This window comes from Acomys minous, assembly GCF_964271855.1.
Source record: "Acomys minous genome assembly, chromosome: 18".
Classification (NCBI taxonomy): domain Eukaryota; kingdom Metazoa; phylum Chordata; class Mammalia; order Rodentia; family Muridae; genus Acomys; species Acomys minous.
Window position 1 is genome coordinate 50,197,145 of NC_140501.1, and position 70,636 is coordinate 50,267,780.

Genomic DNA, 70,636 nt, shown 5'->3' on the forward strand with positions numbered 1-70,636 from the left:
TAAAGATGGGGGGGAGGAATTTTTGCTTAATTTCCTGGATTAGTTACTTTTAAATGGTTTACTTTAAAAAGAAAGGTAAAAAAGGAGGACATCTGTTAATTTGCTGCAAGAGGCTTTGTAATTAGAGCGCTAATGGCCTTCTATGGGATGAGAGGGTGGCTATAGATTTGTGCAAATTAAACCTCGTGATTCGTGCCTGCTTCAAGAAGCCCCACCTGTGTGTACAATGTACTTAAAGGATTAGGGCACACTTTGAAACTATGATATGTTTTGCCTAACGTAGGCATCTTCCCCCTGTAAGCTTTTACTTCCTTGAAGAAGGGGAGGAGACAGACCACCAGCTCTCACGGCCAGTCAGGCCCAGGAGGTATTTGTGGGAAGGTTTAAATGCAGGGGGATTTGAGGGTGCTCTTTACATGTCTTAGTGAGGTAATAAAACTTATCCTCCGCACTTGCAATGATCCCATTTCAGCAGAGATTGGGCACGTTCAGGGGTGGGGGGGGGGGATGGGTGTGGACAAGTGATTCCATTTCAGAGACATTGCTTCCAAGAAGTTAATGGGGCACTGGACACGGGTGACAACTTTGAGAGCTCCAGGGCCAGGGAAGATGGGAAAAGGGACTTTTTCAAAATTGCTGTGATCATCCTGTTCCCTCAGGATTACTTAAATGTGTCAAAAGTTTTTCCTTTACACACAAGGTGTTCCAAGACAGACTCAGGCGATTGTTTTATTTTTGAGACAGGGTCTCATGTAGTCAGACTGGTTCAAAACTCACTATGTAGCCAAAAGATGGCTTTGAACTTCTGATTCTCCTGCCTCAACTTCTGAGTGCTGTGATTACAGGCAGAGCAACTACACTGGTGCAGGTGACTGTTTAGCGCAGGCCAGAAATGTCTTTTCCCTTCTCTTATTTACCGGGATGGGAAGAAGAGGCCACTGCTTAAAGAAACTCTCTTGGCTACTTGCCAAACTGCTGCTTTGATTCACTTGGTGACCCATGCACATGTCAGGCTAGCTAATGGATGCGGTTGAAAACATAGCCACCATGGAAACACAAGCTAAAAAGAAACTAGTTTGTAAGAATCTGAAAACCACACGCAGGTGTCTAATCAAGACATTGAGGCTTTATTTTTAAAACACTCACGTTGAAAAAAAAAAAAAAAAACACCGGACAAAATACATAGAAAAATAGAGTTTGATTAGGGTGGTCACAGACCTTTATGTTACAGGGCAGAGTGGTCTTCACTGACTGACTTATGGCACAGGGTAGAAATAGGTCACTCAGTTGATACGGTCCAAAGCACCTTCCCATTCACAATGTTGGGAGCCAACAGATTTTGTTTCACATGTTTTCTACCAGCTGAGGTACGAGTGAATGACTAGTTCCCACCGGGAGAAAGCTAAATGGAGTCTGGCTCCCAAATAATTTTAAACACAAGCCTTTCCTCACTTTCTTGCCACACACTATGCACTACAATAGTTTAATCCTGGTGGAAGTGCCTGCTGAAAAGGATTCCATTCAGAGTGAAAGGAGAGAGAGAGAGTACTAACTGATGACTTTAAAAGATGGATACGAAGAAGCGAATCAGACTTCTCTGCCTTTTGGGTGGTCTACTGCTGCCACAGTGGCCATCAACAACGGGCACCGAAAAATATTTTAGCATGGGGCCCTGTGCTGTAAAAGAACAGGGTGCGAGCCGCCAGCTTTCTATCCTTTGGCAATTTTGCCACCAACAGTAAATTGGCCCATTTAAAAGGAGGAAATTAAAAGATTTCTTACTGCACAGAATTGAGTGGTGGGATAAAAGGATTTCCTGGCCCCAGAAAGTCTCATCTGTAATAGCTGTGCTCTACCTCCCATATCTCGCATTTAAGCAGGTTACCTGATATAACAGAATGGAAATGGAAGGGCAAACATTTCTCTTTTCCACTCTTACTATTCTAGGTAAGTCACTGAACACAGTTCTTCAAAGCTTTTGCACATTTCTCTGTGGACAGAAGCTACAATGATGCTGCATTTGGAGGGCAGTTTCTCTGTCCTTACAGCATCTTCCTGCAGAGCTGTTAGTCCCCTGCTTGCTGGTTGGCCTGAGCTGATGGAGATGCTCTGCCCAGGACCCCTCCATCTCTGCTGTACCCCTCAGCAGTGCCAGCTCTTTTTTTTGTTCTTCCTTATGTGTGAAAACCAGGCACCCCTTAATCTCCTCTGCCTGGGGATGCCCAGGATCCCAATGGCTGCCAGACTTTAAACTGCTAACACAGAGCCAGCAGAAAGCCCTGCAATAGAAGGTGTGAGCTTCAGCTTTCATGTCTTTAAACAGGGTTTGGGATTGAATGCTGAGTGGTTTTGACGGAAAGAAACAAAGTTGCTAGTTTTTGTTTTTAAAGCGTGTTGTTTGGCCAATTCACAATCTGTCTGTAGCTAGTTAGTTGTTGTTTTTAAACCAGGAAAGATCAAACTTGGGGGGGGGGAGCAAATTTTATGCTACGTAAGATAGGCATGCAGACTAAAAGCCTGAGCTCAAAAGTCCCGTAGGAAAGAACCATAAAAAATGAAAGGGAAGGGAAATCCTTTGTTTAAAAATAATAGCGCCCCTGTCATACAGGAGCGTGAATCCAGACTGAATGCTGTCCTGACTGTAAGTTCTCCCATGAAGGCGGGAAGGGTGGGCAGACGCCCTATTTCAATAGCAATAAAATCAGGATGGAGGCGCTCACCTGGACTGTGGAAACCACAAGGCCCTTGTCTGGGACAGGAAGAGACTGTTTTGAAGCCTACCCCTGCAGGCAAACTGTTTACACAGCTTGTCTTCAACCCCCTGCACTGTGTGCTCCCTGCTCCACTCAGGCTGCCCTGTAAATTCTTGAATTGGTCACTAGTGCAAAAAGGAGAAGAGGTTGAAAATGGCCACCTCCCACCCTCTTCATGTCCCATGCCTCCATCTCTAAGGTTTTTTGTTTTGTTTTTTCCCTTCTTCAAATTTTCCATGTACCTTCTTAGCTTTTACAAGGGCAGAGGGACACTCCTGCCATAATCCAAAGCCAGTAAGAGACTGTTTAACCTGGTTAATTCGAGAGGACATCCTCCTTTAACAGGCCATTCTTCCCTTTGCCTGACCCTTTCATGATGCCCAGTTATGGGAGAGGAGGACAGAGTTGCAACGACAGAATTCTTAGGGGTGATGTAGCCATTGCATCATCAATAGCCACGCTAAGTTCTGGAAACAGACTTGACCTTGTCCGGCTCTCTCTAAACAAGGAGCCGACAGCAGTGACCTACAGAACACTTGGAGCTGTGACTAGATACTAAAATAGTCACTGCCCCAGATCTCTCACTGGCCCACCAGAGAAGAATCAGGAATATTCCCTGGGAACCCCTAACAGTTTGGGTCTGCACACTTCTTGCTCCCAACTCCTTGACCTCAGCCACTCTGGCTTGTTTTTTCCACCCAGAAACCCTCAGGGAAGGCAGTTTCTGATCAATGCAGTTGTCATCTGAACTGTTGGGTTACCAGAAAGTTGGATGCCAGCTGCCCAGACAGTAAAGGTAGGGGTAGTAAGGATAGCTGGTATACACGGAGACCAGGGAGGTGCTGGACAGGCTGTCTTCTTTCAGGACTGGCAAAGGCAAAGACGAGTTCTTCTCCAAGACTCCCAGGTCTTCCGACAGCTGCTTTCGCTTAGTCTTATAGCGTCTATTCTGGAACCATATTTTCACTTGGGTTTCCGTGAGCTTGAGGTTCTTGGCCAGGTGAGCCCTTTCAGGGGCAGACAGGTACTTCTGATGGCTGAACTTCCTCTCCAACTCAATGACCTGAGTGTGAGAGAAGGCAGCCCGGGAACGCTTCTGCGGCTGCTTGGTGACCTGGGGGGCACTTGCTAACTCTCCTGGAGTGTGTTCACAGTCCAACAAGTAAGTCTCAAAATGTCCATCTGCAGAACGGCAGAGGAAAGAAGAAAAAGGTTACATGTTAGCCCAGAATTCAAGGCACCTTTCTGTTTTCTGCCAGTGAACCAACAGCCCACTGTCATCTTGGATACATTTCAAGTTTGTTTTTCGTATGAGAAAGGAACTACCCCCAAAGTGAGTAAGTTTTTATACTATGTATTCATTTCTAATAATGGGTGGGAACTAAGCTTAGGTCTTAAAGTGTTTTACTGCTGAACTTTCTGCCTTGTTCTTTTACATTAGTGAAACCCAGATCTTGGATGTGTGGAGAAAAGTGAGAAGACAGGGAAGACAGAGGCATGATGGGAACATTTAAGTGGGCGACTGAGGCTTGTGGGGATGGTCCACGCGACCTGGGATGGTGGCCAGTACATCTTCTGCCCTAGTCACCTTTCTGTAACTGCGGCTTAGGTACCTGCATAAGAAGTGATTGGGCGGGTGTCGGAGCCGTGAGGAGTAAAAACTGACTCGATGCTATTTCTAAAGACCTAAAACAATAACCATAATCTTATGGCTCGTGGAACGGAGATGCAAAGGGAGCCCGGGGTTGTGTATGAATATTAATAGATTTTTAAAAAATTCTAGTAGCCAGTGGTAACTGGCTGGAGCCGCTGGAAAAGAGTCAAGCGGATGGCAAAGTTGTTAGCTGCCCTCAGGGTTGATGCCCAAGGTGACTCGGATGCCGAGAATGGTGAGGTCCTTCCTGTGGCCATCCCCGCCTTCCCCTCGCCCCCGCATGGCTGCATTCAGAGTTCTAGGGCCATTAACCTGCGTGCGGTCCTCTCCAGTGCAGCGTGCTGGTTCTCAGGTCTATTTTGCTTACCTGTTTCGGGTTCAGCCGGCGTCTGCGCGGGGCTGGGCCCGATACTTGTCGGATCCACCAGAACTTCCCCGGGACCTTCTTCGTTGGGTTCCGGAGCGGGGTCCCTCCTAGGGGCCGGCTGGTGTTGCGAGCTGCCCGCGTGTCCCCCGCGCCGCTCCGATCGATCCCGCAGGATGTCCTGGATGAGGAAGGAGGTGAGCCTCTTGGACTGCGTGGGTGGCGCAGCCCAGGGATTGCGGCCACCCAACTCCATCCTAGCCTCCCGGGTTTCTGCCGCCCTGAGCATCCCGCCTCCGCCGCGCTCCACCCGCCGCGCGCACTTATAGCCGTAGGAGGGGGAGCGCCGCGCAGCCTGCTCATTGGCCGTGGCGACACGGCTGCGCCCCGATTGGTTGCCGCGGGCTATGGGCTCCGGGAGACCGTGAAGAGCCCAGGCTGCTGGGAGTCCGCTCCAGGGTTCTTCCTTGAGGCGCCCTTAGCCTTTCCTGGTTCCCCGCACACAACTCAAGTTCTTTACCAGGAAGGCCACAACCCCTAAAGCCTTACTGAAATGTGGAAGACCCCGCGAGTAGCTCTCAAAGACTGTCAAAGTGCCCTGACCCACGGAGCTGAGCAGGTAGGTCGCTTCAAACTACCCAAATTGTGTAGAGAATAAAAGAGGTTGAAGGCAAAGCCAGAGCTACTGAGTCTAAGGCGATCCTAGGTCTGGCAACCGGTGCACGCTGGGCCAACACTGGATTCCCAGCTAAACACATTTGGACAAAAAAAAATCTAATAGGGAAGACCAGAATAGTATGACAGTGTCACACTGACCACGTACTATGACCCCAGGGAAGAATGTTCTTAAATACTCAAACTGGGTAGGAGTGGCTCACTCCTTTCTAGCCGAGGGAGACAGAGGCAGGCAGATTTCTGAAGTTCTTGGCTAGCCTGTCCTATAGAGGGAGTTCCAGGCCCTCCAGGGTTACATAGTGAGGCCCTGTCTTAAAACAAACAACACACACACACACACACACACACACACACACACACACACCCCTGAAAAAAAGAAATGAACGCTCAGGCTCCTGTGTAGGTCACCTAAGTGTCACATAAGTGGTTCAGAACAATGCTATGGATGGATAAATGGGCCCTGCCTGATAAAAGGAATATACTAAAACACTAACATTCAGTGGAAATGTGGAAAGCCTACACTGATTATTATTATTATTGTTATTGCTGCTGCTGCTGCTGCTACTACTACTATTATTACTACTTTATGCATCTAGTGTCTGTCGTGGTCTTAGGCACCAGAACTCACCTGGACTCAGCTCGGAGGAAAAAAGGAGAACAGGATGTTGAGAACCCAGCAACTGCTGAAGGAAATCAAGATAACTAACTGGAAGGCCCTTCTGAAAAGCTGACTTTTCACTGCATTTTGCCTAGACTTATTTTCCTTTAAAAGTTAAATATATATTTGAAACAGTTCTGGGTTAATTGGGAATGAAAAGAAATAACAATTCCAGTGTCTCTCACGATATCTTTCTTATTTATTTATTGTGTGTGTTGTGAATAAAATCCCCTCTCTCCCAGCCCACACATAAATGCTGTGCCCTCAACCACCCCCTGTGGTACTTTGGAGGTGTTATAGACCTTAAAGTGCCAGAGCCTAATGGGAAGGTCTCAGTCCATAGGGGATATAGAGACCATAGAGCCTCAGTCCCCTCCTTACCTAGCCCCAGTGTATGACTTCTCCCACCAGCCCACGCTCCCATCATATTGAACTGCCTTCATATGATGACCCCAGATGAGGCCACCTAATCTTGGGCTTGAACCTCTAGACCCCTACACTAAAGCAAACGTCTTTTTACTTAGCTAGTTCTGGTTTTTGGTTGGAGTGACAGAAAGCTACTGCAACAAGTCTCCCTCTCCTGCCTGTCAAAAGGTGAGTGAGGAATGGCTCCTTTGGATCGCCAACTCAGGGCATCAGTGAGATCAGTGAGGGTGGCCTATCGGTGTGCCCGTGTGAGTGTGCCCGTGTGAGTGTGTCCAGAGAAGCTCGGCTGGGATGGGGGTGGGGCAGATATCCATCTTGGATGTGTAGTTTCGTTTCCATTGGTCAAGACTGAATAAAAGTAGTGTTGGAGGGATAAAGAAGAAAGCACCCTGCTTGCTGGCTAACCCCCTTTGTGTCTCCTGGTTGCCTTAGGTGAGAACAAACAGCCTCCTGCTCCTCCTACTATGAAAGACTACACCCTCAAACCATGGACCAAAGTTAAATCCTTCCTTCCCTAAATTACTTTTGTTGGATACTTGGTCACAATGATCAGAAAAAAAAATAGCTGATACAAGAAGTGCAAAAACAACAGCCCAGCTGTTCTTCCCAGCGCCTGTGCCCCTGTGTCCACAAGCAAGAGTGTCAGTGTCCCTGCACCCTCATCTGCACTTCTTGTCGCTGTATTTCGGCTTTAGTTTCGAATTTGCACTTGAAAGCTGATGATGTTGATACCAGCCTGGCACTGGCCCTCATTGACGAGACAATACAGAATTCTAGTCTCAAAATAAATCTCAGGTGGCTCAAAGATGCAAACACAAACAGGCACACAGGGCGAGGGTGGGGGAGGGGGAACTTTTAACCATTCCCAGGAAAAACAAACAAACAAACAAAAAAGAAACGTAAATCTAGGGGCAGGAGAGAGCTCAAAGGTTAAGAGCACTTTCTGCTCTTGCAGAGGACTGTTGCTCATTTTCCAGCACCCATGTTAGGCCTTATAACTACCAGTAACCCCAGCTCCGAGGGATCTGATGTCTCTCACTTCTGAAGGCACGTACGCGCACATACACAACCATACACATAATTTTTAAAGGTAAACATCATTGTTTGTTTCCTTTAAAAAGAAGAAGAAATGCAAAGCCAAGCCACACTGAGATACTCCTTTCTATCCATCAGGTTGGGAATCCTTTGTTAAAAGTGCCCTCCGGACTGTGAAGAACTGTTGTGGGTGGAGAATAAGCTGATTTGCATATTTGGATGGCTGCTTGACAGTATCTGTTCACATTAAAGATGGACATACCCTTTGACATAGCTAGTTCAGCGTTTACCCTGGAAACTCATAAATATGCATTAGTGTCCTGGCCAGGGAATCTGTTTTCAGTCTGCTCACAAACTGGTTCCAGTTACAAACTGAGCTGTAGAATCAACAGTCAACTGCATGTGTCTAAAATTAGCTATAAGTGATCTATACAAGTTACATCCAGAGGTAGGTAACACAAGTGCATTTATTTATTAAGGAGGACAGCTGTGCCTGCTCAGTGAAGTGGAGGTGGACCAAGAGAAGGGAAAACGAGCCTAGCAGAGCCTATTACTTTGTACTCATCAATAGTTCTTAAAAATTACAAACCTGGGCTTCTCGGGGGTGGTTAAGAGTGCTTGCATTGCCAGGCGCAGTGGTGCACACCTTTAATCCCAGCCTGGTCTACAAAGTGAGTCCAGGACAGCTAGGGCTGCAGAGAAAAACCCTGCCTCGAAACCCCGCTTCTGAAAAAAAAAATTGAAGTGGCCTCCCAGGGTCTCAGAGCCCTCACTATGGGCACCCAGCTGAAGGCACCACCTCATCACCCTGTTTCCTTCCCTTCATGCTTTGCCCGTGTGGTCTATGGACAGTTCTTGTCATTCATTAGACATTTGCTCTTGGAGAAGAAACTGGTTCCTTCTATCTGTATCACCACTAACACTTAGCTTGGTTCTTGGTTCTTGGCATACAGGAAGCATTTAATAAATGCTCACTATCTGAACATCTAGTGTCTATTACTATGAGGCATCTCACTGGCTGGTGGAAATTCTGCATAGTGACCAAGTCAAGTGACAGGAAGCTTCTTTGGCGTCATCTCCTTGTTGTGTTTGTGCAGCTTAAACTGGGTGAGAATGACCAAGGACAACCAGGCAAGCACACCAGACTGTGGGAAGCCGAATAATGGCCACCCACAGATGTCCATCCACGGAGCCCCTACATCTGTGAACATTCTCTGCAAATGGCAGGAGACGGTCTTGCTCTAGGTGGAGTCAAACTGCTATTGAGCTGGACCTGAAGTGGAAGGATTATTCTAGAACACAAGATCAAGCAGGCGGGGAAAGTCACTCGGAAAAGGAAACAGGTTATCCGGAGCAAGGACAGAACAGTGGCTGTGAGAGCGATTCAACCGGTCACAGTTGGCTATGACAAAGAAGGACAAGGGGCCTAGTAGCCATTGGAGGTGGAAACAAAGAAGTGGCCTGTCACCTGCAGAGATCCAGTGGGGACTTCTGACTTCCAAACTCAGGATCTGTGCTGTTTATTGGATTGATATGAACTTTGAGTTCTGATTTTTTTCTTTAATTAAAGCATATATTTAGATGCACGGTGCTAGCCTTTCATTGAAACTACCTTTAGCCGGGCGTGGTGGCTCATGCCTGTAATTCCAGCCCTCGGGAGGAAGAGGCAGGCGGATCTCTGTGAGTTCGAGGCCAGTCTGGTCTACAAAGTGAGTCCAGGACAGTCAAGGCTAACACAGAGAGACTCTGTCTCAAAAAACAAAACACAAAACAAAACAAAACAAAAACAAAACAAAAAAAAGAAAAAGAAAGAAAGAAAGAAAGAAAGAGAAACTACCTTAGTCCGTTGTCTTTCAGCCTGTTGCCACATTAAATCCATCAATCCACCAGGTTCCTTAGAAGTGATCTCATTAGATGCTGGAGATAGAAGGCACAGGAGAGCCATCCTGTTCCTATGACAAACACCTCAGGTTTGAAGAGACTGTAGAGTATAACCAGGCATCATGTTTCGTGATGGCCCGCCTCAACGCTTTTTATTCCCCCTGTATTATGTCCCCTCCTTCCATCCACCCCCAGCCACATCCAGTTCCATCCTCCAGTGCAGGTGGCATAGGCACAGCTGATAAGACTGTCCTGTGCACGTGATTATTTTTTATTAAATGTGGGAAGACACAACAGCCACAGAAATGACTGTCATCAGGAAAGACATTTGTACACTCATATCTGTAGGCTCAGAGAAACAGTGCCATGCAGGATTATGGGGAAGGTTCCAGGGCTGGGCAAGAGGCAGAAGAGGAGCAGAGAGGGCCAGACCTTTATAGTGTGCCCTGCTCTCCCATCCCCTCTACCTTGCTGAAAGCCATTAGGTTACATTCCCATAGCTAGCCATCAAGGTTTATTCCTTTGCTGGCTACTTCCTCCTTCTGAGGTTGACTACCAAGGTCCAGCTAAGTCTAGCGATGGAAAGTCCCGATTGGCTCCCCTAATTAACAGGCCAATTAAAATTAAACACCTCATCCTAACTCGAGGTTTCCCATTCTGCCTTTATAAAGTGCCGTTTGCTGCTATGGCCGGCTGTCTCCTCTCTGTCCAGAGGCAGTCTTTGGCCCCCAGGACAAATATCCACTTCCTTTCTCCCCTGTTTGCTTTGCCTTCTCCCTCATCTGCTGTCTTTGTCCCCTTATCTGTAAGGTCAACTTTCTTAACAACTATATTTTATTATGAATTTATTGAACGCTTACAACCCGACAAACCCAAACAATAGGAAAAGGAGATTAAAGAACACAATAATGAAACCTTAAGGATATTAGTTCCGAGGAACGATTTCTCCTGGCCATAGTCAGCAGGACCTCGGCAAACAAAGTTGCTGCTGGAACCTGGAGTCTCAGCTGGAGTCCAAAGCCTTGAAGCTTTCCCTGGAGCAGTTCTCTGTAGGAGTGCCTCTTGAAGTGTTGCAATCAACAGCTAAAACATTCCCAAGTCCTATCTCCCAAGTTTCTTGTTTTGGGATCATATATATATGAGTCTCTTCTAGGATGTTTTCAGCAGGCAACATCTAAGCTCCCCCACTAAGTGGTTCGACTCCTAAGGGGATAAACATCCTGCTCTCTCACAAGTCTGTTCCCCATCCCACACTTGGGATCAACACAAAAGCATGTTTATCTCTCCTACACTTAACCCTGCCCTCTGTCCCTCTGGGGCAAATGCATCTCCTTAGTGCTGAGAACCCTCTCCTCCTCCAAAGAGCCGCAGGGCATTAAACTATCATAAAACACAGGAGGAAAGTTTTCTTAAAGTGTGCTGCCCAGCAAGAAGGCCCAGTAGGGAGAGAAGGGATCTTGGGAGAGAGGACTAAATCACTAGGGAGCACTCCCAGCCTATCCACATCAAAGCAGGAGTCAGGGATCAGGGCTGCCATGCAGGTACCTGAGAAACCCGCAGCCCCCCACCCACGCACTCTCTCCTCCCTCCCCCTTTTAAACAACATTTTTCACAATGCTGTCTCCATCCCCTCTTTTTTTTTTGTACCTCTACTCCGACCTTTGTTCCAGGCCCCAGTAGCCCTCACTGAGAGAAGACTTGCTGTGATGTTCCTCTCAGCACAGACTGTCTTCCTCAACATAAAACAAAACAAAGCTACCAGGCCCTCCAACTCCTAGGGTGGGGCAGAAAAGATTGCCCCTGGTCTCTTGGGGATAACTGGCAACATTGTCATTAAGTCTTGTCCCTTCGCTATTGGGGGTTGGGGGAGGCTGGAATACTACAGAGTGGGATCTGTTTCTACTAAAGATGTCCTTGTGTATCTTCTGTTACATGAGCAGGCTTAGGGGTTTAGAGCTTCCGAGCCCAGGACCCGATAAAAGGGCTGCACCTGCCAAGACTTCTTGCTTATTCACAACAAGGCAGATGGTGTCAATAGACAGCAAGAAGAGAAAGAGGGAGGGAGGAGGAGGAGCTACAGGCCAAGCATATCCAACTAGGAACCCACTTTCCCATTAACGGCCTTAGAGCATCCCTGAGGACTTCTTCTAGAACCTTTACAACCTTCTAAGAATCACCGGCTCCTTATGTTGTTACCAGGGCAACGACCTTTCAACTTAAGGATCGGAAGGGACATCTAAATGGTGGTACTTCACAAAAGGACAGAGCTAGGACCCTGATCCTGTACAGCAGCCTATCTCAGAGTCCCGGGCCTTATCAGCCTGCAGATTTCTCTTGAGCAGGCCTCGGTGAGCATTACAAGCCTACATTTCTAGCAAGGTCCCAAGCAATATCCTGACGCTAATGTAGGGGAACCCCGACACCTCTAAGGGGTGAGAGCTGAGAGCACTGAGCGGTCTACAGGGGGATCCCACCTCTCAGGAGTGGGGAGACGAGATTCCCTGGGCAGTTCAGTGAGAGAAGCCAGGATGTGATGTGCCTGGAGCATGGGTGGCTGCAGTGTACTCGTGCAGTGAGCTCCAGACCTCCCGCGTGCCTCTCGCTCTCTGAAAGTCGAGGGGTTCTCTCTCCCATGCCTGACCCAAGGCTCTGCTCGGTCCCAAGACCTGAACTTCCAAGTGTCTGGGACTGTGCGTGTACCCACCAGCTTTCTCTGCAGGCCTCTCTGCATGGCCCAGGGGACCAGGCTTTGGAGACTTTTGGCAGGCAGATAAGCGCTCAAACTCACCATAACCCTCATCTTGTTCTTGTTTAGCACCCAAGAAAAGCCACAGAGAGGAGTCATTAAGCCGGAGGAGCTCAAGGGTATTTTGGTAATAGCGCCCTGGTCACCAGCCCCCCTGTCTCCCCCTCCACAGCTGCTGGGCTGTATCTGCAGAAACGTCCCGGTCCTCTAACTGGGTGGCCAGCTGACATGATCTGTTCAACAGCTTAGGAGAGGCCCTTCACCTGGGAGACACATTGGGGATGTTTGTCTAGGGGAGGGGCCTTTGACCTTCCCCCCTGCACTGGCTACCCCTGGCAACTTGATCCTGTCGCTGCGCTACTCTCTGTTGCTCTGAGAGTATCCCATGACACTGAGCAGGTTGTGAGAGCCTTGGTTGGCCCAGAATGATGGTGGTGATCATTAGAGGGCAGTTGGTCGTCTGAGAAGGTGGCAGAGCCGGCTCTTAGACCTGGGATGGAGAGATGGGGAAATGACGTGGGGCTTTGGCTCTGTGGAAACTTCTACCTGCTTTGAACTAGACAGCACCTAAGGAATCCACGGGGCTGTCCCAGAAGAAAACTACTTTCTTTTAGGACATCCAACAGGTATTTTCCAAAACTCCACTTTGGGTGGCATGGCCTTGGCCCCACAAGGCAGGTGTGGAAACTGCCAGCTGTGAGTTGGTATTGTGCCTGAGTTGAGGCCTGGCACTCCCAGTGACAACAGTGGGACAGGCTGGACCTGGCTGGTGTTTGGACAGCTTGGAAGGGAAGTGGCCACCCAGTATTGAGGTTGGATTGGAGGGGCAGACCCTTCAGACCACCCTGCAGCAGTGCCCAGGGCCTGCAATGCTTTGGGAGGGAGGACTCCCTGCGTTCTGGTCATGTGTTTATCCAAATGCCCCTCCCCCATGGGGATCTGGAGAGAGGAGGGAGAGAGAGAAGAAGCTGAAAGGTGGGGTGTAAACAGGAACTGTGACACACACACACAGAGACTTGGATATGAGACTTAAGACATCCTCTTAGAAGTAGGGAAACAGGTTCTGAGGGTCTTGCCTGAAGTCACACGCTAGTGACTAAGTCACAACTTTGGCTGTTGATACACAGGCAAGTTATATCTGTCTTCTAAAACATTGGTTTGTTGTTTTTAGATTTTTTTTTTTAAACTATGAAAAAAATTTTTTTCTGCTTGTTCACTTTTCGTTTGGGGGATGGGATCTCATAAAGTCTGTTAGTTTCCAGTTTGCTCGGTAGCTGATTGTGAACTGATCTTGTCTCCAACTGCAGGGCACTGGGATTACAGGCAGGAGCCATCATACCTGCCTCAAATGCTTTCCAAAGAGAGGGAGGGAGAAGGGGAGGAGGGCAAGAGGGGGTGAGGAGAGCAGAAAAGACAAAGACCATCACTATCTTTTAGTTTCCTTTTTCCCATTTTGAGGGGGGAATAAGTGAAATTTTAGGCTGGATATGTGGTACAGTGGTTACGAGTGCTTGGCATTCTTCTGCAGGACCTGACTCAGTTCCCAGAGACCTCAGGAAGCTCCTAACAGCCTGAAACCCCCAACTCCAGGGAATCTGGCCTCAGAGGGCACGCGCGCGCACACACACACACACACACACACACACACACACACACACACACGGCAGACACTAACAGACATACACAAAGAAGTTGCAGTATGGGGGGTAGTTTACACACATACCATGGCATGTGTGTGGAGAGCAGTGACAACTTTGAGAACGCAAGACTGAGCTCAGGTCATCATGATTGTAAAGCAAGCAACCTCTGTGCTGCTTTGCTGCCTTTTGGGTGTGGCTTTAAATGTTCTCTTACATGTGGGAAGGCTGGTGTCCAGCGTGGCAGGGGTAGGAAGAGGTGACAGGTCCCTGGGACATGCTCTCAAAACAGCGAATACTGGCCTTACACAATTTGCTCCTATGAAGGAGATTATGAAAGAGCAAGTGACCACCCCTCCACCCCGGACCACAAACAAACATTTTGGTTTCCTGTCTTAACATAGGCTCTTACCACGTGTCCATCATGATGTAAACCAGGGGTGGGTGCGGGGACAGGAAAGGGGAGCTTTAACTTTAAAAAAAAGGGGGGAGCTTTGATAAACTTCTTTTTACACCGTTCAGTCTCAGGCATTTTGTTATAGCAAGGAGCAGTCCTAGTGATTCACCCGCTTCTTGGTGAAACTCAGCAGACTTGGTGGTAGCCGTTCTCCAAGCCGTACCTAAACCCGGGGGAAGGTAGACACCTCTGAGTCTGGAGTGGTTCACCAGGAAGGACTTGAGAGGAGGAAGAATAGGCTCTCCCTTGACGTGCTTTTTGCGACTGGGCAAGAGGTGACCAGGAGGGCAGAAGCAAGTTGTGCCTTTGACCCTGGCACTCAGGAAGCAGAGGCAGGCTGATCTCTGAGTTTGCAGCCAGCCTGCTCCATACAGTGAGTTCTGTTCTGACTTGTTATTTCTGCTGGGTTTGGTGGCATCGGCCTACAGTCTCAGCATTCAAGAGGCAGAGGCAGGAGCTTCATGAATTCAGGACTATTTGTGTCTTCGAACAGGCAGACTAAGACCATGAACCACTGTCACAAAACAAGGAAACCCACAACAGACATAAGTGGGAGTCAAAACCAGTGACAGCTTAGAACAAAACGGGCACCTTTTGCCTTGCACAGAAGACCTGTGAACAACATTAGTGGGTGTCTAGCCTAGGCTGACACATTCCTAAGGGTGAATTTAGGTAAATCCTTCAGCTTCCTTAATTTCGTCAACTGCAAGGATGCCTTTCCTCACATGGCAATTAAGGCTGACTGTGGAGGGCTCTCGGTCCAGTTCAGCATCCTGTGTTTTCCTAGGAACTGTTGTGCTTATGGGGTTCTACATCTGCTGGTTACGCTCAGCCATCAGGAAATGACTGAGAAGGACCAGGGAACACTGCTCACAGCAAAACCTGGAGGCTTTGATGGAGATTCCAAGAATGAAGGGAAGGCCCTCGTCCCTAGGAGGAAAAAATGGAAGCAATGGCGTACCCTGGTGGTCATTTGAAGTTCTGCAAGCAATGTCAATTTTCTCAGTGACCCTTCCACACAGGTTTGTGAGACTGACTCTCAACACAGGTGTCCCTAAGAGGAGACCTGAGTCTCCTGGTTATCTATGATGCCATATATATATATGTATATATAATCAGATATCTGAAAGAGTCAGGTAATTCCTTATTTATTGGACTTACTCTGTGAGGCCATGATGAAATGCTATATTGAGTCAGAGAGCAGGCACCAGGTGTGAATCCTTGGCAAAATGGCTGCATATGCTTGGACATTACCCTAAAAGCCAGTATCAGCATTATTCATTGATTGTAGACAGATTTATTTCAACAAGCATTAAAGGTATCCTTCCCAGTGTCCATTGCAATGTTTACAGTATCTCTTCTCGACCCTGTTTCACGCACTCAGGCCTTTCTCATTGTTCTCTTTCTTGGTGCAGGGGGAAAGTGTGTTAATCTCAGCAGTGGGTCCTCTGTGGAGACCTGTGAGTGTGTTCATGTGAGTGTGTGTTCTTACATGTGTGGTTAGAGGGCTGGAGCTTAATATCAAGCATCTTCTCACTTTCTTTTTTGGGCCTGGGTTTCTCACTGAAGCTGGTGCACCCACTCACCTAGCCTGGCTGGGGAATGAGCTCCAGGGCCCGGCCTGTCTCCTCCTGGGCTCCCAGGGCTCGGGTTACAGCTTTGTGCCAGCACACTGGCTTCTTGTGTAGTTGCTGCGGATGTGAACTCAGGTTTTCATGCTGCTGCAGAGGGTGCTCTACCAACTGAACCAACCATCTTGTCAGCCCTTGAGGATCTTTTTGAGTGAGATGGAGTCTCGGCCCCTGTCCCTTGTGATGCACACTGAAATGGTCCTTGATCCTTAGTATCTGAACTTAGCTTGACTTAGAGGCCAGCAGCCAGAGGGACAAAGTGAGAGACTTTCTTCCATGGCTGTGGCCCCTGGATGACACAAACTCTTGAGGTCCTTGGTATTGGGACTCAGACAGTCCCCACCAGAGGTCAGATGGCTTTCATAACAAGAAAGAGAGAGTGCTTTGGAGGGTTCTGACTCAATCCAAAGTCTGAAGACCTTGTGGAGCTGTGCAAGAGAGCTAAACAACTCAATCAGCACGTTGAACCCAGAGCCTCAGCTCCTGGACGGGCTGAGGGCAGAAACACACTGCTCAGATCAGACCTTCCTTGTTTAGAAATGACAGACACAAAGAGTTGAGTGCTTTGTGACACTGTCCTCAGGGCTCTGAAAGCAGTCTGGACACCGCAGGCTTCCCCTAGAGACTGTGGAGATGAGGCTTGGGTGGGTGGGTTTTGGGGACTGGGGACAACCAGGAAGGACAACAGACAGGAGCCATGATGAAAAGTTTGGCCCACTAGAGACCTTACTTAGGATTCCATTTCTTGGGCAACAGGTTTCAGGCATTTAAGCTGGGATGGTGACCGGAGAGGCAGAAGTCACCCAGGCATGGTGGGGAGGAAGCAGGCTGGACTGAGCTGACTTCAAAGGCCCCTGAGACTGAGAGTGCACTCCCAGGCTCCTGTCCACTGCTGGGCAGATCTTGTCTCCTTTACTCTGGAATCTGCACATCATCATCAAAGTCAGTTGCATCTATGGATAGAGAGGCTGGCTTGCCTGCATCTGCATCGGATGGAGAAGATAAGCCTTGAGTCGAAAGAGCAGCAGCAACACATGGGTATTTACAACATCAGTAGAAATCTAGCACTTGCCTGGCATGTGTGAGGCACTGTGGCTGGGTCCAATCCTTAGTCTCTCTCTCTCTCTCTCTCTCTCTCTCTCTCTCTCTCTCTCTCTCTCTCTCTCTCTCTCTCTCTCACACACACACACACACACACACACACACACACACACTGCTCACAAATGAATAGAAACTCACCAGCAAATAGATTTGCCCAGCTAGTCACAGTAGCAAGAAGAGACAAACCTCGGCTGTAGATTATACCTATGCCCGTGAGAAATGGCACCACTGATGGAGAGTGTTACTGTCCCCAGCTATAAATGACCCATACTGCCTGTTAACATGTGCGTTAAAGTACACACGCCTAGTGCCTTCTAATGCAGCAAGCCAACTAACTCAAGGTACATCCAACAGCCTGGGAGGCCAGCCGCAAAACAATCTATGTGGTATGATCCCCAGGACCCTTTAAAACTAGACACAGTTACGTCACAGCCAAAGGAAGTGTCCACATGACCAGACCCATAATAAAAAGCACAAACATCTACATCTCAGCAGCTGGGACCTCCTCTGGGAGTTTGGAGCAGGTGGGGAGCAGAGCTGCAGGGACCTGGCACCCCATGCTTCAGTAGGTGACTCTGAGCTCTTGACAGAATCTGTTCACTTTACAAGTGTCCCCTAAACTGTGTTTAAGATGTTTTAGGTAGTGTTCTGGACGTAGCATCTGTATAATCTACCAGTGTAAAGGTCCTGTGAAACCAACAGAAAATCAGGGCCTCAGACTTTCTAGTGCCTTAGTTTTACAGCTGGAAAGACCAAGCACAGTGAGGTTAAAAGGCTGATGCAGGGTGACAGAGCGTGCTCCTAATTAAACTAGGACCAGAGTAATTGATACAACCGCTAAATAGTTATCACCCTTTTGAAGGGGAGGCACCGATTTTAAACCCAAGACTCCCCTCCTCCTCCAGTAAAGGAAAAGAGCCAGTCATTGAGCTGACTCACATAAGGAAGGTATAGGAATGCTGGGAATTCTAGGTATTTTTCAAACGGAAGTTTTAAAAGATTTCAACAAACTCTCCAACTCAGAATGGCGACGATGGTGGTGGTGGTGATGATAATGATGATAGCATGTCAAAAGTAAATGCCTCAAATCTCCCACAACTCCTGTCTAGACTCTATTTGGTACACGGCCTGGGAACCAGTGGGTGTAAGTGGGATGGGGTGGGGGATGGGCTGGGAGATGAAGGATCAGGAGCCAGCAAGTCTGCAAATGTATTGACTCACCCACCTGGCCTAGGTGAAGCCTCTGGCCCTGGGACAGTCCGAGACAGGAACCTTTGCTATCTCCCGGAGAGCTTTTTTGTTTTGTTTAGAGGTCAATTACTTCCCATTTGGGGGACTTGTGAACACTAAGAGGTGACTGGAGTGATGGCTCTGAAGGATGCAGATAAGACCAGGATTGCTTACAGAGTGGTCCCCTCCCCGTAAAAGCCTAGCGAGGAGAAGCAGTTGCCAGTGAGGGATGCACAGAGCAGGCAGCTTTTAGTAGTGAGCAGTTTACTGGGAGGACTGACAGCTGGGGGTTGGGAACTTCTGAGGCTGGTGTGTGTGTGTGTGTGTGTGTGTGTGTGTGTGTGTGTGTGTGTTGGGGGGGGGGAAGGGCACTTTTCAAGCGATGCTTTTGGGCTAGAGTGGGGGGAGGTCTTTTCCTTCCTCTCTTTTCCCTGAGGAAGAAATCTTTGGTGTACCAAGAAACCCAGGCTTCCTTACTGTGTGCAGAAAAAAAAAAAAAAAAAAAAGAGTTCCCTCTAGATTGTGCATGAATCAGGTTCTGTCAATGCTATTGTTTTTATGTTTGAGACTAACCAATTAGGGATGTCACAACGATCTCTGGGGTGCAACAAAAGATCCAGGTCCATAAGGTTAATGAAGGGGTCTTCACATTCCTGTGTGCTCCGTGCCTTCCTCAAGCTTGCCTATGACATCATCTCTGGTCCATTTTGAAAGAAAAGGGGGGCTACTCCATGGAATTTCAACGAATTGCCTGTAACTCCCAAACTCCCCAATGCATGCTTTTTACTTATAGCTCAAACCACTGGGACAGAACTGTGGCCCCAGCATTCGGACCTCCCCAACATTTTTAACTTCTCCATAGCAAAGACCTGAGTCCTCCCCACAGTCATCACCAAAGTCACCCACCTCCTCTTCGTAGCCTCCCCTTGAGTGCACCATCCCCAGATGGATTTCCTTTCTGGAGCGTATGTCTGCCCCTATATGACGCACAGTGTACACTGCCTTTTATTTTCAGATGCCTTTCTCGCATTGCCCTTTCCTAGCCTAGCTAGATAATAAAGTCCTGAAAGTCAGCTGAGTCTCCTTTGCTCTTGTGCCCCTACCAGGAAGGTGTAACCATGGTGACTCTCTCCCAACAACCCCCACCCCCAACACCGCCCATGATGGATCTGAACCTGTTTCTGGCTTTATTAACTCAGGGAGTCCCCATCCACTTGGCTTTCTTCCAAAGCCTCCCCTAAGGTGGGAGGGCCTAAGGATCCTAACAGGTCTTAAGCCAGGAGGCCAGAACCCATCCTTAATATAGCACATGTTGTTTCTATGGCTTTTCCAGGCCAGGAGGGCATGAAAAGGCAAGGGAACAACATTTATTAATTTCCTACTCTGTCCCAAAGACCTAGAACATGACATCCTATGTATCTGGGATCATGCTTATTTAAGGGAGTTTTTTGTTTTTAATGAATACATATTTTGCAACTTAGAAACATTTGATAGGCTTTGTTGCCAAGGCTGGACTGAAACACATCTGTCCTGAGGTAAGATCTATATCCCAGTATCCCCTCCTTTGATAAACATCCTTCAAAGCAAGAGAGTTAGGACACACCCTTTGATGGTTCTCGGTTTTATGTGGAGTTTCTTTTGCTTAGGTGAGAGGAAATCTCTTCCTGAGGTGTTCAAGTCTGAACTATGTACACTGCTTTTCTTTATTTAGACAGGGCCTCAGGCAGCCAAGGATAGCCTGGAAGTTCTGCCTCTGCTTCCACCTCCACAGAGCTGGAATTACAAGCCTGGGCCTTTGTGCTGGCTTCTCCAGCGACAGGGGGTCCTGCTCATCTCTGGGACGTGATGCTGCACTTTTTATTTTTTTAATTTTTTAAATCCCAGGGTTGTAACACTAACTAGAGGACACACTGATGCACTCCTAAATATGCTTTTATTAATAGTAAAGAAATGAAAAATAAGAGGAAGAGAACAAAAGGGAAGTATGAGAAAGGGATCCTGGACCACAGAGATGGTTCTGTGGACAAAGGTGCCAGCCACCAAGCCTGGGATCCATCCCCACGACCTACGGGGTGAAGGGAAAGAGCAGAGAGCAGAGACTCCTTCACGTCTGACTCCACCACAGCGTGTGCCTCCTTCCTCCTCCAACGAAGAAATGTAAAAAAGAGAAAGCCATGATTAATTTAAAATAGGAGAGCAGTGGCTTTGGTTTCCCCTAGTTTTGTCATGTAACTTTTAAGGGATGAAAGGCCTCAATGCAGTTGAGTATCTTTAGAGATCAAACCTGCCTTTCCTCACTTTACTGGAAACAGCCTGGGAGGAGTATGCCTTCCAGGGAGTCCCTTTTTTATTAAATACGGAAGACCAGAAGCCCGTTCAATAATATTTAACTTTTGATACCAGTTGAGGGGGTAAAGAATTGGGGTTTTCATGGCTTAAAATGGCATCCAAGGACGCCAACATCACTTTCCCCCCCTCTATCAGTGCCCTGCTCTGTCCCACCAAAGCTAAATTCCTATTTGACCCCATGCTCCCGTTAATACATTAAGTTTACTTTCAGTCTTCAGATTAAATGATTTAAGATTGAGGGTAGTGTAAAATTTTCATAATTTTGTAAACCACACAGTTAAAGCTTCTACTATCTTTTTAGATTTACCTGGGGTGGGGGCAGGGCTCTTTTCCTGGGGGCACTTTAACCGTTCCCTAAAAGTGTCCACCACGAGGAGAGGAAAAGTGCGAGGAGAAACCCGATAACCTACCTTCAGGGCTGGAATCGGCTTTTATCTCCCTAGACCTATTTTTGTTTGCTTTGGATTCAGGCTCTCCTTATACAGCTAACGTTGGCCTTGAACGCCCCAAGCCTCCTGTGTGGGTCTCCTGAGTGCTGGGATTACACGCTATCAGAACCCCTTGAGGGTCTTGGTGGCTACAACACACAAACACACGGAATATCGTTAGCTCATTTACTCGTGTGGCTGTTCCCGACAGAAAATGCAGTTGCTGTGAGTGGAGAGCCCGAATGGCCAGGCCCCTTCTGCAAGCGAGAGATCACTACTGCCAGGGAAAGTGTTCAAGTGTTTGCCTGTGGATATTCCCGGTGGTCCCGATGCTTAAACCCGCTGCGGAGCGTGGCTGGCGACAGAAATCCCGTCTGGCACTTCCTCTTGGCGTCTGTCTCAACCTAACACCCCCTCTACACCCCGCACTTGTTTCTTTAAGAGCGGGAAGGCGAGAGGGCCTTGATGCCCAGGCCTCTTAGCTGAGGCTCTGGTTTCCAAGGAGTTGAGGCTCAGAATCACCTTCCTCCAGACTATCAACCACTGTGCTATTCTCTGCACAGCATCTAGGCCGCCAGCTAAAGCCTGGTTACATCTCCGTAGGAAATAATGTTCTCAAGGCTTGCCGGGGGATGCTCCTCCGGGTAGTTCAGTCCCGAGACCTGTAAGTGGGGCAGTGCCTACTGCCACTTTCCTGGCCCTTGGCTGAAGCGCAACTTTTGGAGACCAGTTTTGAAGGGGAGGGGACCAGGCAGGCCCCTAATGGCAGTAGCTAAGGCCAGGCTTTTCACCAGGCCGTGACTCCTTGTAGCGTGGGGGGCAGATGGCCCTGCTGGGCGGCACTCGGGCCACCTGGGGTGTAGCCAGAGCTAGCCAATGGTGTGAGTGGCCCCGGGCGGGTGTCGGTGTAGCTAGCACTATAGGGAGTGCCTGCGTAGCCTCCGTAGCAGGAATAGGGCGGCGTGGTGACCGCGTAGGGGCCCGGGAATGAGGGGGCGTCGGGACCCAGACAAGGCTTGCCGTCCAGCACTAGTACTGGCACTGCTACTCGGCGCGGTGCTAAAGGGTGGCCTGCCAGTTTCAGGGACTGGTCCTGGCGCTGCCTCTTGCACTTGTAGCGCCGGTTTTGGAACCAGATCTTGACCTGCGTGGACGTGAGCTGCAGGGCGCTGGCCAGATGCTCGCGCTCGGGTGCAGACAGGTACCGCTGGTGCTTAAAGCGCCGCTCCAGAGCCAGCACCTGAGCCTGCGAGAACAGCACACGGGGCTTCCGCCGCGTCCGTGTCCTAGTCGGCTCCGGTTCCGGGCCTCCGCGGTGCAAGTCGTCGCCGTGCCCCATCACCGGGCTCCCAGCTCCAAGTGGGGAGGGCAAGCCTGGGGAAGTCTCTAAAAATCACACAGAAGGAGCATCATCAACTGCCGGCGTTAGGCTCGGAGTGTTTTCACTAGACAACCCTCTTCCTGGCAGCCTTCGCTGAACATCCCTTTGTCCTCTCACACTTGTCTACCTGCCTTCCTCCGACCCCCACCCCAATGCCTTACTCCTTTGATCTCTGTGGCATTTGTACCCGCCAGAGTCTGATATGCTGTTACCCACGGTGTTCGTTTCGTAAACAGAAGATTTCGGATCAAGTTTGTCCATTTTCTTCAATTGTGTCTAATAGTGAGGAATCTCAAAACGAGAGTGTGCAGGCCTAACAGAATGGGGCAGGAGCTCAAATATACTTCATAAACACGATGCTCTGCACTGATTAAGAAATTAGAAGAATTGATTAAGAATAAGAAGCTAGGCGCTGTCGGCGCACCCCTGTAACCCAAGCACTCTGGGAGGCCGAAGCTGGTGGATCTCTGTGAATTCAAGACCAGCCTGGTCCACAAAGCGAGTCCAGGACAGCCAAGGCTGCGCAGAGAAGCCCTGTCTCAAATCAAACAAACAGGAACCAAACCAAAAAACAACAAAAAAGAGTAAGATTTCTTGAGCAGAGTAAAAACCAAAGCTTTCCTGATCCCTACTCTCAGCTTAGAAATAGAGGTTCCTTTGATGTGTAAAGTTAAGATCCACATTTTGGCTTTTTGGAAAGCAGTTTCTTCTTCCTTTAGGGTCTTTTGGAAAGCGGATGGCCTTGAGGTTACTTTGTAGTCTTTCCCAAGCTGGGCTGTGACTAAGGCAAGTCCTCCTAGAAGCAGCAGCCACCCCTCCCCCACTCCCATCATCCCTGCTGCCCGCTCTCCGGTCTTGGTTTAAGATTACTTTGGTCCCCAAGGAGGGTGGAGAAGACACACCGGGAGAAATCCAGGGGCACCGAAGGGGACATCTAAAGGCACAAAGCAAGTGCTGGACAGACAGAACATCCCTCAAGAGGTGCCGCCTCAGGTTGAGATCTCACCTCTAAACCCCTAGCTCTGCGGAAGCCTCTGGTTTGTGAGAAAAGACTTCCCCTCCTGGGGCATCTGCGCTCAGAGAAATGGAGGGCACCAAAGAGGAGGAAAATCCAAGAGTTTGTTTCCTTTTAAGAATCTAAAGGAAGGATAGAAGGGATGAGATAACAATTGAGATGTAATATGAGTGATTTAACAAATAAATAAATAAATTTTAAAAATTAAAAATTAAATGAGAAAAAAAGAAAAAGAAAAGAAAAGAAAAAGAATCTAAAGGAAGCCAGGCGTGGTGGCACACACCTTTAATCCCAGCACTCAGGGAGGCAGAAGCAGGAAGATCACTGTGAGTTAGAAGCCAGGCTGGTCGAAAAAGAGAGTTTAGGATAGCCAAGGCTACACAGAGACACCCTGCTTTAAGTTCTGGGTCAGCCTGATCTACATGGAAAGAACCAAGCCAGTTATAGTTGTAATGTCCCCATCAGGAAAAGAGCCCCCACACAGGGAAATCCAAAAAGATAGAATCTTTAACTGTGGCATCTCCAAAACTATGAAAACTTTTACTCTCTCAATCTGTGGCCATTCACGTGGAGGACTGAAAATAAACCCTGTTTATTCATAGGAGGCCTGGGTCAGATAGAGCTTAGCTTTGGTAAGACAACCAGTAGAAAACTGAACAGGAAATCGCATTTGGCTTCCTTGAATTTCATTTTTAGACAATGAAAACTGATTCTTTACCTCTCCCCTTACACACACCAACTGACACACTAAAGGTTAAATTAAAAACAAACAAACAAAAAAAAATCCAAAACCAGACCCAGTAAACAAAAGTAGGCGGTAGCACCCTGTGCCCTCTTAGAAACAACTGAAGAGCTTGGAGCCCTCTTTCAGGAAGGCAAGAGATTCCGATGGGGACACATGTCGCCTGTCCTGGTGAAGCCTACCAGATGGCCCATTTCCCTGACCAAAGCTCTCAGGGCAAGGCTGGGGTGGGACCTGGGTGGCTATCACAGTGGCAGAAGACAGGTTGTCATTGGTTGCCAGTCAAGGGACACACTGGGTGTGCCCGTGCCGCGGAGCAGTAGGGAGAGAAACAGCCACAACCCTTTCTCAGCAAAGCTAGCAGACCAGTGCCCAGGGACCTGGATATTTACTGTCCATGACAGAAAAATCTATAGATTTCTTTCTGAATAAAACACAATTTTAATGCTCTCCAAGCTTCTAGTGGAACCCTCGGTAAACAGCCTCAAGTCCAAGGATAACTCCGAAGGTTCCCTTTTACACGGCCAGATTGTGTCTTAAATTATGCGTGATCTGGCTTGGAGGGAGACTGGTTGTGCCAAGCTATTCCCTCCCCTACTACAGACTGGTGGGAAAACTCAACAGGGCATGGATGGTGCGCAGGAGGACAGTGGCCATTTCATTCCTTTCAATAACATGCCTTTCCTGCCTATATATACTATCTGGATTGTAGAAGCTACCAGAATACAAACTCCTTGTTTGCCCCTCCTCTCTCCCACAAGCTAAGGATGGACTTCTGAACCTCTCTGTTTGCTCGTGCACTTTGGACCAGGTTCCAGGAGTCTGACGAGGTGGTCTCCCAACTAGAGTTCCATTTATTCGTAAGTGACTCCCAGGTCCACTTGGAAAGCAGCACACACACGCGCACACACGCGCGCGCGCGCGCGCACGCGTTCCTCTTCTCCCATTTCTTCTACAGAGAAAGTGTGTGTGTGTGTGTGTCCATGTCCAGATAAATCAACATGCCCGATGAGGTTTCCTCTAGAGACCTTTGGGTTAGGCAGGTAAGGGCACTGGTGATGGAGCATAAACTAAGTTATGGTAAAGGGGTTTGGTGTCGGGAAGGGAGCTCTCAGAACCTGGCTCCATCGGAATCCTGTCTTTGTGGTTAGCTGAGGGGCAACTGTGGGAAGAAACGCCCTAAAATTCAAGTCCTTAGGAGGCAGGTCTAGGAACTGGGAGGCTTTCTTTTGAACTAAAATGAGCGGTAGTAGGGCGAGACCTCCCAAAAGATGCGTTCTCTCCCTCAGTGACGACCCATTTTCAAATAAAACCCATAGGAAAGAGCCGAGAGCGTACTTACGTGGCTTCCTCACAGGATTTGAGTCCACGTCCAGGACTGTCTCCCAAGGCCACCTCTTAAGAGGATCTGATCCGCCTTGTGCCTTGCCACTGCTCTCTGACCCTCTGGAGTCCGGGCCCATTCTTAGGTATTGAAGCTTTTCTGGGTTTCTATTCAACTCCCATTGTGACGGAGTCTTGGAGACGTTCTGCTCACGTTCCTGCCTGAGAAGGTAGTCTATGGAAAAGGGGGTGGAGGTGGCCGGGCTCAGCAGCATCACTTAGGCAGAGGGGGCGGAGCTGACAAGTTCTTGACCACTGCGGGAAGTCTCGCCCTTTTCTTCCCCCATCTGTAGTGTCCGTCCTAAGCGACTCCTGGACGCGCACTCAAGGTCCAGGACCTTTTTTTTTTTTTTTGGTCCGTCTGCAGGCTAGTATAGCAAGACGTAGTTACAAGATCGCGGTCCTCCATTGGTTCCCACCGAAACCACGTGCTAACCCTGAGCCTCCCTCCCCAAATGCTGGCTATTTGGGCTCTTAGTCCTGCATCACCTTTTTGGAAAGATTGATTCCGACTGATCCTTCTCAAAAGTAAAGCCAAGAAGAGAAGAGCTTGACAGGCAAGGGCTCCCGAGGCCTCTGGTCCGAGGGAAGCCTCCTAGAGAGTGTACCCGGACCGCGGTTCTGGGCAACCATCCGGTTTTTTTCTGGTATACAGTCTCATGGCAAAGGAAAACTGAGGCATACATAGAAAACTAGATAATTCCCAAGACATAAGAAGTGCGGGGTTCTCGGGTGGTGCGAAGCCGGGTTCCTTCTTGGGACACTAACGACCCACACAGCCAGAGTAGATCTTGAGTCAAGTATTAGAAACTACTTGTCATTTAACAGGAAAGGGAAATTTGAGGCGCAGAGGCTGTGTTGGGGGAGTTCTAGTCGACTTCAAGTAATTCTGAATTGGTTGGAGAGTAAGGTAAGTTCCTGGCTCAGTGGAATTTAGAGATGTGTTTATTTCGTCTCCCACTCCCGCCTCCCGGTTTCTTTCCCCTTTTCTAAGCCTGTGTAAGCGGGGAGTTTTGTCCAGTCTTAAATCGTCAGAACAGCTCCTGGGACACAGCTTGGGCACAGTGCAGTGTGTCACCAAGGTGTGTGAATAGTTAAGAACACGGAGAGAGTGATCAGATAAGGCCGTGGCTTTGGAACAAAGGGCGAGCCTCTCTTGAGCTTCGTTTTTCATGAAGTCAGGGAATATAATATAAAGAAGCCCCTATGTAAACAAGAACCACCCGCTGGAGCTCAGGCTATCGAAATCAGCAAACCAGGATTGGGTGTTGCATTCCCAAAACGGGACGAAAGGATTAAAAAAAAAATAGTTTAAAATAAATCTCATTAGAGATAAAAAAAAATCAGATTAAATATTTTAAGACCTCACGAAAATTCAGCTACTTGAGAGGTTTAGATGTTATTTCCTGAAATCCAGATGAACTGAGCCCTCTTTCCCCTCTTCAGCCAGAAAGTACAAAAATTTAAAAAGAGAGCAACTTGAGGGTGTCAGTGGGTTCCAGTTCAAGCGTCTCTGAGCTATTTCCTACGTCTAGCCAGCACACAATTATGAAAAACAAAACTTCACAAAAGTTTTCACCAATTTTTTTGCTCCTAAGTAATAGTGTAATTATTTCATATAGTATTACATAATCCTTATGATGAAGCTATATGCTTCCAGTTTTGCTTTGTTTTGTTTTGCTTTGTTTTCTAGTTAAATACAGATGGGCGAGGGGCAGAGAAGACTGCTGAGGTGATCCAAATAGTCTGCCCTGCTCACCTTTTGCCGTCAGGGATCAAAATCTTGTGAAAACACAAACATTTATTTCGGCTTTCTCTTGGTTTTGTTTTTCTCATAAAAATTTGCACACTCTGGAAAAGTTGAAAATGTCCATGCAGAAATAATATTTTTGTTTATTTTCGCATGCATTTAAATTTACATATCTATTCATTAGTTTTTCTGAGTATGATTCAAAGTAATAATAAAACATCCTACATTATAGATGGACCTTAACAGAATAACTTTATAATTTTAGATAGTCTTTTTTTAAAATCGTCATTAAGACTTTATCTTCATAGAAGCATTATTCCTTTATCTTCCATATAGCCTTGCTATGCATATGTAGATGAAATGAAGTATTTTAATGAGCACTAATTCTTCTCCTGGGACTTCCTTGAAACATTGTAGTACTGCACCCTCCTCCCAGAGGTGCAGGGGAAGGCATCCTGATGGGTATTTACTCAGGCACACCTCCGACAGCCCGCGGTGTACTTGGAATTTTGGAGAGCTGTGGACAGGAGCTCTGCCCAGCTGCTCCAGATAAACCTGGCTGGATCCTTGCTTTCCCAGGTCTGGGATGACCATAGATAAAATTCATTCAGCAGCTAAGATGCGCCATTAGGAAGTTCAGAAGAAATGGATGGGTTGGGTGGGACTTGAGGTTAAATGTGGGAGTTCAAATACTGTGCCTTCCTGGCTTACAAAGGCATCACATGATGTTTGAAACTTGAAAAAGGTTTCTAACCCAGGGGTTCTTGACTTCTTTGAGAGGCTGAATAACCTTTTCACAGGAGTCACCTAAGACCATAAAAACCCAGATCGTTACATTACGATTCATAATGGTAGCAAAAGTGCAGTTATGAAGCAGCAATGAAAATAAATTTATGGTTGGGGGTCACCACAACACGAAGAACTGCATTAAAAGGCAGTAGCATTAGGAAGGTTGAGAACCACTGTGTTCTCAAATGATAAGAAGCACTCTTATAAGGAAGGGGCGCTGTTCAGATTTGGGCAGACCTGACAGCAGTCCTGAACTCGCCCTCCAAACCCTTGCTAGACTAGAGACCAGCCCTGGTGCAGTCAGGGGCAAGAATTCGCAAAGTGATGTCCTGTATTCAGCTCTTTTTCACTGGGGGTTCGCTGGCCAGTCACCTCTTCCCCACTCAGGTTGTGGGCAGGGAGCTTGGTGCTGCAATTAAGGGCCTGATTACAGCTGTTTGGCATCTGTTCGACCTCCCAGGAGCAGTGGATGCACCTGGCCTAGTCCGTAGGTTCTTGGGGGTAATGCAACCCTGTCTGACTCTGCACCACAGGAAGAATGTGGTGTCTCTTGCTCCTGTGTGGAGACTTCACCAGTGTTCTTAAATGGGGTGGAAATGGCTTTGTCCTAGGCTTGGGGATGGATGTGACCTACTTCATCCAGAGATATATATATCTTTTCTGAACTTTTTCTGCTCCAACTTTCATTCTTGCAGGGAAGACCTCATCATCATCATTATCATTATTTGATTTGATTAAGAGAAAAGATCTTGCTATTTTGTTCAGGCTAGTCTTAAATTCTTGGGCTTAAGCAATTGACAGGTGCATGCACCTGACTTGAATAGAAGACATAATTTTAAATGAATCCTAAAATGTGATACTTTGCATGCAATTTGTATGCAATATTTATCAACGCTCTTTTCGCCTGTGATTAGCAAAGTCCTTTTCAACTTCTTTCTTCCTTCCTTCCCCCCATCCCCTGCTCCTTATCCTCGGAATGGAATTGAATCCAAGGCTTAGAACATCCCTTTACCGCCTGGAGACACTTTAAAATACAACCTACAAAAGTCATGAAACCAATGATTTTTAACCTCTGGGTAGGGTTTTTGTTGGACTAGACTGCACGTGCCTCATGGGTCTGTTCTCACAGCTGTGTCCTCAGGGTGTAGGCTGGACCCGACTGCAAATACTTGTTGGATAAAGGTGTCTGCCCTGTTTGGCTGGTGATAATCCATAGGTTATCCTGGGGAGCAGCCCCCCCAAACTGGAGACTAAATTACTTATTGCTGACACCTCACTTTGCTATGAATAGTTTCTTTTGGCAAAACCCATTTCTGAATGCTGAAGTAACATCATTACTTTAATATGTGAAACATTAAAATAGTTCTAAAGCCAAAATTGTGCACCAAATTTTCCTTAAAGAAGTGACACTACCATTGGCACAGGAAACAGCTTCCTGATCAGAACACCAACCATACAGGTACTAACATCAACAATTAATCAATGGGACTTCATGAAACTGAAAAGCATCTGTAAGGCAAAACACTGTCAAAAAGAAAAAAAAATGGCAGCCTACAGAATGGGAAAAGATCTTCACCAACTCCGTATCCAACAGAAAGATGATCCAAAATATATAAAGAACTCAAGATACTAGAAATTAACAAACCAGATAATCCAATTAAAATGGGGTACAATCTAAACAGAATTTTTGCCAAGAAGTGCTTAAATGCTCAAAGTCCTTAGCCATCAGTGAAACGCATATCAAAATGACTTAGATTCCATTTTACACCTATCAGAAAATGGCTGAGATAAAAACCTCAAGTGACAGGTCATGCTGGTGAGGATGTGGAGCAACGGGAACACTCCTCCATTGCTGGGGGCCACTGCAAACTTGTACAGCCACTTTGGAAATCAATTTGTCAGTTTCTCAGAAAATTGGGAGTCAATCTACATGAAGACCCAGCTATAACACTCCTGGGCATATGCCCAATGGGCACTCCATCATACCACAAGGACACTTGATCAGCTATGTTCACAACCAGAAATTGGAAATAGCTTAGCTGTCCCTCAACTGAAGAATGGATAAAGAAAATGTGATACATTTACACAATGGAGTATTACTCAGCTATTAAAAAAAATGACATCATGAAATCTGCAGTCAAATGGCTGGAACTAGAAAAGATCATCTTGAGTGAGGTAACCCAGACCCAGAAAGCATTCATGGTATGTATTCACTTATGAGTGGATATTAGCTGTAAGGTACAGGATAACCACGTTACAATTTATAGACCCAAAGAAGTAACAAGGAGGGTGGGTGGGGCTTTGAACATCACTGAGAAGGGGACATAGAATAGACATCATGGGTGGATGGGAAGAGGGGAGTGAATGGGGTGGGGACGGGAATAGGAGGGGTCAGGTGAGGGGGAGCGTGGAGGGAAAGAGTACTGTGAGAGGGAACTCGAATGGGGGTGTGTGTCTCTGGGATGGGCTAGAAACCAAGGAAAATGAAAACTCCCAGGAATCTATGAGGGCGACTCTAGCAATGGAGAATATGGAGGCCAAACCAGCCATCTCCTGAAACCAGGCCAGACTTCCAATTCAGGGATTGGGACACTAAGCCAGCCACAAAACCTTTGACCTACAGTTCTGCCTACAAGACACGCAGGGGTAAGATGGAGCAGAAACGGAAGGAAAGGCCAACCAATGACTGCTTCTGCCTGAGACCCATTCCCCGGCACTGCTAATGCTATCCTGCTAGACCTGCAGACAGAAGCCTAGCGTATCATCATAGAGGCTTTACCCAGCAACTGATGGAAACAGACGCAGAGACCCACAGCCAAACATTAGGCGGAGCTTGGGAAACCCTAAGGAAGGGCAAGAGGAAGGATTGTAGAAGCCGGAAGGGTCAAGGGTACCACAAGAAAACCCACAGAATCAACTAACCCTGAGTCTATAGAGGCTCACAGAGCCTGAACCAGGGAGCGTGCATAGGACTGACGGAGGCTCTCCATACATATGTTATAGTGTGTAGCTTGGTCTTCTTGTAAGGCTCCTAACAATGGGAGCAGGGGCTGTCTCTGGCTCTGCTGCCTGCCTTTGGGACCCTTTTCTCCTACTGGGGTAGCCCCGTCTAGCCTCAATAGAAGAGGATGCTGCTATTGCATCCTACGACAGCTTGATATGCCAGGGCTGGCTGATATCCATGGGAGGCCTTCCCTTTTCTGAAGAGAAATGGAAGTGTGGATGTGTGTGTGTGTGTGTGTGTGTGTGTGTGTGTTTGTTTGTTTGTTTGTTTGTGTGTGAAGAACTAGGGGGAGAGGAGGAAGGGGAAACTGTGGTTGTGATATAAAAGAAATGTGATATAAAAAAAACAAATAAATAAATGAAGTGGCCTTACATTTTAATCTGTATTCCTGTTCCCCTTTGTTTCGGGCTATCATGGCCTCAATTTCATTATTTCATTCTCTTCATGCTTGCTTTGTTAAACACAGGAACAAATACACACATGTTTTCCTATTCATAATTCTCTCATATTGTCATTTAAAGACAGTGCTAGTGTGACAGCAGTGGCGTGCTTTGTGTCGACATTGTAAAGCACAGTATGTTTAAAGTTCAAAGCTACCTGTACAGGAGTGCTGATTTAGAGAATGCTCTAGCCATGGCAACTATGCTCATGTGTGGTATGTACTCTGTCTCTCTTTTGTTCAAAATTAGCTTTTCTACAGCTACTTAGGATTTGGAGGCTCCTCTCCTTCTGCTCTTATTTCTCCTCCTCTTTTTCCTCCTTTTATTCCTCCTCCTCCTCCTTATAACTCTGGATACAGATTTTTCAGATAATATTCATATACCATATATTATAATTTACAGGCAAATCGTCTAAACCGACTTGGTGATTTTTCTCAGCAATGGCCTTAGCTTAGGTCCCCTTCTTGAAGGTAGAGAACACAAAGGTGACTGTACCAGTCAGCTATGGAACACCTGAGGAAGATTAGAAGCCAGGTTTTTCCCCTTCTAATCCTTTCTAGACCACAGCCTCGCGGTCACCAACACAAGTTTCACAGTCCTGTGTCACCAGCTAAAACATCTTCTCTTTCCCGCCCACTTCAGTCACTTCCAAACAAAGACTTGAAAAATGCCTGGAACTGATTTGGGAAGCAGACATGGGCCGTTTTGTATACAGTTTTTTTTTCTTTTTCTTAATTCAGTGCATGTGTGTGCCTTGTCTCTCAGGATGACTCAGTACAGTATGGAAGTAGTTCCTGTTCCGAGCAAATGGAGGGGGAAATCTGGAGGAAGATGACTGTGGCATCTGTTTGGAGCTTCATGTGTCTCCTCGATTCCATCACCTGCCGTCGCTTAGCAACCATAGCATCTTATATTTCCTCCCACAGCTTCACTCAGTGTATCTTATTATATTATGCTTATTCCTAAGAAATGTCTAGTGAATTTTGTTGATCCACAGGCAGATTTAAGACTATTACTTTAATACATTCAAAATTAGTCCATTAAGTTAAGAAAATATTTCTTGAGTGCTCCATACATGTGGAAAAGGCAGTACTTGGGTGCTTTTAAGAGGTAAAAAAAAATACAACACAGAGAGAAGTAAACAATAAAATAGATAAATAGAACACCACAAACCACGACAACCCCAAGCAAACAAGATACAAAGCCACTGTGTGCTTATATGGATTTTTTTCCCCTGTGAGATAACGGAGGGCTTCTCACTGTGTAGCCCAGACTGTCCTTGAAACCGCCATTCCTCCTGGCTCAGCTTCCTTCCTGAGTGCTGGGATTACAGATATGTGGCACCATTTTCAGACCATCTAAGGCACCCAGAGCACAAAAGCGATGATCACAGATCCCAAGGCCATGCAGAGGTGTCCAGACCAGCTGGGAAGAGGACACACAATGCTCTGGTGTGTTACCAACTTCTCTAATTTCTGTCAGTGGAGGGGGGGCTAGTATTTTAAATGATGATGACACTGTTGCCACTGGAACCTCAGGTCTGGGTGTCCCCCAGCTCCATGAAATATATCTGCCTATATATGTGATGGATGGCTCTGTTTATCTTTCTTCTACCATCTATTGCCCTCTTGAGCAGTCACACGGGTGTTATGTAATCGAGCGCTGTGTGGGAGAGCCCACTTTCCACACAGTGGACAATGAGACGGATTGTCTTCTAAATTCTCAATCATCTGATGAACCAGAAATAGTATCTCAGTGATGTAGCCTCTTTATGTTTGAGGGGCATATACATGTGTCTAGGTAATTATATAGTCACCACGTAGGAGACACAGAGAGCATGTACCTACGCACACCCTTTGCATAGATTCTATTTTTCCCCCACTTAATAACTTTTAAACCTCCTCTATAGCAATGATTCTGGCCCACTGCTGCAAATATTCTAGTCCCCTCTGCTGATTTTCCCATAAATTTTTGCTCTGTATTTTTTAATGTTTCCTGTATTCTTTTATCCCTTCCTTTTGGGTTTGAGTCATAGTGATGAAAAAAACTTGACTGAGGTTAGTTGCTCTAGCATTTGTAGATTTTCATTATTTTCTTTTAATGTATTCTAATGTGTGATGTGGTAGATGATTTCACATTATTATTATTATTATTATTATTATTATTATTATTATTATTATTATATAATATAAATAGCTGTGCTAGGACCATTTTAATCATTTGCCTGTCATCAACTTCAGAAATGCTTCTGTGAATCCATGAAAATCAGTAAGAAAAGTTTGGAGGTGAAGAAAGGGCTTAGGTGGAGAAAAGGATGGTGATTTCCTTTATTTGTTTTTAATTGTTTAATTAATTATAAATTTTGTAAAAAATGGTGCTGGGGGTCCTTATTAAGGCGCTGGGCTCAAATGCCCAGCTCCATGAAATGTAACTGTCTCTATATGTGTGCAACTATGACGGATGGCTCTTCTATCATCTGTTTATCTATCATCTAGACATCTGTCATCGATCATTGATCTGTATTGTACTTTACCATTTGGCTGGGGGCTCAATTTCCAGCTGTCACATGGTACACCAGGCTTCCCTGCCTGCCTGGCTTGGCAGAGACACTCGGGCTGGTGTGCCCTGCCTCTCACGGCAGCGCCCTCTACTCTGCACCTGCGTGAAAAAGGGAACTCATCACAGTTGGCAAGGCTGAGTTCCAACATGCAGGGGATTCGGAGGTTGCCAGGCACGGTGGAGAGCAGGTGGCACTCTGCTAGGCAACGAGCTTATCAGCATCAGCTTCCAGCTCCGCTTCAATTAACGTTCCAGCGGCCATCAGCGCTGATAGCGCCCAGCCACCAACAAGCCGTGGAAAAATAAACTCTAGGTCTGGTGCTTGTGCGTGTGCATCCAGATCAAGTCCACAGCGCAGCCCAGAGGGAATCCTCCAAGACAATCCTAAGTTCAGCGATTCCCTCGATTTTTGCCTGCCTGAATAGCAGAGGGCAGCAACGCCAGGACAGGCTGCAGCTTAGTCTGGAGGAACCGCAGAGTGTACCTGGCATTTTGCAAACAAGGATTCTCTATATAGCCCAGGCAGGCCTGGGCCTTGTGATCTTTCTGTCTCAGCCGGGATTTCAGGGTTTCTCCACATCTGCCCCAGTGTGCAGCTGAGCCCTTGTAGGTCTCAAGAGCCGGGAGTGTTGCCAGGGCAGTCCAGCCGTTCCCAGAGTGAGAGCTGAGTTTCATACACATCATCTGGGCCGATTTTTAGCATTGGAAATGTTGTTCCGAGTGGGCTTCTATGATGTCATAGATACCCTTTTGAGATAAAGAACTGGATTTTGAGGCACAGAGGGGCCGGTAACTCATTTATAGCTGCCAGCCTAGTGAGCTGGTGCTTTCAGAGCTGAGTCCACTGTCTCTTTCCTTAGGAGGTTAACATTAATTGCTATTCCCTGTGAATATACAAGATGTCATATCTGCACACATGCAAACAAATAAGAGCTGTGTGCTTATGTGTGCAGTGTCTGTAGGGTTGATTTCACTTTCTTGTGGTTCTGAGGATGGGAATTAAGACCTTTGCACACCTGGGCCAAGGCTTTATCACTGAGCTATACTCTTATCCACACCTTCAGCCTTTTTTGAGACACGACACTTCTCTTATGTGTCTGCTTCTGTCCCTTCCTCTCTCCCCTCTCCCCCCTCTCTCTGTGTCTGTGTCTCTCTTGTATAAATGCTGCTTGCCACCTTGCATATGAGGGTCAGAGGAACATTTGCAGGAGTCAGTTCTCTTCCTCCACCACGTAGGTTCCAGGGGTCAATCTCAGATCGCCAGGCTTGGCAGCGAGCGCATTTACCTGCTGAGCCATCTAGCCAGCCTCGGGGACTTACTTTTTAAAAGACAGCTTAAAACACAGAAGCCTGGCAGGGCAGAAGTTGTTGTAAGAGATGGGGGGGGGGGATTTTGGGGTGAGTGTAGTTATTACATCACCTTTCTAAATTCACAGGCTCTTGGTGAATAAACGTGACCTGGGTCCCAGGAGGTCATTTGGAACATCTTCCTTCAACCTAGATCTACTGACTCCTACGGTGTACGGCCCTCCTGCCGTGTCTGCGGTCTACCCATTTCTACCCGGTGTGTCTTGCGTGCGAGGAATTTCATTTGTGATGTGGTTGCAGGCTTCCATGCTTCTAGACTCTGAATGGATACTAGGGAAAGCGGGAACTCTCCAGGGATTCCCTAGGCCGGAACTTGTACATGCTACCCTCAAACACGCAAGGAGAGGCCAGGACATTGTGGAACACGCCTGTAGCCCCAGTACTGAAGAAACTGAGGTAGGAGGATTTTGAGTGTGAGGCCAGTCTGGACTACCTAGCAAGCAAGACTTTCTCTTCTTCATTTCCTTTTCATTCTATAAATAGGTTCTCCCTAGGTGGCACTGGATCTTGGCTTGTAGATGAGGTTGGATTTGAACTTGCAGAGACCTCCTGCCTCTGTCCCCCGCCCCCCAAGTATTGGGACATACAGTTATGTGCCATCTCATTCAGCTTCAAGATCCTTTCCTAAAACAAAGCAGCCATGGGAGAAAAAAGGCGTGGTTCATGTACCTCCAGGATTTAGGGAGCTGCTGCAGTTCCGAGTGGCCATTGGCCATAAAGTTAGTGTCACTTGAATGGTTGGGGTGGGCTGCCTCATGGACCCAGATGGTGCAGGCATGGCCATAAGTTAGTATTTGGTGTCATGTAGATAAATTATCCTGATAACCAAGAGTGTTTCCCCTCCCGCCTGCTCCCAGACAGTCTGACGCTGGTGGAGCATTATAGTAAGAGGACTCGTTTAAAAGCCAGCTGGGGAGGGTTCTTGTTATGAGCAGAGCCATTTTGTGCTACAGATTTTATCCTGGAAAGCCTGACATCTAGTGTCGTTTGGTAGGACTCCTTTGGTTTTTATTGTCATTTGAATCTCCTTTGGTGAGGCCTGCTTTAACTTTTTGAATAACTAATTTATAGCGTAACTGTAGCTCCTTTGTTGACGGCTGCTTTCATCTTTAGCATAACTGAAGTCAGTTTGTCTTTAGTCTCCATTTTTCTCTAAGGTGAAATTGAGTTCAAGTTCTTAGGCTCCACCTGCCTGACATAAGAATAGCCTTTCACTTACAATTCAACACTTGTTGAATGTTCTGCTTGAATTGATGATAAATGTATGTTCTACTTAAACAAAACCACAATACCCTGCTATTTTCCTTTCTCTCAGAAAGGTGGGGAACTAGAAAGTCACCAAAAGTTCCCCCATCCTAAATATTCCAGCCAATCAAGTTAAAATGCTTTGTCCAGCTACTTAGATACAGTGTATCCAGAATAGAAGTAATTGTTTTTGTGAGGCTAGATACAATGTACATGGAAAGAATTGGTTCTTCCTGACTTGTGTTATAGACTGTTTGCCCGACAGGTCAAACTTTGCTAAGTGTTCAACAAACTTCCATCTATCTGAGTCTGGTGTTTGAGTAGTCAGTACACAGCTATTCCTAATCTAGTGCCTGAGTGCCTTTCCAGTGCAGACTTGGGGTGGGTCTGTGGTCAGAGGGCCTAGGACATGCTTGTAGAGGGCTAGCTAGAAGGACACAAATTTGTCGAAGTCAAGCTGATGAACCATTGTCTGTTCCCAAGTCCTGGCACATTGGAGAGATTGGGGAACAGGGTAGTAGAAAGATCAGAAAATGCTTGGCTCTGATTAATCATGTAACTGTTAATGTTAATTATTCAGATCTTTAATACTTACTTGGGGTCTCCTCTCAGTTTCTCTGCTTGTGTGGGAACAAAGAGAAGGGGATGTGCTGAAACTGTGCATATTAAAATACATAGAAGAGACAGGCCCAGAGAAATCAAGTGGGGCTGAGAACATTCTTAGAAGTTGGAGACCAGGGCTTCTGCTTGGCTGAGGACCTAGGATCCTCTTACTTTCTTAAAGGCTGGCCATACTGTTGCCTCTGGGATTCCAGCATAGGATACTTCCTTCCTGCCAAGTAGCTGTATGTAAATACAGTTTACCTAACAACAAGCCATTCATTTAAAGTCACAGCACTTCTTTTCCACCTAGAACAAAGGCATCATTATTAATAACAGTCAATTCTTATTTAATATTGACCAGAGACTTGCTCTTTTCTTGTGTTTATACAATCCGTTACCTACATATGGTCTTTGGATACCCTTATACATTGTTCTGGTCAAGTTATCTTGAGTTCTCCTCTTAGGGTGCTTATATGAGTGGAGGCAGCCAAAGATAAAAAACAATACTATAACACATATTTGTGTAGCATGTTAGGAGTTAATACAGGTTATGGAGAGAAGGGCACTAGGAGCACTGTGGGTTTAGGTGAGTAATTGCAACTTTAAGAATAAAAGTTGCAAACAATAGCCACCTGATATACACAACGTAGGGGAAGGGTTTATCTGGGCATGGTTTCAGAATTTCAGGCCACAGTCCTTGAGTCCGTTGGTTCTGGGCCCATGGTGAGGCAAAGCATCACGGCAGCAGTAGTAAGTGCCAGAGGCTGCTCACGTCTTGGTGGACAGGAAGCAGAGAGGATGGGAGAAGGGTCAGGTATAACCTTCAAAGGGATGATGAGGCAGAAGAGGGAGGAAGAAGACGAGGAAGAAGATAAGGAGAAGGAGGAGGACCCCATCTAACATCTAACCTCCCATCTACACCATCAGTTGTCCACCAAGCCAGCTCATCAACATCTGAGCCTGTGGGGACATTTCATTCTCAAACGGTCACAGCCTCTTTCGAGGCATCACCACACTGTGAAGAAGTAAAATGTCCCATAGGCTCAAGTGTTTGAGCAGTTGGCTCCTGGCTAGCAGCACTGTTTAGGGCATTGTGAGACCTCCGGGGGTGACCTGGGTGTGGAGAAAGTCGGTTTCTGGGAGCAGAACTTGACTTTAGGGGTTATAACCAGCTCCAGTTCCAGCCGGGGCTTGCTTTCTCATGCTACTCAGGGATGTGGTGGTTCCTGCTGTGTGCTCCTTGTTGCCATGAGCTCCACCATGCTGTCCCCTGTCACAATGGACTGCACTCCCTCAAAGTATGGACCACCTTCCTTAACTTGTTTCTGTCAGGCATTCTGTCATAGACACAACTACAAAAGCAGCTAATACAAGGAGTGGGCCAAACAGGTGACCCAGGGAAACAGCTTGAGTAAAGGTCTGAAGCTGGGATGGGTGCAGAGCATCCATGTATTAAGAAAATAGATGTGGTAGCTGGGCGTGGTGGTAGCCGGGCGTGGTGGCTTTAATCCCAGCACTCGGGAGGTAGAGGCAGGTGGATCTCTGAGTTCAAGGCCAGCCTGGTCTACAAAGCGAGTCCAGGACAGCCAAGGCTGTTACACAGAGAAATCCTGTCTTGAAAAAACAAACAAACAAACAAACAAATAAACAAAAAGAAAAGATGTGGTACAGTGAATAGGGAGGAGTTACTAATAAGAGATTAGATGAGAGGAGCAGGGTTAGTGAAGGGCTTTAGCTTTTCCATTTGAGGAAAACTGGGAGCACTGGAAAGTTTGGCTAGAACTACTGTGGTGTGTCTTCAGTTGGGGCAGACCCTTGGCCCTATGTTTAGAGTAGGTGGCAGGAGAGCAGAGGTGAAAGGGAAGGAAGGCTCTCTTGGAGGCTACTGCAGCATCCAAAGAGCACATGATGGACCACAGGCCCAGGGAAGAGGCCAAGGATGAAAAGAGGCCATGATGAAAAAGGCCTGACTTTGAGGGCATTCTGAAGGACAGCAAGAAAATTTCCAGGCGGATGGGATGTGGACACATAGAATGAAAGATAATGATGAATTGAGAAGGACCATAAAGGTTTGGCTTGAAAAGAGAGGATGATGTAATCTAAAAGGGACACATTCTGGACAAGGGAGGTTTAGGGGAGAGTACCAGACATTCAACTTGAAGATCTGAGATATTTATGAATATTAGATAAAGACTGTCAATAAGCTAGGCAAGGTGGCATATCCCTGTAATCCCAGCACTCAAGGTGGCAGAGGCAGGCAGATCACTATGAGTTCGAGGCTAGCCTGGTCTACAGAGCATGTCCAGGAAAGCCAAGGCTACACAGAGACACTGCCTCAAAAACAAACAAACAAACAAACAAAAAACAAACAAACAACCCCCCCCAAACAAAACAAACAGACAAACAAAAAATAAAACAAAACAAATGAAAAACTGTCAATAAACATTAGGGGCCTGGAGTATGAGAGTTAGGCTTAGGCTGAAAATAAATACTTGAGAATTGTTGGCACATCGATGATATTCAAAGCTGTCGTCTCAGATGAAGCTTCCACAAATGAAGAATGCAATGAAAGAAGAGAAACTCAAAACCAACCTTTTATAGCCCATGGCTTGAGAGGTCAGAGATCCACCTCCCCTTTTTTATTAATAAGAAAAGAAAATTATAGTGTAGGTATTTTGTTTGCATGTAGATCCATGCACCACATGTGTACCTAGTGTCTGAGGAGGCCAGGATTGGGCATTGGATCCCCTGAAACTGAAGTTACAGATGACTGTGAGTCACCATGTGGGTGCTGGGAATCAAACCCGGGTCCTTTGGAAGAACAGCCAGTGCAGTCACATCTTTAGCCCCAAGGTCAGAGATTTTGCTTTGATTCCTTAGATTTGTTTATGTATATGGGTATTTTGTCTGCATATATGTGTCCATACCGGAAGAGGGTACTGGATACTGTGGGACTATAGGTATAGATGGTTGGGAGTTGCCACGTGGGTGCTTGAAATTGAACCCAGGACCTCTGGAAGAGCAGCCAGTGCTATCAACCATGCATCCATCTCTGCAGTACCAAGGTCAGAGATTTTTAACAAGAGTCACATGTGTGTGTGTGTGTGTGTGTGTGTGTGTGTGTGTGTGTATGTGTAATCAATGTCATTGTCTTAGTTACTTTTCCTGTTGCTATGATGAAACACTTTGACAAAAGCAACTTGTATGAGGAAGGGTTCATTTTTGGCTCACAGTTTAAGAGTCCAGTCCATTACAGCACGGGGATCCTGGCAGCAGGAGGCGTTTGAGGCATCTGCTCATGTAGGCATCCAGAGTCAGGAAATGGAGGGATGAACACTAGCGCTCAGCTCAGTCCATTTTTATGCCATCTAGGATTCCAGCTTGGAAACCGGTTCTGTCCACACTTAAGATGGGTCTTCCTTCCCACACACATATTTTCAAAAGCTAACCACAATCTAGGTAGGTTTTTTTTTTAATGTATGCCTGAATGCCTGCTTCCTAGTCAATTCTAGATCCCATCAAGGTTGACAATTAACCCTAATTACCACAGTTATTTTTAAAAAAATGGATTAGTGTAGACTAAAATAAACCAAAGGAGAGTTAGCTCTAAATACATCGGACGAAATGGGAAAATCTGGGTAAGAATTAGCTAACACAATGTTGTTGTAGTTTAGTGGCAATTGTCAACCTGACACACCTGGCAAGAGTGAACCTCAGCTGAGGAACTGGCCAGATGGAAAAATCTATTTGGCTTGTTGACATGTCTGTAGGACATTTTCTTGATTGCTAGTAGATGCAGGAAGGTCCAGCCCACAGTGGGCAGTACCATCTTTAGGCAAGAGGGCCAGCCAGTTAACGGCCCTGGAAGCTTCTTCTTGGAAGCAAGCCAGTGAGCAGGAGTCCTCCACAGTCTCTGCTTCAGTCCTCGCCTTGGCTTCCTTCAACGATGGAACTAGAGTTTGTAATCCAAATTGACTCTCTCCTCTCTCAAGTTGCTTTTGGTTAGTGTTTGATCACAGAAATAGAAAAACAGACAAATGAAAGCATTAATGTTAATTTTCTTAGCTGTGATAATGGGAGAGTGATTTCAACGGGGCTGTGTGGCAGCCAAGAGGGCACAGCATATGCAGGCTTCATATGCCTCAACAGATACCTGTGGAGACAGGACAAGCACCAGAAAACGGCAATAACTGATGAGTGACTATTTGATGAATGAGAACTAGGTAAGTTTTATGTTTTTTTTTGTCCTCCCCCCAAGCACCTCCTATGCCCCCGGTTCTGTAGCTTTAAAAATTTCAGGCTAAAACAAAAGGGAAAGATTGATGGAAGAGAAATAATCACCACAGAATAACACAGAGAGAAGTAAAAAGGTCAGAGAGGGTGGTATGTGGCTTGGGAACCAAGTGAAAGAAGCCTGTGATGTAGGGAGGAGGAAAAGACATGAAATTCCACTGGCGGGCCAGGTAAAATGAGTGAGAAATGAGTGTTGAGATTAAGGACAATCTGTGGTAAGTATATGAGGGGGGATAGCCCCTCTGCTGACTAAGCCCAAAGGATGAACATGGGGCCTCAGAGACGGGCATCCTAACACGGGCATCTGACTATGGGTGTGTCTTTGTGGAGGACAGCTTGTGGGGAGTGAGCTGTGCAGGGCATAGCAGTGGAATCACCCCAGTGTGTTTGGACAACTGTTAAGTGCATTAAACACTGGCATTAGCTGTTGTTTCACAGTGTGGATTTATTCAAATGGAGGTGGGTGAGCAGGCAAAATGGAGCCACTAGAGCACAGATACATTTGTTTCCTTGTTTCCACTGCTTTTAGGGATGTGGGTCACAGGGATAGTTTTGGGTTGTTGTTCAGGCAGTGAGATTAGAAAGGCAAATTCCACTTTCCCCCAATAGTAATCCCAGGGATGCCTCTCCTCCTCTTCCTCGTCCTCCTCTTCGTCGTCGTCCTCCTCCTCCCCTTCCTCCTTCTTTCTCTTCTTCTTCTTCTTCTTCTTCTTCTTCTTCTTCTTCTTCTTCTTCTTCATGTTTTCTTCTTTTCTCATTTTTCCTCCCCCTTTTCTCTTCTCCTTCCCTCCCCCCTTCCCCCCGTTTTTTATCCTAGACTTGACCACGTGATAAGCCCTAGAACTGCCTGTGAGGCAGGCCCGGATACACCTGTGAAAGTATCTAGAGTGTGGTTAGCCCCTGCAAATGTCTGTGAGGGATTGTCTTGATTGGATTCATCAGTGTTGGAAGACCCCCCCCCCCCCCCACCTCACCAAGCTGTAGCCACTTGGGAAACATCTTGCCTCAATCTCCATCGCTCTCCTCACTTCTTCCCTTCTTCCAAATCAAAGCAGCATTCATTTATGGCAAACAAAGCAAATATATAAACACTACTCCCACTATTTATATCTGATATGATCTGTTTATAGTTTTGAGGTTTTTGTATAATAAATCTACTTAAAGTATTATTTATATGATTTTTAACTTGCCTTTTAATGTTATATTAGAAAAAAAGTACATGTCATCAGAGATCCACTTGCTTCTGCCTCCTCAAGTGCTGGAGTTAAAGGTGCCTGTCACTACTCCTGGTCTTTTTTTTTTTTTTTTAAATCTTTTTAAAGACAAGGTCTCATGTGCCCTAGGCCAGCCTGGGCCTTGCTATGAAGAATTGCCCATGATAGCCCTGTCTCTGCCTGCCAAATGCTGGGTTAACAGATGCACACCACTATGACAAATTTCTGAAGTTTGGGGATCAAACACAGAGCTTCATGTACGTTAGGCAAACATTTTCTCAACTGACCCACACCACCAGCCCCAGGCACAAATCTTTTTGTCTGTTTACTTGTTCATTTGTTTGTTTTGATCCCCCCTCCCCCCCACCCCCAGAAACAGAGTTTCTCTGTGTAGTCCTGGTTGTTCTGGAACTCTCTCTGTAATCCAGGCTGGCCTTGAGCTCAGAGATCTGCCTGCCTCTGCTGGGCCTAAAGGAGTGCACCGCCGGGCTTCTGGGCATGACTTTTAAAAGCATCACCTTGCTGAGCAGAAATAGATTCAGCAGATACATGAGGAACTGTCTTATTGGTGTGAAACATCATTTTATTTTATTTCTGTAAGAAAGAGTCTCACTATGTAACCTTGGCTGGCCTGGAACTCAATATGTAGATCAGGTTGACCCTGACCTTGCAGAGATCTGCCTGCCTAGGCTGCAGTTACAAGCACGCACCACTAGCTGTAATCTCAGAAGGCAGTTGCATTTCCCACAGAGTAACTGTAATGTGTATTCCTCAACTTGGTATCAGCTATGCATATATATATGTATATATATAATATTTTAAATATATATAATGGGGTTGTGTCTTTGGTTGTGTGTGTGAGTGCGTGTGCTCGTGCTCAGGTGCCTGCAGAGGGCAGAAGAGGGAGATGGATGCCCGCCCCCTCCCCCTGCCCCCTCCTCCTGCCTCTCCCCCCTTCCCCCTCTCCCCCTGCCCCTCTCCTCCCTCGGAGTTTCAGGCGATTGGGAGCCTTGGCTGCAGCTCTGCTTTTGTTTGTTTTGTGTTTTAACCACTGGGCCATCTCACCAGCTCAGCGGCTTTTAAGATTTAACTTTTTTAGTCTTGCATTGCTCTCTTGTTTCCGACTTCTGTTTCTAGTTGACCAGAGCCACTTGATCTTTCAAAAATTTTTATGTGAGAGAAATAGTTAACTTAAAAAAATAGTTCCGAGACGATAGAAATGACTTAATTGCGATCTAAACCTTCTGTTTCTTGGGTGCCACATTTTGAACGCTTTTTTCTCTTTCTACTTTGTGACATCAGAACCGGATTTCAGTTAGCAGCCTGTGGTGTAGCTCCAGAAGTTGGTCGGTAGGGGGAGCAGCATGCTTCTCTTCAGGGCAGACAGGCACCCGACTTTCTTGGAGAAGAAGCCACTTTTCTTTCTGTGCTCTTCCTTCCTTCCTACCCACTTTTGATTTTTGCAGACTGGGCTGTCATCATCGTTTATTCCCAACTGTCTTGTAATCTGCCTGAATGCTGACCAGTATCTCTCGCAGACTCCCTCAACCTCTTTTCCTCCTCAAAGGATACATTCAGACGTCATTTTTCTTTTGCAAAACCTGCCCTCCAGTGCTAGGCACCATCTCCCAGGGTGCAGGCTGAGCTGCCTATTTTGTTTGGTCTTTCACCCTTTTGCCCTTGACAGAGGGATGTCAATTGCAAAGCCTCTTTGAACACCCTTCCCTTTCATGCAACAGCTCTTTAACCTTCCCTCCCTTTGACATAGTCAGTACCCACTCCCCCCACCCCCTACCCCGGCCAGCAAGCCCAAATGAAGAGTCTCTTGAGAGGGTTACCACTGATCTAGCGATAACTTAACACAAGCAGTTTAGCTAAGTGAGCCCCTCTCCTAATGAGGACAGAAGGGCAGGATCCCATTGGGAGGATGAAGATCGGCAGTTGACCTGCACCAAAGTGCCTGTCCACTGGATTCCTCGATTTTGTCTGTAGGGACTATGAAAAGCAATAACGTATAATTTCCAATTTTTTTAAAAAAAATAACATACAAAAGGCAACACACTTAAAAATGGTGAGATAGGGGCTAGAGAGATGGTTCAGAGGCTAAGGGCACTGACTGCTTCTCCAGAGGTCCTGAGTTCAATCAATTCCCATCCACCACATGGTGACTTACAACCATCTATAATGTGATCTGATGCCCTCTTCTGGCCTGCAGGTGTATGTGCAGGCAGAGCACTGTGTACATAATAATAAATTTTTAAAAATCTCAAAAAAAAATGGTGAGGTTAATGTACCATATTAAAAAAAAATAGTATTCTTTTGTATGAACGGTATAGTTTAGTGACCTGAAGCAAGTTTTTGTGTCAAAGTATTTGTAATGAAAAAAGTAAGATGGTAGCAACCTACCTCAACCATGGTTTTCTCTCCTTCCACCATGTGGGTCCTGGGGATTGAACCCAGGTGGTCAGGCTCAATGACAAATCCCTTTACCCACTGAGCCATCTTGCTGGTCTTGCTGTAATTCTTTTTAATGCACAGGGATTTATCAAACCATGTTTAAAAACTATTTAAAACTCGATAAAAATACAATTAAAAGACATAGACCAGCGGGGTATAGGAGCAGAGTGCTTGCTCATGATAGATGCTTGTGAGCTACCATGTGGTTGCTGGGAATTGAACGCATTACCTTTGGAAGAACAGTTGGTGCTCTTAGCCTCTGAGCCATCTCTCTAAGCCCCAAATTCTCTGTACTTTAATTTTAGGATTCATAAAGATTCATGCACAGGGATGGAAAACGTAGTAGCATTTATAACTGAGAAGCTAAAAAACATTTATGGGTACATGTTTGTTTTTGTGTGGTCATGGCATGAATTGCTATGTAGCAATGACCTTGTAAAACTGTGGGTGCAGAAGGAAGATGGTTACCGTGAGTTTATTTTAGCAAATAAAATGTGAGCTGTGCGCCTAGAAGTTTTATATGTTACATTTGGGGAAAACAAAGTTTGCTGGAGGATTATTTGTGGATGTGTGCAAAAACATAATGATTTCATTCCAATTTGTTGTTTTTTTTTTTTTATTATTTTATGAGTCTGGGTGTTTTGTCTGCGTGCGGGTATGCACACCACATGCAATGCCTGGTTCTGGAAGAACCCCGAGAGGATTTGGGATCCCCTTGGAACTGGAGTTGGAGATATTTGTGAGCTGCTGCATGTGTTCCAGGACTCGAACCTGGGTCCTCTGTAAGAGCGGCCAGAACTTTCTCTAGACCAATGAAGTGGATTTATACTTAGCTTTATGAATGGCTGAGGAAAAATGCAACTAAATGTTAACAGTCATCGACTTTCAGTAGATGAGGATGGATGGGAAGGAATGCATTTATGTAGCTGAAAGAAGTGATGGGCTTATGGGTAATTTTTAGTATTTTAAAAATTGTTTTTAAGCAAATATCTCTGGACAATACGACTAGGCCAGAGAGAATTGTGGAAATTTTGAGCCAAGACTGCCCTCTGCTGGATATACTATGTCATGCACTCGCTTGGTTTGAACACCTTCCTGACTCCTGGAGAAGGCAGCTGACGAAGAACACTCTGAACCCCGCCCCCTGCCCCGCCCCCGCTCCCCCCCTCCCCCCGCCCCCAGGAGCTTACCCAGACCTCCACACCTAGTCGGTATGACAGAATTTCTCGGGTACCATCCACAGAGAGTCAAATGCAATTTGGGTTTAAATGTCTGTTTGAAGGCCTAATAATTTGGCATTGAAGATTTTTAGCAGAATCATGCATTTTTAAATTTCCATTTAGGCTGAGATTTTAAATACAGATTTTTTTTTTTCTATTCATTCTCTCTGTGTGTCTCTTCTCTCTCTTTCACTCTCATTCTCTCTCCCTCCCCCTCTCTTTCCTTCCCTCTCCCTTGCCTTTCTTTGTGCCTGTGTGCAGGAGCTCCTGTGGAAGAGCGGCAAGTGGCTCTTAGCTGCCGAGCTGTACATCCAGCCTGAGGCTGAGCTCTTTCAATGATTGTGTATCGGGTTATAGCTCTGGTTACAGAAGGCCAGGACACACTTATGCACCAGGTGAGGTAAGTTTGTTTATGGGCATTGATGTTATTATCAAAAATTTTTATAAAAGATGCCTCAAAATGGAAGTTTAGTTTAAAGAGACATTCAAACTGCGTGTGGTTGCTTTTAATCCCAGCACTTGGGAGGCAGAGGCAGGTGGATCCCTGTGAATTCAAGGCCTGATCTACAAAGTGAGTCCAGGACAGTCAAGGCTAACACGGAGATACCCTGTCTTGAAAAATCAAAACAAAGCAAAAAAAACAAAAGCGACATTCAAAATTTAATGCAGTAATGCAGAAATAAAACCCAATTTTGTCTGTTTAAAGCAACAAGGTTTTCTTAAAATTTTGCTGCTTTTGTAATGTTTGCACAAAGTAATTGGCTTTTATGGTTTATTATGACATATAATAAATATATAATTGCTTATGTCAGACAGTGGTGGCACCTGCCTTTAGTTCTCATACTTGGGAGACAGAGGCAAATAGATCTCTGAGTTCAAAGGCAGCCTCATCTATGGACAGAGGGAGTTCCAGGACAGCCAGGGCTACACAGAGAAACTCCTGTTTTGAAAACCAAACCAAAACAAAACAAAAAAGACGACTGCTTATGTCTTTGCTGATTTCCTGGGGCTTTTGACTACTGAGGAAACTGTGTCAACACAGGGAAGGGTCATCTAAGGGTCTGTTTGCGTGCAGACCGTTTAAAAGGTCACTCACAAACAGCGGCTGTTTTCAAGTAGGCTCTATTGCACTTTCCGCCCTATGTAGATGATTAGAACTGTGTAGATCTATCAGCCTGTGGAGGTCCGGGGGAGGATGTCTCCCACAGGCTCAGGGGGTCTGAGCACGTGGTCCCCAGTTGTTTGGGAGAGGTTTAGGAGGTACAGTCTTGCCCGAGGAGGTAGTCACTTGGGGGCAGGCTTTAAGAATATATAGCTTGGCCCTAATCCCAGTAACAGATGTGACCTTTTAGCTCTCTGCTCCTACCATCCCGTGCCTGCTGTGGCTGCGACGTCTACCCATCACAACAACTTATTTAGATAGTGTGTAGAAGCTTTCAGAGTTAAAGGCCTGTAAGTTTCGTATCAGTGAAACAAGCAATGCATGTTCTGCCTTATACAACGTTCAGTACGTCTGGACTTCTCACACACAAAATAGCCAGGGAAATCTCTGGTATTTCCACTGTTTGAAATCAGTAGCGATCCAAAGAGAGGCCTGCCATTTTGTGCAGTCCTGCTATTTAAAGCTGGCCTACACCTTGCTTTGACCAGAGCAACATTTTGTTGCTGTGTATAGGAAACACACTTGCGCATCAGGATGGGCGTCTATGTGCAGCCTTTAGCTCTGCTCCTCTAGTGAGAGGTGTGGAATTTAGTGTCTTGCTGTCCCTGCAGCTCTAGCATCCTACTGGGCCAAAGACTATACATTTGGTAAGGCTTTGTAGGGGTGTAAGACCCCTATCCATTCTAGTTTGGCCGAGTTCTGTCCCCAAGTCTACTCCTCTGATAGATACGGAGAGTGCAAGGAAGACTTTGGTATCTTTTCCGTGGAGGCCAGCTTCAGCCTTCGTGGATGCTCAATAAACATGCTAACTTTGAACGTGCAGGGGGTGGGGGGATGGGGGTGCGAGTGGGGGTGAGGGAGAGGGTAGGGGCAGGGGTTGGTGGGGGGTGGGTGGGTGGGGATTTGATCTGAAGTTCCTAGGAAAAAAGCCACACCCATGCCGAAGAGTCTACAGGCTATATTGTGTTTCCTGACTATGCAGAGCTGGAAAGCTGCAAATCTATAGTGGAATAGTCTTGGGCTGTCTTTGAGTCTTCTCAAGCCAGCCTCTGCCAGCCTCTGTGTCCGACCCACCACCCTTTCAGCTACCAGGGGGAAACCTTTCAGAATGTAGTAATCTACTGGGTCACTGGCTTCTACAAACTCACAAGGCAAGACTGTCTGTCACCGGATAACATCTGAAAGCCGCCACAGAGATCTTCCCCTGTTTTTCTTTGCTATAGCCCAGCCTAAACTCAATGCTTCCACCAATAGGTTCGTAAAATGCCCTGATTTGTGACAGGCATCCTTTGGTTCTGCAACTGTAACACCTTCACCAAACTGCTTTCACATTGGAATATGTTATTTGTGGCCCCCTGAATCTACATTCTCGGGTCAACAGGACTCATTCAAGAATAAACTATCTCTGATTCCCTTTGAGTGGAGGGCTGTGTTTTGTTCTAAGAAGGGTGTTAGTCTACAGGCCCAGGAAGGGAGCACAAGAGCCCCTCTTACAAAGATTTTTCTCTCCCACCCAGCATAAGAGCACAGTTACAATTTAACTGCACAGAGAGATTAGAAAGTCTAATGCTACCACCTCTGGGCCTTACTGAACAACGTGAACATTAACAGCGGTCACCTAGTTTGCTTAGATGTTTGCATCTGTTTATCTTGACAAAATCCTTTGGAGAGAGGGAAGGCATGGAAACAAAGGCATTTGTTCACCACTGTCAAAGTTTTCAGCCATGTTGAAGCAGGAAAGCAGGGTGAAGAGTGGAGTCAAAACTCGCATACAAAGAGCCTGGAGAGATGGCTCAGTGGTTAAGAGCACTGTCTGCTCTTCCAGAGGTCCTGAGTTCAAATCCCAACAACCGCATGGTGGCTCGCAACCATCTACACTGGGAGCTGATGCCCTCTTCTGGCGTGCAAGGTGTACATTCAGATAGAGCACTCATATAGAAAAAAAAAATCTTAAAAAAATTAGCGTACAAAGACGGCCAGCCTGGAAATGCTACCTCCTGAAGGTTAATATGAGATAGCATGTTCATTAAAAAGTACACACAGAATAAATGACCTACAAAGGTTCCAATATGCTGGGCATGGGTGCTGGGGAATGGCTTCTTCCTTTTAAATCTCAGGTGTACGAGTGCTTTGCCTGCAGAGATGTATGTGTGGCCACATGGCTACCTGGTGCCTTTAGAGGTCAGAATTGGCAGGGGTCAGATCCCCTGAAAATGGAATTATGAATGGTTATAAGGCACCATGTAGGTGCTGGGAAGCGAACCCAGGTCTCTGAAGAGCGGCCAATGATCTTAACTGTGGAGCCACTTCTCCGGCCTGTCATCAAACACCACAGCTTTTCTCCTAGCTCTAGCCACCCTTTTCCTCTGTGAGTTTTCTGATTCTTACTAAAGTGTGGGCATCTACTACTCTCCGTGGGGGCCCTGCTCAACTTCTTGTTCTGGGATTCTGGGACATATGAATGCAGAAAGGCCAGCCAATTCTCTCTGGGCCCCAATATCCACCTATCACAGCTGGCAAGCAGCCAGCCAGGATCTGACTGTCTCTAATTTTGGAGTATGGAGGGAGGAGGCCAACGCGCTTTCTTTTCTCCCTTTTCCTCAGTGAGTACACCCATCTCAGCAACTGGTCTCTTCTGGTTTCCGTTTCTCTGGAGCTGGCCAAGCTGGCAGGCTCTAGGCACATAGAAAACCGGTGGCCCACGATTCTGAGAGCTATGGCCTCCTGTGGTAGCTGAGCTCATGTCGAGACAATGTGTGTGGAACTGAGATGTGATGGGCACCACACAGCATAGTACAGGTGGGGATTGTGTGTGTGGGGGCAACAGATGTGGCAGTGTCTATCTGGTGGCAGCTATGATAGTATGCTGGCATGTGCTGGCACCTGGTCCAGGGGACACCTAGATACTGGCTCCCCTCACCACTCACCCACACACTTCTGTGCCACCACGCCTCCTTTGTGTAGCCCCATTTTCTTCCTCCTGGGCATTCCTCATTAATTCAGCTCTGTGCTCACGTACCACAGCATCTTGTGCTGGCGCGTTTGACATCCGATTTATCATCTCGTCCCTGATCACGTAGCCTTCCTGTTCTTTCACTGCACACAGCCTCATGCTCAAGACTATGGATTCAGCCTTCTAGGTAGAAAGGCTTCCCCTTAAGCATGAAGGCCAGGAGAAAAGAAAGTTCTGCCAATGTGCATCCTGGCATGGGTGGCGAGCTTTTTCGTTACAGTGCGAGTGTGGTGAGAATGTACCACACATCACAGATAGGGACACATATTACGTAAATAAAAAGTAGTAAAGAACCTCATACTCAAAAGTGGAGCTATTAATTACCCAAATTACAGATGATCACTCGGTAAAATTTGCAAAAATGGGTATTTACTTTTTAAAATTACTGCCGCAGCAGAGCTGGGCTTGGTGGCACCTACAGGTAATCGCAGCACTCAGGGAGGCAAACGCAGGCGGATCTCTGTGAGTTTCAGGCCAACGTGGTCTACAAAGCGAGTCCAGGACAGCCAAGGCTAACACAGAGAAACCCTATGAAATGCAGGGCATGTGGACTCAGGTGTGTGTGTGTCCAGTGAGACCCGCGGGGAGATAGCAGAATGTCTAGGGTCTAGGGTCCTGGAAGCGCAGCCAAGGATGGTAGGGTGTATTTATCCCAGGCTGGTCAAGGCTTGAAGAAAAGTTTTACCTTCTAAAACCCCTAGATGGCGCTCCTTGTTAATTGTGAGTCTTTTCTCTTTCCTCTTTGGAAGCTATTGGCTCGCAGCCTTTGCCCCAGGCCCAAGATATCTGCCATTGTCCAGCGGAAAGTCACAGTTGTCAGACGCGGGGAGTGACGTCAGAGATGAGTTTTGCTGGAAATAACCCTCACCTCTAGGGTATTTTAGAATGGTTTACAGTGGTGGGACTGTCACGGGTGACTTGTTTATGTGAGTGGCGTGTGGTTCTCCTTCTTCCAGGCATGACGGTATAATTCTGTGTACACAAAGGGCCTTTCATGGTTGGAGGCAAAAGAACATTTAGATGGAATAGCCTTTGAAGAGTTTTGGAAGAGGAGGTGTGTTGAGGTGTCAGGGTCTGTAAGCAGCCCATACTCTTCAACCCCTTTTCTCTCTGGTTCAAACTTTCTTTAAACAGGACAATTCCAGGAAAAGTCATGTCCATTACAAGTATCCAATGACCCCTTATCTGATTTCCATTTTATTTGAGGTATGAGACACTTTCGTGGTCGGGGTCATCAAGAACTTTCTTAATCAAACAGGCATTCAGTGGCACCATAGTTAGCTGAAATCCCACCAATTTTTAATTATTTTTCCTTGCAGGTTTATGAGGATCATTCATAAGTGAAAATTGTATACCTTTAAGCTGAGACATTTGATCCAATGATGCATGTATTCAATATAAAATAATGATTGTAGTCAAGCTAATTAGCATACTGCCAGTCCATCGAGCTCCTAATTCTTACCTCCCCCGTTTACATTTATTTTATTTGTGTGTGTGTGTGTGTGTGTGTGTGTGTGCGCGCGCGCGCGCGCGCGCCGCATTTTTGTGTGAGAGTGCAAGTGCCCATGTGCCCATGTAGAGATGAGAGGGTAAATTCTACCCATCCATCACATAGTTTCTAGAGGTTGAACTCAGGTTGTCAGGTTTGGCAATCAGTGCCCTAGCCATTGAGCCCTCTTGCCCAACCTTCTCCCCTCTTTTGTGGGGAGAGGGAGAACTCTGAAGATCTATCTTTTCTTCGGTAAGTTTTGGGTGGATAATGCCAGTGGTTGACTGTTCACGCCTCTGCGTGAAGGTCCCGAGAGCTTAGGGAATCAGACTTTTAATATTAGGAAGAAGAAATGATTTAGGAACAGAGAAACTTTTTGTGAAAGGGCAGAGAACTCATGTGGGGACTGCTCGGGTAGGAGACTCTGGGCATCATGAATACTGAAGACCCTTGGGGATGCCAGACAGTGGTGAGAGGGAAACAGTGGGGGATGTCCCCTTAACAGATGATCCTGAGGGCTGCTGGTCTCCGACTTGGATGGGACATTCCTCACCTGACCCAACAGGTGAATCCTAGGAGCTGGCTCTTTGTGGAAGATGTAGTCACTGTACTTTGCTCTGGTTTCTAATACATTTATCTATCTATCTATCTATCTATCTATCTATCTATCTATCTATCTATCTGTCAAATTTACTCCAAGGAATGGTTTAAGGTTGAAGCCGTCACTGTGGATAAAAGTCCAAGTCTTCAGAGGGGCAAAATCTGATTGTCCAATGGCAAAAACACCCAAGGTGGGCTGCAGCTCTTGGGACAATTTGTTGGGTGTTATTGGCAATATTTTGTGGCTTTGCTTTATCTGTTCTTACAGTTAGGCAATCTGTTGGAAGTAAGCGGTCTGGGGAACATGGGCCTAGAATAGGCTGGGTTTCACGTTCTGCTGGGTTTTGTAGGAATGGATTGTAAAGGTGGGAGAGAACGGCCTGGAAGAAGAACAGGACCCTCCCAGAAATTGGTGTGGCAGGATCTGTGGCTCTCTGGCTTCCTCTGTCAGTTACCACTACACAATATAAAGGAAAGCTAATGTGTGTGAAGTGTGTGTGTGTGTGTGTGTGTGTGTGTGTGTGTGTGTGTTAGAGAGAGAGAGAGAGAGAGAGAGAGAGAGAGAGAGAGAGAGAGAGAGAGAATACATGTGCAAAGCCCCTGACACTCTGTGACCCCCTGGGAGACACATATTTCAGCTGGTGACTGCACCTCTCCATATGCAGGTGGCAGTTTCTGACGTCCATGATTGGGGGGGGGGTCCACATCACTGGCCGTCCATCCTGGTGCTTTCAGGGATCTTTCTTTTTTTTTTTTTAATTTATTTATTAATTCATTCATATTACATCTCAATTGTAATCCCATCCCTTCAATCCTCCCATTCCTCCCTCCCTCCCACTTTCACCCTATTCCCCTTCCTTATGACTGTGACTGAGGGGGACCTCCTTTTCCTGTATATTATCATAGGGTATAAAGTCTCTTCATGGTAGCCTGTTATCCTTCCCCTGAGTGCCACCGGGCCTCCCCATCAAGGGGACGTGGTCAAATATGGGGCACCAGAGTTCATGTGAAAGTCAGTCCCAACTCTCCACTCATCTATAGAGAATGACCTGTCTCAGGGATCTTTCTTATGATCATCTTCTACCAAGATGTTGGGTGATGCAAACCTAGAACACTACCTTTTGCAGGAGAATTTTGCATCCACATTAGTGCTCTTGATTAACCAAATTTCTTAGCTTAGTCTTTCCCATTCTAGTCCCAGACCCACATTCCAGGATGTTTCCCATTCAAATCCTTCCCCAGAGCCAGGTTGCTGGGAAGTGCTTTGGATAAAGTTCACTGCTTACTATTTGATACCTTGGCAGACACCCAGGAGATTTTCCCCCCTCAAACCCACGTCTCACTGGATTTGGGTTGACCTTATTGTTTGGATCTGAGTTGACCTTACGGTTTGTTGTGATTGAAAAGACATGGCAGACATGATGCTTTGTTTATTTTGGGCCCCTGCCAAAAGAGCCCTATAACTTTTACTTTTGCTTTCATGGTGTCTTGAGACATCATGTAAGAAAGCCTGGGTCTAGAGGCTCAGTGATAGAATGCCTTCCCAGGGTGGAACCCTGGGTTCCATTTCTAGCACTTTGAAATACAAAACCCCTGGGGCCATCTTCCTTGAGGATCTTAGCTCTTGGCATAGAGACAGCCAAGGGCTATGAGAGGCAAGGAGGAAAGGAAATAGGCACAGATATCTGACTTTAAACTAGTTGCAGCCACTGTGGCTGAGGTACCTGGCTATGAATTCAGTCATCTTGGGTCTTCCAGCATCAGGGATGCCAAGAGTCAATTGTGTGGTAGAAATAACTCCTTATTCAAAAACTAGAGTAAACTGGATAACTGTGGACAAATGGATGATGCCCAGTATCCTCTGTGTTGGGAGGGTTGTTATGCAGCAATAGATAGCTGACATGGTATTATGAGCCACCATTGTGTATGTTTAACAGTTTGCCATTGCCTGGCTCATCAGCCACGGTCTGCCTGTACCCATGTTCCTATTACTTTGGCCTGGAGACATTGACTCACCTTCTCCCATATCTAGTGAAATACAACCAACCTTGACTTCTGGCTTTTGTGTGGGAGAGACTGGAGAGAGATATTCTCTTTCCTCTCTGAGGGTCTGGAGATATGTTAAGGGCCTAGTGCATTCCATGAAAGAGCTCTGTTGTCAGATTCTGGTGAGGTGGGTGCTCTGTGGCACCTGTGTATTGCCTGTTCCTGCACCTCAGAGACATCAGGGGGAGCTGGAGGAAAAACAGGACAGGGCTGGCCTCCTTCAGAGACTTACGCTTAGGTCCAGGATGCTACAGTACTTCTGAGCCTCAGTTCCCACAGTGATACTTTCAGGAGTAAATGTGAGACCATATTTGGTAGCAGCCGAGAGACACCTCTTTTCATACCAGCCAGTCATTTTCTGTTTTTTCTTGTAACTGACCATGGAGTCCACCTCAGGGCAGTGACCCACCTCGAACCACGGCATCTGCCTCATGTCCAACCTCAAACATGTTCTGAGTAGGTAGTTACACCTGAGTAAGGGCTAGACCACAAGATGAAGGCTTGGGCGTTTTTCCATGGCCAAGGATAGCATGACAGTATCAGTAGGGTCCACATCTTAGGATGCCCAGGGCTACAGCATTCTCAGCTCAGTTGGCTCCACCAGATTCTTTCCCAAGGCAAAACTCTGGACATAATTCTTTCTTCCCCATCCCACCCACGATGACACACGTGCATAGGCATTGTTTCCAGTGTGAATGCTGGATTCACTGGGGGGAAACCCCATGGTACTAAGAAGCTGCCGACTGCGTTCATGACATTTGGCAGTCATTACGAGTGGCACAAATTTGTTCTCCTAAGTGGCTGGTTAGGCAGGGTGGCACCTTGGTTTTATCCTCTTCTAGAGAAGAGAGAAAGCGAAGATAAATGTGAGCAAAGGCCAGGTCAGGCGGGCTCCACTGACTGTGCGGGTGTATGTGACATTCTGTCCTTGGTCTGTATGCTGTCACAGAAACTCTAGCTGGACTGTGTGTCACCCTGAGCTCCCATGGAGAGAGAGGTCCACGAGCAAGCTGCTGTGTGTGGAATGCTAACTATCTCCACAAACTTCCTTCCCAGGTGTTCTCTGCTGGGACTCCCACACCTGCTGTGTCCTGGGGGTGGAGGACAAGGCTATACAAACAGAGTTGATTCTACTCAAAGTTTAATCCTGTGGCTGGACTAAGTCCCTGTCATGGCAGAAGATTGGGGGTTGGGTGGTCCCAGTGCCTGGCAGAACAGGCACACCTGGTAGCCTGGCTTGCTACTTTGTGGTAAGATTGACAGGAGACTTTTCGTTTACTTGGTGTTAACCTAATTCTATAGCTCCCATGCTCCTCACTCTGGAGTGGGTCCTCTGCTGTCCCCAGCTCAGTGATGTTCTGGTTACTCAAATGCATATTCTTGAGTCTCCCCACCTTTGCTCTGTGTCAGGTTGCTTGGTGCTAGGGGTGCTACCCTGCCCTTCATAGTGTTTCAGTAGGGGTAGCGGGGTCACACATCCGTTTTGGGAGTAGGGAAGCAGTTTGGGGGTTCAGGAGCCATGTTTTTTTTTTTTTTTGTGCTGACTGCTCAGAGATGTTCATCACTGATGTACTGGTCTCTGAGGGACTGAGCATCTGCCTGCCACTCTGGCTTGTATTTTCAGGCAGAATCTGAAGGAGTTAGAGAGGAAACGGGCCATGTGTCATAGGCCAAATTCCTGTGTAAGTACAGGAATGGGGGCTGGTGACGTGGAGATGTGAGCAAGGACACGTAGAAGGCACCTCCCCTCCCCCGCCGGTTGTTGTCTTCTCCTCTTCCACTCCCAGGCCACCACCTCACAAAAGGGAAGTGATGTCATCACATATGTGAATGCCTGCCCTTCGTGTGTTGCCTCTGGGTCACCATTTCCTGTCTCTGAGTCATCAGGAAGGTAATTTCCCCCCTGATGTTCAATATGCCCCCAGGATACTGTCATCACTCAGAATCTTCGAGGCAACCCCCCTCCCCCACCCCCGTCATCCCTTTTTTCTCCTTTCCTTAAGAACAACAAGAGACCCTGTCTTAAAAGTAAAATCACTAAACTAAACAGTGCACAGCTGTTAGTGAGCTGCCGAGCGCTCACTAACGTGCAGCTCGGCCCAGCCCTCAGAGCTCTCTGGAGGTGGCCGAGGGCCTTCACTAATTGGATATTTGAATTCCAGTGAAGATGGGTCTCAAGTGCCTCTGTCCTAGACCCCACCTGGGAAGTGACATGGGAGGACTCTGGCTGTCTCCCAAGATAAAGACTGAGTCAGACTTCCAGAACAAGGCACCCCAGGAGGCATGGGGTGGTTCTGTAGGAATCTTTCTCTGTTCTTTCTGCTCCCTCTTCTTCTGATATCCTCCTTTTTCCATCCATCCATCCATCCATCCATCCATCCATCCATCCATTCTCCTGCTCTCCCTCTCTCCCTTCTTCCTTTCCCTCCCTTCCTCCCTCCTTCCCTCCCTCCCTCCCCCTCCCTTTCTTCCATCCATCCATTCTCCTGCTCTCCCTCCTTCCTTTCCCTTCCTCCCTCCCTCCCTCCCTCCCTCCCTCCCTCCCTCCCTTTCTTCCTTTTGTCCTCCCTAAATCATGTCCTTCATTTTCTTTCACTCTTCTCTAACTTCCTCAGGGAGGGTCTGACTAGCGGGTTAAGTGCTTGGGGTTCAACAGTTCACGTAATAAACATTTATAAAGTATCTAACACAAACCAGGTGTGGAGCTAGGTTCTCCGGGCTCAGAGATGCTCAAGTGTCCCCTAGGACTCTCCCATTTGGTAGAGTGACACAGAGACTGATAATTAATATTGGATGGGGAAAAGAAAATCCCCCAATGATGACAACTCAGAGAGATCTGGGAACACAGAAAGTAGACCTTATAGTATAACTGGTAGAATATCTATGCGTTATGTACTATAACTGGGTCCCTGTAGAGGATTCTAGAACATCGGAGCAGAGGTGTACCAGAGCATCACCAGGACAGTTCCTGAACAGTTTGGTGGCTGCTGCATGAAGACAAGTGGAGAGTGAAGCAAAGTACTGGGCGTAGGGCTGGTCTCCAGGGGACATTGACAGTGAAGACAGAGGTAGACAGGACAAGGGGCTGGGTGTGGCAGAGAGTTGTTCACTGTAATGGCTGCACAATGTGAACATATTGTGTGATAGATACTGAGCTTAGAGGCCTCGAAGAAGGGGCGTATTTAACCTGTATCCTCAGCATCCCACTGGTATAGACAAGCATGCATAGTAGGCATTTTAGACAAAATATAAGGAGTGCTATGACTGTGGTGCCCAAAGAGCCCCTAGTAAAGATGGGGGTTCAGATATGTCTTTTTCGGAAGAGAGGATTTTTAAATGATTTCCTATTTGACATTTATGTGGCATTTAAAATCTTGTATTCATTTTGTTTTTGTACGTGGTAGAATATCTATGCGTTATGTACTATTCTTGGCCCAGAAGAGGCAGGTGGTAGCCCATGGCCTCAGTTTTCCTGGTGGGTTAAGGAAGGAAAAGGCTGGCTCGCAGAGGAAGCTTGAGGTAGGCATAGAGTAGCAGGGACATTCAGGGCCAATTTGGGGTGTGAGCCAGGGTCAAGAGCAACAGACAGCATAGGCCTCCCAAGCTCTGCTGTTGGAGCCAGGGACCCCCTGTGAGTGGAAGGCCTGATTTCCTTTCTCTGGTCCCAGGGACGTTGTCTCCATTCTTAGTTTCTGATTTGCTTTTCCTGTCCTCTGAGCTGTCCAAACTAGCATCAGAACCAGACTTACATGAAATTAAAAGAAATGCACTGGAAAATTCCAACAGGGACAAACCTAGAGAGCTTATTTACTTAAGGATTTATGGCTTTTAAAAAAAAACTGTATGGATGTTTTGCCTGCATGTATGTCTGTGCATCACATGTATGCAGTGCCTGCAGAGGCCAGAGGAGGGCACTGGATCCTCCTGAGACTGGAGTTACAAAAGGTAGTTAGGCAACACGTGGGTTCTAAGAAGTGAGCTCAGGTCTGCAAGCACAGCTAGTGATCTTAACTGCAGACTCTTCTCTCCAGCCCTTTTATTTGTGGAGACAGCTATGCTACCTAGGTTGGCTTCACATTTCTGAGCTCAAGTGATCCTTCTGCCTCAGCCTCTCAAGAGCTGATACTGTAGGGAAACATCACATACCCTGGCTCAGAAAACCTTTTCATGGGCTACAGTCTGCCCAGGAATACCACCTTGCATCCTTGTGTGTCCAGAACCCCAGGCTCGCCTGCATACGTCACATCTGACTCCATCATGGCTGTGGCCACTCATGGACAGAGGCGTGGCTTTGGAGACAGTTGTTTAGCCTTTGTACAGCACTGACGAGCTGTGTGCTATGGGCAGGCTGGGAGTGACTCCACCCACTAAGGAGAGATGCTCACAGGGACTGTGTGGAGAATGAACATGGACAAGAGTGACTCAGGGATCCTGGTCTCCGCGAAGGGTCCCTTGTGTTCACTGCAGGACTGTGGTCCCAGGGTTTAGCCCCTCCAACTGTTCTCCTCTCGGCTGGTCACACTCCAGCCTAAATCACTGGAAGTGTTCCCCCTGCCCACTTAATCCTAATCCCTTTTCCCATCACTCTTTAGTGGTGAGAAACTATCAGGTGTCTGGTCCAGCCTTAGCCACGCCCCTCCTCCCGAGTGAGTGTGTTGGGCACAGAAGGCCAGATACAATTTCATGCATTATTTGGGGCTCATTCACAGGGTATTTTGGAAGCACCGTGGCTTTGTGAAGCTCTGGGAGCCTGGCTTTATATTATGCAACTGCCTCAGTCTGGGGCACCAGAGGGACTGCCTCCTGTAGCAGATGGCACCAAGCTGGGAAGAGAAAGTTTGCTGGGAAAGTGGGTGAAACTGAACTTCTTAGGATCTGGGTAGGACAGAGGGGTGTCAGAAGAAGAGAGGGAAGGGCCCTCCGGCCTGAGAGGGGTGGAGCAGGGGGAGCCCCAGAGCTCGTTTTGCTTCTAATGACCCTGTTCCCAAAGCAACAAGCTTTTGCCTTTGGATTTGTAAAGATTTATTATTATTATTTTTAAGTGCGCGCGCACATGCATATGAGTGCAGCTGCCCTCAGAGTCCAGAAGAGGGTGTTGGATTCCCCTGAAGCAGGAAGTTATAGGCTGTTGTGAGGCCACCTGACCTGATGTTGGTGCTAGGAATTGAACTCTGGTCCTCTGGAACACTGGAAGAGCTGCATGTGCTCTTGAGAATCGAGCTGTCTCACCAGCCTCTTGTAGTAGGAAGGAAAGGGGAAGGAAGTGATGACAGATAGAGGTGTGGTTGTCAAGTGGAGTTTGAGTGGCCCGAATCAGCTTCCAGCCCAGCTCTGGCCTTACAGCTGCTGCTGCCTCCTTCCCTTCCTTTCTTTTCACTTCTGGCGATTGAACCTGGGGCCTTACGTATACCAACACCCCACCATCAAGCAACACCCCTGATCTTCCAAAGCCATTTCCTATAGTACCTTATAGCATTCTAATGTTTTATTGGCTCTGTCTCCAAAGTGTGTTTCAGTTCTGCTCACTGCTCTACACATAAAGGAGGTACCCAAGCCAGGAAGCCACTATATTTTATCCAACAACTGCCATATTTTCCTTGCCCTGTGTTCTCTACATGGTGGGTAGAAAGAAACCACCTTAGAAAGCAAATTGGCTCAGCTCACGTTTGTAACTAAAATCCCTTATGCTGCTGTTTATAACGCACTCGCCGTGTCTTGCCATAACTGCTCTCCTTGGCCTGCGGGGTCTGTCCCAGCTAGCTCTGCTCCCTCATTGGCTCTTAAACTGGTTATACAGTCTCATCAGTTCCACTGTCGTTAGTACCTTGTTCTCTCCAGCAACACCAGCTGCCTGAGTCTTCTCCCGTTCAGGACCTTTGCACATACTGCCTTCATTTTGTTTTGTTTTGTTTTTTTTTAATTATTCATACAGTGATTTTATTTCCTCTAAAGCTTTTAATAAACATTGTCTTTAAAATTAAAAAAAATTACTTATGAGATAACTTCCACAACTACAGTATCCCTTGCCAGAAAAAGAAGATTCCATCATCGAGAATGTCTTCAGGGGCCAGAGGTATGGCTCGGTAGATAAGAGCACTGGCTACTTTTCTAGATGACCCAGGTTTGATTCTCAGCACCCACACTGCAGCTCAGAACCATCTGTAATTCCAGTTCCAAGGGCAACCTGTTCCCTCTTCTGACAACAGGCATGTACATGATGCACATACATACATACATACATACATACATACTTGTATACATACATTCAGGGAAAACACACACACAAAATAACATAAATAAATTTTTTTAAAAAGAATGTCTTTAAAGACAGAACATCTTCCAGTTTGTCCTGGCAATTAATTCTTACGTAAACAGTTTTCCATAGCAAAAATCCTTAACCTAACAATAGATTCAGAGGAATTTTGAATTACTTACTAAATGTAGATAGAAATCTAGACACGTACGTAGTAAAATGTTAACACATACTTGATATTCTCGACTGCCTTCATTTTGAAATCCTCCTGCCTCAGCTCACCAAGTGCTGAGATTACAGATGTCTGCTACCAAGCCTGGCTCACACAGGCTGCTTTCTGGAATGAGGGAGGCTGCTGTTGATCTTCATCCAGCTAATTCTTTCCCACTGTTTGGCTCTCAGCTTATGTTTCTGGAAGGGAGATGTGAACTCCTGACCCCAGCTAAACCTTCCCATTGCCTAGAGTTTCTTGGCAGGATGCCTTACTTTTCTATTGCTGTGATAAAACACCCTGACAAGAGCCGCTTAAGGGAGAGTTTATTTTGGGTTACTGTATCAGAGAGACGTAGCCCATCATGGCAGGAAACACACAGCAGCACACACATAGGACAAGATGGCAGGAGCAGGAGGCTGGTCTGGTCACATTGCATTCACACTCAGGAAGCAGAGATTGAGCAGGAAGTAGGGCTGGGCTATAAAGAATTAAGGTAGAGCTGGATGCTGTGGCCAGTGCTCAGGGAGGCAAACTCTTTGTGAGTTTGAGGCCAGCCTGGTCTACAAAGCCAGTCCAGGACAGCCAGGGCTACACAGAGAAATCCTGTCTCAAACACACAGACAGACAGACAGACAGACAGACAGACACACACACACACACACACACACACACACCCAAGACTTAAGGCAGAACTCAATAATGACCCACTTCCTCCAGTGAGACTCTACCTTTTAAAGAGTCTATAACCTGCTCAAGCAACACTACCAGCTGGGGACCAAGTGAGCCTGTGGGGTACAACTCACATCGAAGCTACCACAGTGGGCAAGGAAAGTAAGGTGGTAGAATCCAAAGGTGCCATGATTGTGAAGGATGGAGAACACTAGCTTTCCAAGATGGATTTCCTTGGCTTGAGTATGAAGAGTGACTTCCTCATGGGCCTCTATAGATGCCACCGGCTAACAAACATGATGAGTCTGACCTCAGCCAAACCTCGCACAAGGAAGGGTGGACAGAACCATACACTGTGGGCTCAGAGGTCTCCTGCAGGGCTTCAAGGAGGTAGCTAATATCTCTGGTCAGGAGGATTTGGAGGAGCTGGAGGGAGAGATGTGGGAATAAGCCTTAAGAGAAATAGTTGTGGTAAGGACATCCTGTCTGGTCTGGCATTTTTCTAATCCCTGAAGATTACTGTCTGCATCCACAACACACCCAACTACTGTGGTGTCCTGTTCAGTGCATATTATTATTTTTTTAAAAGAAGAGTTTCTATTTGTGTGTCTATGTCTGTGTGAATCCATGAGGCCAGAAGAGGGCACTGGTTTCCCTGGAGTTAAGCCTTTACAGGTGGTTGTGGGCTGTCTGACCTGAGTGCTGGGAACCAAAGTTCACACCCGCTGGAAGAGGAAGTGCACTTGAAGGCCTAGCCAACTCTCCAGTTCCATCTAGTGTAGCTTTCAGGTGAATAAAGGGAATACATTCTGTGACCCCCTTTTCTCTTTTCAAACACTACCAATGTTGCCTACAGGGCTTTGGCCCAAGGAACTGACCAAGGTTCTTAGAAAGGAACAACAGCCTGTTAATGTGACATCCTACTAGGTCCCAGGACCTTTGCATAGCTGGTGTCTGACTCATCTGCCTACATTTGAACCTGAAATCAGGGGCGGAAGCATGGAGGGACCATGGCAAGGGTGGAGCCCCGGGCACATCCATTTCAACATCGGTTCCACAAACATCTGACTTCGTTTCTTTACATTGTCAAGGAGGCTTTTAAAATCCAGCTGCCTCTTATTAACACTGTTTGGGCTGATCTCCTCCCAGCCAGCCCTGCTCTGGGCTGTGCCAGCATAAACCGCCTGGTGGAAGTGGCGGGCATGCTGAGTGACGTCAGCAGCTGCTCTGTCCTTCAGATCTCAGCCCAAGCAGCTGAGAATACAGCGCCTTGGGCCCCTTCCAGAGAGAAGGAAATACTTTGCCCCGCTGCCAGGGAAGGCTAGAGAGGCTTGGGGAGGCCAGAGCGTGGAAGGACCTCCAAGGCCAAACCCAGTAGTGGGACTGCCTTACGCAAAGAGGCACATCTAGGAGGTGTCTGTTGTCCCAGGGGCCTTGGGTTTCCGTCAACACAGGACAGGTAAAAGGAGGTGGGTCTTGGGAGTCATGGAGCCATGAATTGGAAAACCTGTAATTGCTAGATGTGCGACCTTGGCCGTGTTAACTAATGTGGTTGAGAAGCGTCTCTTCACTGGTCTATGAGAATACCGTTACCAGCGCTCAGCCAAGGCTTTGCCTGGCCGCAGTGTGGGTGGCCCAGAGGAGGTGTAGAGCCGAACAAGTGTTCGACAAAGACCCATTTTCTAGAATCCCTCCCCGTAGTCTCCTCTTTCTCTTTCTGCCCCACCCTTCTTACAACCTACAATCTCCGCTCTTTCTTTCTTCCTTCTTTTCGTCTTCTCTCTTTTCCCTCCATCCCATCCTTTCCTCCTTGCTCCCTTCTCTCCTTTTCTCTATCTTGCACTCCTTCCTGCTCACCCCCCTTTCCTTCTCTCTCTCCTTCCCTTCTCCCCTCTTTTTCCTACACGGGAAGTGAACAGCTGATTACCAGTAAGGGGTGGAGAAGGGAGTATGGAACCAGTAAGCAAGCCAAAGGGCTTAGGAATCAGAGGCACCAGGCACCACTGAGGGGAGCAAAGAACAGAGAGCAGACAGGGAGGAGGGTGCTTGCCTATGTCAGTTATGCTCGATCTGGGCGGGCTTGTTCACGCTCATATCGAGGCTACCTGCCTCTGTCTTTTCTCTCCACTTTCACCCCATCCCCCACATTCTAGTTTCTGATGACTAGTTCTGGCGCCACAGTGTTTCAAACAAGACCCTAAGTGAAGCCTTACAGCGGGGACTGTGAGGTTTCCTTAGCACCCCACCCCACCCCCACCCCAACTATCCTAGAAACCCTAACCCCTACATTCTACGCAGGGAAAGAGAAGTGATTTCTGGGAAATCTGGTCCATGTCACAGACCACACAGAAGGCTTCCTCTACTCAAGATGTACCTTTAGCAAATGAGTGTTGCCGAACCGTTAACTATGAAAAGTGAAAACAGAATACCCAAAAATTTATATATGCCCAATTATATATGAATGAGATAGAAAAACTGACAGACAAATGAATAGTAAAGAATGCAATAAAAACACAAAATAAGGTGTCTTAGTTAAGATTTTTATTTCTGTGAAGAGATACCACGGCCACAACAACTCTTATAAAGGAAAGCATTTAACCAAGGATGGCTTGGAGTTTAGCGGTTTAGCTCATTATTATTATGGTGGGGAGCATGGTGGCATGGAGGCAGACATGGATGGTGCTGGAGAAGGAGCTGAGAGTTCTATGTCTGGATCCTAAGGCAGCGGGAAGAAACACTGAGCCTGGCTTGAGCATTTGAAACCTTAAAGCCTACCCAGTGACACACACCAATAAGGCCATACCTACTCCAGTAAGGCTACACCACCTAATGGTGCCACTTCCTATGAGTCTAACTATGGGGCCATTTTCATTCAAACAACCACACAGGGGCTGGCGAGATGGGGATGATTTTAGTGGGTAGAAGCACTTTCTTTCCCTAGGCTTTTGACCTGAACTCAATCTCCAGAACCCAAGTAGATGTGGAAAGAGAGAAGTCACTCCGTATGTGCACTGTGGTTGACACTCACACATCAAACCCACACATGTAAAAAGAACTAAAAGCTCTCAAAATATATTGATGCTATCCATAAATTTAGAAGTATACCTGTGAAACAAGAACAGGATGTTGTTTTATTATTTTTAATTTTTTGAGACTTTCATGCATGAATACTATATTGACATAATCTCTCTCTTCTCTTCCCTCCAGATCCTCCTGTGTTCTCCCCACCCCAATGCTCTCTCAAACTCATGGCTGCTGCTTTGTTGTTGCTGACCACCCATATACATCCATATGAATACACAAACGCATCTACTGAGTTCAGTTAATGTTGCTTCTGTGTACCTGTTCAAGGCTAGTCACTTGGGATGGATAACCTTTTGGGGTTCCAGGTCTAATCACTCAGGTCTGGATAACCTTTTGGGGGTTCCAGGTCTAATCACTCAGGACTGGATAACCTTTCGGGGAGGTCACTCTAGAGGAAGCCTGGCATGCCAACTGCCGCTGTTATTTTACAGAACTTGTTTAGACAGCCATATTGTTAAGCTTTCATGGGTACACCCCTTCTTCCTCGGTGTTTCCCCGAGCCTTAGTTATAGGGGTTGCATTGTACAGTACCCACTGGGGTTGGGCTCCCCTCAGTAGGTTATTCTCTGTATTTTGACCAGTTGTGGCTTTCTGTAATGGCTGCTGCTAAAGGAAACTTCTTTGATGGGGATGGAATGGGATGGGATGCTGGAGCTACCCTTATTTGTGGCTATAAAGACAGATGTTTAGAATGAAGTTGGGGCTAGAAACCCCTAGGGTCGGTGGTTGGCTTGGCTTACGGTGCCAAGCATGGTTTCCCTCCTATTGTGCTGGTCTTAGGACCAATTAGACGGCTGTTGGTTATTCCTGTAAGTGCTGTCCCTGCACCTTTGGGGGATGTTTTGCCACCCTGGCCATGGCTGTGATTTGTAGTCATCACAGCTGCGGAGGACTATTGACTGCATCCTTTTTCTGGCAGCCTGTGTAGTACATTTCCCATCCCCCGATTTTCTCCTTTGTAGTAGCTGTTTCTATTACACCCCTCTCCAGCATCCCTCTCCCCTACTCCTTGGTCCATGGGACCTCTTTGCTTTCCTGGCTTCTTGTGTTACTTTAGGCTATATACTTAAATCTAAAAATTTGAAGTTCGGAGCCACAGATGGGAACAAACATGCAGCCTTTGTCTTTCTGAATATGATTACCTCACGCAGTATAATATTTTCCATTCTGTTTATTTATTTGAAAATTTTGTGATTTCCTTTTTTTCTTTAAGGATGAATAATACTCAATTATATAAACACATCGTATTATTTATTATCTATTCATCAGCTAAAGGGCACTTAGGTTGCTTCCGTTTCCTAGCTACCATGGACAGAACAGTCATGAACATGGCCAAACAAATATCTATGGAGTAGGATGTTGAGTTCTATGACAAGCAGTGGTATAGCTGGGTCATATGATAGATTTATTATTATTATTATTATTATTATTATTATTATTATTATTATTATTATTAATCTTTTTGTGAGTTCTCCTTCCTGATTTCCTAGTAGCTTCACCAGCTTGCAATCCCATCAACAGCGAACGAGGCTTCCTCTTTCCCCACATCCTCACCACCATTTATTGTTGGTTGTGTTTTTGAATATCAAGGTTATTTTAGTTAGCATTTTCCTAAATGCTAATGATGGCAACACTTTTTTTGTGATTTTTAAAGGTTTGTTTATTTATTTGCTGTTCAGAGCCATAGCTCATCTTTAAATCAGGATATTTGTTTTTTGAGTTGTTTATACAGTTTAGATTTCTGGGTATTGACTCTGTCAGAGGGAGAGCAAGGGAGGATTCCCTCATTTCTAATCTACTGGCTTCTTTTTTACTTGATTGTTTCTTTGCTGTGAAGTAAGCTTTTTAGTTTTATGAGGTCTCATTTGCCAGTTGTTGGCCTTAATTTCTAACCAAATAGGTTCCTACTCAAGAAGTCCTTTCCTAAACCTATACTTTGTAGGGTACTGGCTCTGTTTTCTCTAGAAGTATCAGCATTTCAGGTTTCACAGTGAAGTCTTTGGTGTGTGTATGTGTGTATGTGTGTGTGTGTGTGTGTGCACGCACAGGGTGGTAGATATCATTCTCCAGGCACCATTGGCTGAAGATACTGTTGCTGTCTTTTTCTCCAGTGTGTATTTTTGGCATTTTTGTCACATATCAGTCATGTGCACTCATGTTTGGGTCTACTATTTTGTGCCACTGACTTATGCATCTAAGAACAGGCTGTTACTTAAAGAAGGACGCTGGAGCAGAAATGAGCTTTTGAAGACTAAAATGTGTCAGTAGAAACTTAAAAAGCAATTAGACAATGCTCAGGAGTGCCCCTCCCCCACATAATAGGACTAAAAGGCTCATTGATAAGAAATTAGAACAGAGAAAAATAAATTGGTGAAAAAATTCACTTGTGTAAAGGAAATGTGTACCACAAAAATTATAACCACAGTGCACTAACCTATAAAATATAGGAATGCATTTATGCATGTGATGGATACTTTTAGCCAGTGATCATGGCATCGCAACCCAGAAAGGAGGAAGATAAGTTTGGGAAAGGGGCATTTGCATATCTGGTTAGGGATGAGAGGACGGAACTGAGATTTCATTTTATGTAGCAGGAAGATTAAGACAAAATTAGGGGACTGAAGAGATGGGGCAGCAGTTGAGAGAACTGACTACTCTTCCAGAGGACCTAGCTTTGATTTTCAGCACCCATATGGTGGCTCACAAACATCTGCAACACAAGTTCCAAGGGAATCTAACGCCTTCTTCTGGTCACCATGGGCACTGCATGCATGTTATGTACAGATGTACATGCAAACAAAACCTTTATGTGTAAAATTAAATGCAAATTAAAAACAGTTAGGACTGGGGGTGCAGCTCAGCTGGCAGGGTGCTTTCACAGAATGCATGAGGCCCTGAGTTCAGAACCCACAACTGTACGGAACAAGGCACAGAGGCTCATCAGCCCAGCACTCAGGAGGTGGAATCAGAGGGAGCTACATTCAGTTCATCCTCGGTTATATGATGACTTTGAAACCAGTTCTGAACACACTAGAGACAACGTAAAAAGATGCTCCTAAAAATAACATTCGTTCTTAAAAAGAGGGAATTACAGAAAACTAGAATAACACACAAAAACCAAGCATAAGTGTTGTCACAGAACAACTTATTAGAAACGGGTTCTGGGGTTCAAACTCAAGCTCTCCTTTCCACCGAGATGCCTTCTCACCAGCCCAATTACCGAAACTTAAAAACTATTGTAAACCTTATATCTATACTTGAGTTTAGAAGCTGTGCTTATGTGTCTGATTGGGGAATTGGGAGTGCTTATTGCCCAGTAGTCTAAACGATAAGAAGCATCGTTTAGAAGTGAGGTCTTGAGGACCCATGAGCTGGCTTAGCAGCTCAGTGCGCCTGACACCAAGCGTGATGTCCCAAGTTCAATCTGTAGGACTCACAAAATGGAAGGAGAAAACCGATTCTCACAAGCTGTCCTCTGCTTTCCACATGCGGGGTCCATGCACACATATATAAACAAATTAAAATGTAATTAAAAAAAATAAGTGCTATCCCTGAGACTCAGTCATTTTTTACTTTAAAGGTTGGGAGAAGCTTGAGAGAAAGTACAAGCTAAGATCCAAGGAGATGGATGGAGATAAGGGGATGGGTGAACGTGGGAAGCATAGGAAAAGAGGAAGAATTCACGCTGCACAGATGGCATCCAAAACAGAAGAGGAATGAGCTTTAAAACAACTGTCTGGGGGAAGGAAAGTAGGTCTAGATGGAGAAATATTTTGGTTTCGGAAACTGAGGGAGACTCATTGGAAGACATCCTTTCTTTTCAAAGTCAGATGCAAAAACGCCTCGTGGAGAGTAGAGGTACCTCGTTGCCAGGGAGGAGGCTCATGGAGGTTGCGGGGTGTGGAATCTTGCTGCAGACCACAAGGAAAGAATGCTGACTGCAGACAGAGTGAGGCAGGCCTCCTGAGCGGAGGCTAGACTTCAGCTGGGATCAAACACTGTGTGGTGGGAATGGCCGCTCTCCACAGCTGTGTGAGCCCTGCCCTCCATCCTGGGGAACGTGGAGCATGGCTTCTTGGCCTCTAGATGAACTTAGCACAAAGGCAGGATGTGGCAGAAGAGGGCGTGAGCAGAGGGTGGCAACATTCTGCTGGTCTGGCCTGGTCTAGACGAGGTGGAGATGAAATAGGGAAGCCAACAGCTTCAGACAAAAGGCACAAAGGGCTTGGCACTCTAGGAGACTAGAGAGTAGAGTGGATAAAAGGCAGCAGGCTGCTGCCACGGCAGGGTGTTTCCCTGGAGGAGGGCCCTGATGTCTGAAAGTCAAAGATTTTGGAAGTGAAGTGATTGTGGTGTAGACAAATGATTTTGGGACGTGTGAGCTGGGAAGGGTGACTGGTGGCAGTGTATAGGGTTGGGATGAAGGGGACTGGCTACTTGGCAGTGTTTAGTGAGTGCTGTGGGATTTTCTAGGGCAGACGGGGATGCTATGAGGAGAGATGGGGAGGAGAAGAGCCAGACAGCATGGGTGCGAAAGGGGAGGGCTTTGCAGAGAGTGAAAAGCCACATGCCCCACCCAGCTCTCATGGAGGAGTGTGGAAAATGTGTAATGCCACTCCAGAGGACTATGGAGGGAAGCTACAATCTTGGAGGAAGGTCAGTGTTAGCTCAGTCAAGTTGACAGAGGGAACTTCTTTTTAGAAAAAAAGGTTTTGAGTCACTTATATTTATACATAGTGATGGATTTCATGATGATTTTTAGACACAAATATGGTGTGTTTTGATCACATTTACCCTCATTATCTTCTCTTTTTCTCCTTCTACTGATCCTCTTCTAAATAGCTGCCTGTCTTCCTTCCTCCCTCCCTTCCTTCCTCCCTCCCTCCCTTCTTTTCTTCCTTCCTTCTTTCCTTCCTTCATCCTTCCCTCCCTCTCTTCCTTTTCTTTTACTCTCTGCTTTTTTTCTTTATTTTCCTGCTGACCGAATGAGTTTAATTAGCATTGCTTACATGAACACAGGTAAGGAGTTTTTTACAGGAACATGGGCACCTTACCAATGGCTCTGCCTCTAAAGAAATGCCTTTTCCTCCCCCCAGCAACCATTAACTGCTTACAGATCCCCCAGGAGAAATGAGGCTTCACCACAATTGTATTATAACATCCTATTATCTCTCCCACAAAGCCTCACTTCTCAGCACCATGGTTGGATTAAGTTTCTCGTATCTCAATACCCCTTACAGGGGTTTAAACATCATGAACTGCAGAGGAGACAAACATTGTTCAATGAATAGCATCTTGCCAACTCTGTTCTATAAGGAACATTAGTTCACATCTTTTTCAAGGTATAATGGTTTCCTGACTTATATCTGCTTCTAACCTTGTCCCTGTTAGAGGTGTCCTTAACTACAAGGACTACAAGGAAAACTTGTTTATAGTGCAGACTTATCATCTCACTTACCTTTAAAAACTCTTCCAGTAGTTCTGCTCTGTCTACAGGTTCAAGTTTAACTTCCTCACAGCATTAGAATCCAAGCATTGGCTTCACCAGGTCTTTCTGCATTCTCCATTAATACAGTCCAAGATCTAAGGAATGATGCCACCCATAGTGGATAGGTCTT

General features: G+C 46.5%; 2 protein-coding genes and 1 long non-coding RNA gene across 11 annotated transcripts; 1 reads left to right on the forward strand and 2 right to left on the reverse strand.

The window, feature by feature from the left end:
- Positions 1 to 1,161: 1,161 nt before the first annotated feature.
- Positions 1,162 to 10,481, reverse strand: NKX3-1 (NK3 homeobox 1; the record flags this gene model as incomplete). 3 transcript variants are annotated; one of them, XM_084768015.1, is made up of 4 exons in its annotated part: positions 1,162 to 3,935; positions 4,775 to 4,952; positions 9,403 to 9,546; positions 10,362 to 10,481. In XM_084768015.1, the coding sequence occupies 3 exons, from the start codon at positions 9,508 to 9,510 to the stop codon at positions 3,511 to 3,513; spliced, it is 711 nt and encodes a 236-aa protein (XP_084624141.1). In that variant the 3' UTR covers positions 1,162 to 3,510. The 3 variants fall into 3 exon arrangements, with proteins under 3 accessions (XP_084624141.1, XP_084624142.1, XP_084624140.1); XM_084768016.1 differs by lacking the exon at positions 10,362 to 10,481 and having other exon boundaries at positions 9,403 to 9,640; XM_084768014.1 differs by lacking the exons at positions 9,403 to 9,546; positions 10,362 to 10,481 and having other exon boundaries at positions 4,775 to 5,060.
- A 9,703-nt stretch (positions 10,482 to 20,184) lies between these two features.
- NKX2-6 (NK2 homeobox 6) lies at positions 20,185 to 26,440 on the reverse strand. Of its 6 annotated transcripts, XM_084768262.1 has the most exons (4): positions 25,506 to 25,612; positions 23,413 to 23,543; positions 22,623 to 22,772; positions 20,631 to 22,411 (listed from the first exon to the last, which is right to left on the reverse strand). In XM_084768262.1, exon 4 carries the CDS (start codon positions 22,362 to 22,364, stop codon positions 21,813 to 21,815), a length of 552 nt encoding a protein of 183 aa, XP_084624388.1. In that variant the 5' UTR covers positions 22,365 to 22,411; positions 22,623 to 22,772; positions 23,413 to 23,543; positions 25,506 to 25,612; the 3' UTR covers positions 20,631 to 21,812. The 6 variants fall into 6 exon arrangements, 4 of the variants coding, with proteins under 4 accessions (XP_084624388.1, XP_084624389.1, XP_084624387.1 ...); XR_014776617.1 differs by lacking the exons at positions 22,623 to 22,772; positions 23,413 to 23,543 and adding an exon at positions 20,185 to 20,387 and having other exon boundaries at positions 21,008 to 22,411; positions 25,506 to 26,440; XR_014776618.1 differs by lacking the exons at positions 22,623 to 22,772; positions 23,413 to 23,543 and adding an exon at positions 20,185 to 20,390 and having other exon boundaries at positions 21,008 to 22,411; positions 25,506 to 26,440.
- On the forward strand, positions 26,380 to 49,034 carry LOC311589693. Of its 2 annotated transcripts, none has more exons than XR_014776623.1 (3): positions 26,380 to 26,456; positions 46,750 to 46,883; positions 48,905 to 49,034. It is a non-coding gene; the product is annotated as an uncharacterized lncRNA (long non-coding RNA). The 2 variants fall into 2 exon arrangements; XR_014776624.1 differs by having other exon boundaries at positions 46,750 to 46,888; positions 48,905 to 49,028.
- Positions 49,035 to 70,636: the final 21,602 nt, after the last annotated feature.

Coding starts and splice junctions, on each gene's coding strand:
- NKX2-6 (XM_084768261.1), bottom strand. CDS start 25,761: ATGCTGCTGAGCCCGGCCACCTCCACCCCCTTTTCCATAGACTACCTT. Junction 22,412..25,505: donor AAATCCTGTGAGGAAGCCAC/GTAAGTACGCTC, acceptor TGTGATTTTTAG/AGACTTCCCCAGGCTTGCCC.